Source organism: Dendrobium catenatum, unplaced genomic scaffold (genome assembly GCF_001605985.2).
Source record: "Dendrobium catenatum unplaced genomic scaffold, ASM160598v2 fragScaff_scaffold_1721, whole genome shotgun sequence".
NCBI classification, from domain to species: Eukaryota; Viridiplantae; Streptophyta; class Magnoliopsida; order Asparagales; family Orchidaceae; genus Dendrobium; species Dendrobium catenatum.
The window spans coordinates 209934-268948 of NW_021320183.1; the positions used below are offsets into that span (position 1 = coordinate 209934).

A 59015-nucleotide genomic window follows, 5' to 3' on the forward strand; every position below is an offset into this window, starting at 1 on the left:
ATAAAACAGCGGCCTTCCGATGACCCGGTTAGGAAATTAGAGGTATTAGATTTGACTTATGTTAAGAAAGGTAGAGGTAGATCTAAAAAGACTTGGTTAGAAAATATTAGAAATGATCTATCTTTATTAGATTTAAACGAGAATTTGATTTTTAACATGACACAATGGAGAAAAAGGATTCATCTAGCCGACCCCACATAGTGGGACAAAGACTTGATGATGATGTTGTTGTTGTAGTATAAGATGTTCATCTGTGTAGGAGTGTATAAGAGTGAAGTGGACTTGTGAGTCTAACTCTATGTGCCAGGGAATCAAAGTTTGAACTAGCACCAACTTGACTTGGTCTTATGAGCCAATTTATTTAACACAAATATTAATAATCTTAGAAATTAAGGATTTAAGTATAGAGTTATTTCTAATGATTTTCTATCCTTCAATGATTTCATATTATGTCTCCTAAATTTTAATTGTTTTTTATTGAGTTCTAGTTAGAACTTGTTACTGTACTGCAACATTTTAAAAATTTATTTCTCCGTGCAGCTTTGAGAACAACCCCCGTTTGGAAGGCCCAGAATTGTTGGGGCTTGCCTCCTATGATACAAACTGCTAAGAAGGTGATATTACAAATTGGCTAAAGGCCATCATTATACTAAGTATTGTTCGAATTCTATATCGTATAATGTAAATGCGTTTTACGTTTCTTCAACTTTGTACTGAGTAGCTGAACAATGTGTGGGCTCGTTCTCATGCTTTGGTGCCTGAATAAGTAGCAGAATCAACTCTTTTTAATTCTCTAGTGTCCTACTGCTCTATTTTTTTTGTGTTTTTTGCTGGTTATTCGGCGTTTTTGTGTGTTCTAACATTACCTCGTGCTCAAAAAGCTGATATGGCTGGCAACCTTCAGAAGATGATTTGCTTAGCCAACATTAATTTGCACTTCTTGGCCTTGTTGGGGTTTGTATAGGGAGAAATTATTCGGTGTGGAGTCCGGATGGAAAGAACCATCTGAATATGTGAGTGTATATTATGTATTGTATCAAATTTTTATATATATTATGTATACACTTACAGTCCAGACGGTTCTTTCGGTCCGCATTTCATGTAGAATAAATTCTCTTATATAGAGGCTATTTTTAGCCAACATAAAAATTTTTCTTATATTTGACGTATTATTTTTAAAAGAATTAATGATGATGAGCTTTTTAACATCTAATTGTTGCAGTTAAGAAATTTGTTCGACTTTTTTAGGGGCGTAAATATATAATAGTACAATAACGTTTAATTATGCTGCAGGTTCTGTTTGGAGAAACTGTTGCATCATTATTGGGAGAAAATAATAATTTTTGGAGTGTTCTGAATTGCTGATATTGTAGTTTTTTTGTTTTCAATAAAAAATAATTATGGCTGATTTACAGGTTTCTCTAGATTTATAAATTTTAATATATTTCTATTTTTTTTTTCTAGTGAACTTTTTTATCAATTTATTTAATAATTAATAAAAATAATGTTTAAAGTTTAAACTTTAAGAATATCAGTTTTTACTTGTAAATTTATGGCATATATAAAATATTTATATTAAAATTTCTCATACACTTTTTAGGATTTAATAATAAATTAATAAAAAAATAATGAGCACTAAAATTTTGAATGATTTACAAGTCTAACAAGTATTTTATAAATATTAAAGAGTTCTCTCTCATTAGATAAAATTAAAAAAAAAAAAGACTTTTAGGTATATTTCTCTTTATAAATATACAATAAAAATAATATATATATTATGAGGCATAGATAGTCAAATTTTATAAAAGCAATCACATTTTTAAACAATATGCAGTCATTATCTTAACCTTTTTTCGAACATAAAAATCATAAAAAGATTGATAATATAAATTTTTTAGTTAGCTCATATTATCTTAGTTTTTTTCTTAATTTAATAACATAAAAATGATTTAACTCATCATTCATTTTCTTCCCAATTTCATTGCGGGTGAGTTTGAGTTAAATAATTTTTGTTAGAAGATAAAATTCAAAATTTGTTCAATAATGAATTGAATGACCATTTAATTTTGTGAGAAATTTGTCCAAATTTATAATGATAATTTTATTTCATAAATTTTTAAAAATAAAGAAATTGCATTAAATTTATATTTTATTAATTAGTTTTTATAATTCAACATATTATTATTTTTTTAGCCTTAGGCAATGACATCAATCATTATATATAAAAAAAAAATCAATCATTATAAAAAATAAAGTTCAATGATATTTTATACGCATAAAAATAATATATTTTTATTCTTTGACATTAAAATTCAATCTAAAATTAACAAAATGACTTACCATTTTGCATCATTTTCTGTTTATATTTTTAAAATAGATAATTAGTAACTATATTTTAGCATTTATTGCTCAGCATAAAATAAACAGCTGACCAGTCCGACCTTTTCCTGTCTCCATTTTGCCCAGCGGCGAAATTCATTCGCCATTTCGCGGATAAATTTACGAAGTATTACCAGCTAGCTCGCGTATCGCGCTCTTTCGCTCTATAAATACGGAATTCTCTGTGAGCGGATCTGCGGACTATCCTAGTTGAGACGTGGTGATGGGGAACGCGAGCGATAAGGAGGAGATAGATAATGGCAGCGACGACTCGAATGAGAGATCGGACGGCGAAGCTAATCACCGGAGCGGCGGTGCACGCCGCTCGCGCTCGCTGGAGCTGATCCCGGGCTCACCGCCGGACAGGTCCAATCGGTCCCTATCGCCACTCTTGTTTGTTCCTCAGGTATTATCGTCTCCTGATCTGCTTTCCGTACCTCATTTATTTTTATTTGTATGATTGAGTCATGTTTGTTTTCGATTTAATAACACTGAATGATGGAGTCTGTTTCTATTCGTATTCTCCGGGTTTAGCATGATTTGTTGTCGCTTAATGGCGATGGCTATTCGGTAGATCGCGGTAACAGGAATGGATTCGTTTGGTGGTTATGGTTTTTTCTTCTTTTATATCGGTGACGGTAAATTATTGAGGTGGAAATTTGAAAGTCGTTAGGGAGTACAGAAAGTTCTGAGTGATGACTTAATCAGTTTGAGCGGATCGATTTCGCGGATCGATCTCTGTTACCCTCTTTTTCTCCTTTTTTTAGTGTGATTGATTGCTGAGCGTGGATTCATTTTAGAGCTAACATTTTTCTCCTCTCGTCGGTGGGTATAGATTCCAATTAAAGGAATTTTGAAGCCATTATTTTCTACGGAAAATTCCAAGTGACCTGTGATACTTTATAATGAATTTTGGGAAGTTGTGAGAGATATTCATGTCTGAGCAAATCTTTTAGACCATGTGAATTCTTGATTCATCTTCGTTTTCGAGATATTCATGTCTGAGCAAATCTTTTAGATCAGCCTTTGTTTTTGAAGCTGTAATGCATAGAGTTAAAAGATGCCGTACATATATGTAGGGTAAAGACCCAAGTAATACCATACGTTGAGAATTAGAGAAGGCCTAATTCAATGACTTAGGGCAAAATAATGAAAATTAAAGCAGAAGATAAACCCACAAAACATATAAATAGCTTTACGCATGTTCGCTCAATTAATGGTTACATTATGTTGTTTTGAATATAAAGTTCACTATATTTTTGGTAGAGTTTTATAGCTAAAATTTCTTTGATCCAATATAATGAAGGCACCCCATTTTTAAAAAGAAAAATTAGTGCAAGTGAAAAATAAATTGAACTCAAAATACTTTTAATGAAAGAACTCGTAAATGTTAACCCTCAATAGGGGGCCTCCCCACCCTCCATACTGTTGATTTGGAATTATTTTCAAATCTAATTAAAGCTTTATTTTGAAAAGCTTTGATGGAAAATTTATATAATTGATTAAAGGGTTGATTGTTTGTTGATACATCATCAAAAATTTTCATGATCGAGCACGAATCTCGAGGCAGAATCAGGTTGGAACTTCAGAAATTAAAATTGTGACCATTCAAACTCCGATTTCAGTCAACTTATAGTCGAACTAAACGTCTCCAAAATATGAACCCAACGACACTAAATTCGACTCAATCCGAGCTCAAATGGGTCCAAATCAAGGGCTTGAAGCATTATTGCAAGGTTCAAACCACAATTTGGATTACCAAACAGTTTCCAAATGTGACATGGTTATAGTTGAATCGAGTGGCTTGACGAGACGAATCCAACGAGCCCAAGATCAAGAAATTCTGACATCATTAAGACTTTCAAATGTTTAGCGAACAATCCACAATCAAGGGATTCAACATCGGTCGTCTATCCAAACCACTCCTTATTTACCTTTGATTTTCCTCCTATTTATGGGTCATGACACTCTAGAAAATCTATAAATAGACCCCTCCTTCCTCTTGAAAAGTACCCCATAAGCAAGAGAGCAAGAGAGAGGTCGGAGATCGCTCTTTCCCCCTAGCTCCTCGACCATCGCCCAGAGTTCTGCTGGACCACCACCTGACGTCGGAGTTCTACCAGACCACCATTTGAAGCCCGGAGTTCCGCCGGGCCACATTTAATGCCTAGAGTTCCATCAGACCACCACCTGATGCCCGGAGTTTCGCCGGATCACCACTTAAGGCCCAGAGTTCTGCCAGACCACCATTTGACGCCCAGAGTTCCACCGGACTACCACCTGACGCCCGGAGTTCCGCCGGGCCACCACTTGAGGCCCAGAGTTCTGCCAAACCACCACTTGAGGCCTGGAGTTTCGTTGGATCACCACATGGCGTTAGAGTTCCGCCGGACCACCACCTGACGCTGGAGTTCCGCCAGATCATCACTTGAGGCCCGGAGTTCTGCCGGAACACCATTTGACTCCCGGAGTTCCACCGGACCAACACCTGACACCCAGAGTTCTGTCGGACCACCACTTGAGGCCCGGAGTTCCGCTAGACCACCATTTGACGCCCGGAGTTACACCAGACCACCACCTGATGTCCGGAGTTCCACCGAACCACCACTTGAGGCATGGAGTTCCATCGGACAACCATTTGAGGCCTGGAGTTCCACCGGACCACCATTTGATGCCCGGAGTTACACCGGACCACCACCTGATGCCCGGAGTTACATCAGACCACCACCTGATGCCCGGAGTTCCATCGACCACTACTTAAGGCCTGGAGTTCTACGAAACCACCATTTAATGCCCAGAGTTTCACCGGACCACCACCTGATGCACGGAGTTCCGCCAGACCACCACTTGAGGCCTAAAGTTCTGTCAGACCACCACTTCAGACTTGGAGTTCCGCCGGACGCCCACTTGACACTGGAGTTCTGTCGGACCACCACCTGACGCCGACGTTCCTCCAGACCACCACTTAAGGCCCAAAGTTCTGTCGGACCATCACTTGAGGCCCGAAGTTTTGCCAGACCACCACCTGATGTCGTAGGTCCTCTAGACCACCACTTGAGGCCTGAAGTTCCGCCAGACCATCACTTGAGGCCCGAAGTTTTGTCGAACCGCCACTTGAGGCCCAAAGTTCCATCGGACCACCACTTGAGGCACGGAGTTCTGTCGGACCACCACTTGAAGCCCGGAGTTCTGTCGGACCATCACATGATGTCGGAGTTCCGCCGGACCACCACCTGATGCCGGAGTTCCGCCAGACCACCACTTGAGACCCGAAGTTCAGCCGGACCACTACTTGAGGCCCGAAGTTATGCTGGACCACCACTTGAGGCTCGAAGTTTCGCTAGACCACCATTTGAAGCTCGGAGTTCCACCGGACCACTGTCTGACGCCAAACTTCGATCAAACCATCGCTGGACTACTGAATAAAGCTGAACGTTTAAGTGACATTGGACTTCCGCCTGACCACCAAGCACCGTCGAATTTTCATCTAACCCCTATTTCAACTATATGGTTGGCACTTATAATGTGATCGCTTTCAAGGGCGAGTCAACCCACTGTAATATATCCAAACACTAGTTGAATCATTTCAACTGGGCAAGGCCCCTTGGGTTTTCCTCTTTCCAAGATTTTTCACGTAAAACATCTTGTGTTCTCTGTGTGCGAGCTGGATATTCGTACAACGCTAAGACGAAGTATTATAACTCTATTGCCGCGTATATTTTAGCCCACAATATTTCCCTAATTAGTTTATTTGATTGAAGATTTAATTAAGAATTTGATTGGAGATTTGATTGATTCATCAGTTAGGAAATATTTGATTGGTTTTAATTAGGATATTTAATTAGTGCATTGATTGTGAGATCTAATTGTCATGATTAGATCTTTGAATTAATTATATTTTCTTTATTAGATATTATTTCAAATTTTTAAATAAGGCTCGAGGGCTATTGTATTGTATGGATGAGAGTAAGAGAGAGCTTGAGAGCCAATTGTAATCCTATTATTATCTAATATAGTGAAATCATCATCCCCTCCCCATGGACGTAAGCATCTTCATCGAACCACATACATCGTCGTGTTCTTTGTGTTGTTTGTTGTGTGATTTCTAATTTGTGTTATTTCAATTGTATTTATTGCACAATAATTGGCATATAAGCTAGATTTTGATGGGATTTCTGACGGTTGTTTGAAGAACAGGAGCAAATCTCTGAGATGTCATCTGGTCAAATCAAGCAAGCAAAGGGTGTTAATTTTTGTTCTGAATTATTGCTAAGCTGGATTGGTGCAATTCCAGTGTCATATGGCAACTACAATTTGGTGGAGGCTATGAGATTTGGTGGAACTATGGATATATCCAATCTAATGATGGAGAAGGCGGAGATCCATCAGGTGGTTATACATCCTGTTAAAATCAACGTCACAAAATTTGACGGCAAAGTAAACTTTGACATGTGACGATGTGAGGTGATGGATGTGTTGTGTTCTTTGAATCTGGAGGAAGTTTTGGAAAGCGATGAACGTCCTGAGGTGATGTTTGAGAGAGATTGGCTGAAGATGACTATGAGTGCTTGTGGTTAGGCCTGTCAATGTTTGACAGGACCCAAAAACCCGACTCAAATCCGACCAAAAAATTTAGGGTTAGGGTCAACCTGGACCCGAAACGGGTCAGATTTGGGTCAACCTGGGAAATCTGAATGTGACCCTGTTCGACCCAGTTTGCAGCCCAGCCCAGCTATTTACCATTTTATCCTTATGGCTTTTAAGCTTAAGCGGCTGTGCTGTGCGGTGTATTCAACATTCGAGAGTCGAAATATCGTTCGTCTCTCTTCAAACGCGGAACGCTCAAGCTTTGGTTACTCATTTTTGCGGAGCTTCCTGCCTTTTGCCCGAATATTTTCAGCTTTATACTCTGCGGCTCTGCGTCCTCGTCTCATCTGTTTCTCTATTAGTATATCTTAAATCTTGTTGATGTTAACATTCTTTCGGTTATGTTTATGACGTATGAGTCTTGCCTTTTTTCTTTTTATTTTCTGTGTTACTGGGTCACTGCCTTATTGATAGTGTTCTTTTTGAGTTATTTGGTTCTTCCTTCCAATTTGAAGCTCTTATGGTTTTGTAATACTGATTAGGGCATCACATTTTGCACATTTTTATATTCGTTTTGTTAGGGATTTTGAACTTAAGATGCAGTTATAATCTTATTATGCACTTGTCAATATCTTGTTGGTTTGATATTTACTTATTTAGGTAATTGTTTCATATTGAATTAGTAATCATACTTGGCTATTACCTTTTTCCTTTGTATAATTTGATTTAATTGGTTCAATAGATGAAGGATTCAAATACCATTCCTGAGATTTATATTCAAGAAAATGAGAAAGTTCACATTGTAGATAATGTGGTAGAGGCATCTGATGATACATGTAATGATGATTCAGTCGTAATTAAGAAGCGCAGAAGGATAACTTCCAAGAATTTGGTAATTTTGTAAGCAATTGATATGTAATATTGTAAATCAACTTGTTGTAAATCTATAATTGTTTATATTGCAGTTCAATATTTGATTATGTATTTGTAAATGACCAAATGATATGTAATATTATTTTATTTTCAACTCTACCAGTCTACCTGATGTAATTATAAATTGTTTATATTTTATATTTTTTAATTTATTTCACACTTTTACTGTTTATTGAATTGTTGTATTAAAAATCATATTTCTTTCCCTGAAAAAAATCAAATTTTAATGGTTTCCGGGTCATACGTGTTGTGTCGGGTTGACCCTGACCCGAAGCGGGTCGGGTCCGAGTTCGGTATAATGACCTGTTTCTAAAAACGGGTTGGGGTTCGGGTTGACCCGTATGGTGTCGGGTCTGTTTAGGGTTGGACCTGAAACTGAACCGTAACCCAGTATTGACAACCCTACTTGTGGCTTGATCAGAAATTGTTTATATCAGGAGATCAAGTATGGGGTGATGATGGAGATTTTTGCTGTGAAGCTGTGGAAGACCTTGGAAAACATGTATCTGACTAAGAGTGTGAAGAATCGTCTTCATATGAATAGACGACTCTACAGGTTTCAAATGAGAGATGAGATTACTATTGATGAGCATTTGAATGACTTACAAAGCTATTAATATATTTTTTGAATCTAGATAACATTTTGGATATGAAGACAATGCACTCTTTATGTTGAATTTGCTCTCGGATGAGTACGAAAATTTCACAATGACACTCATTTATGAGGAGATCTTTAACTATGGTGAGGTGACTGTTGAATTATTGAATCACAAGTTCCGGCATTGGAACAAGGAGTATGCAAAGATGGATTCAATTGAGGCTCTCACACTCCAATGTGATAAGCAGGGTAAGTCTAGTGGATGCAGTCTTGGAAAGATTCAGTGTACTCTTTGTTTAGAGACTAGTTATTGGAATAAAGATTGCCCGAAGCTAAAGGAGAAGGAAAAACTAGTTTCCATTGATGCAAGCCTTAGCTTGGAAGAGCGTGATGAAGATTCAGATGTATCACTATATGTAGTTTCTCAGAGTTTGTATATCGATGGTTCATGTTGGATTCTAGATACTGGTGCTACCTTTTATATGTGTCTCACTAGAGAGTGGTTCTATACTTACAAGGAGCTTAATAGTGGTGTTGTAACCAAGAGAATTGATTAAGCTTGTCGTATTGTTGGTGTAGGGAGCATCTTCTTCAAGATGCATGATGGTATTGTGAGAGAGCTGACTGATGTTAGACATGTTCCATATATCAGGAAGAATTTGTTATATGTTGGGGCTTTATAGACCAATGGCTATAAGATAGGCATTGAGGCAATAGTTCTGAAGATATATCATGAAGCGCTGCTTTTTCTGAAAGGAGTTCGTCACCAAAAACTTTACAACTTTCAGGGAAAAATAATTATTGGAACAACTGCTATTGCTGATGATTCTTCTGATGTTACTAAATCATGGTATATGCGGCTAGCTCAGGCTGGAAAGGCTTCTCTTATGGCTTTCGTGAAGCAAGGATTGATCAAAGGAGCAATCACCTGCAAGCTCAATTTTTATGAACATTATATGTTTGGCAAGAAGACACGTGTATCCTTTGGTACTGCCGTCCATAGTACAAAAGAAAGTTTAGAGTATTTCACACAGATGTTTGGGACCTGACGAAGACAACATCATTCAATGGGCGGTGATACTTTGTCTCTGTTGTTGTTGATTACTCCAAATATGTTTAGATGTACACCATGAGGCGCAAAAGGGAGGTACTAGAGATTTTCAGAACTTGAAAGAAGTATATTGAGACTCAGACTGGCAAAAAAAAATTCGGTGTATTAGATCAGAATTTGGGGGCGAATACACTTCATATGTACTCTTGCAGGATTGCTAGAGATCTGTGATTGAGTACCACTTCACTATTAGAGAGACACCGCAGCAAAACATAGTTAGGATGAATGAGACTTTGGTGGAGAAAGTTTGATGTATGTTATCCAATGCTGGGTTGGATAGAGTGTATTGGGTTGATGCAATTGACTATTCTTGTCACTTAGTGAATCATCTGCCTTCTACAACTATTGGGAAGAAGACCCCAAAGGAGATATGGTCAAAATATCCTGCTAGAGATTTCAAGCACTTGAGATTGTTTGAGTGTCTAGCTTACTATCATGTTCAAAATGATAAACTGGAACCGTGAGCAAAGAAGGTGATCTTTATTTGCTTCAGGTGTGGAGTCAAGAGCTTCAAAGTCTATGATATGGTAGAGAAGGAGATTGTCATTAGCAGGAATGTTACTTTTGACGAGGCAAGCATGTTGAAGCCTCAGGACTTAAAGCAGGTGGAGAGTTCTACTGGAACCTTAGATACACTTCAGAAGTTGGAGTTTGATGTAACTCCACTTGCTCCATGGAGGCATATCACTTCTACCTAGGTACTTGATTCAGCTTCAAATCAACATATAGAAGATGATGTTGAGGATGAGATTCATGCTTAGGAATATATTGTAAAGAACAGGTCCAGGTGCCAGAATGTCTCAAAACCAGCTTAGTTGGGGATCACATTGCATTTGCACTTTCTCCACGGAGGCTGAAGTTTCTAGTCACTATGAGAAAGCAGTGGACAGTTATGATGGTGATTTATGGAAGAGGGATTATGTATGAAGAAATGGTGTCTCTTCAGAATGACGCTATTTTAAAGTTGGTGAAGCTTTCTTCAGGAAAAAAAGCTATTGGATGCAAATGGATGCGTGCAAAGAAGAAAGGATCTCATGGAGCTAATGTGCAGTATAAGATTAGGTAAAAGGTTATGCACAACGGGAAGGGATTGCTTATGATGATGTGTTTTTAGCAGTGGTTAAGCCCTTAGTTACTTGGCACCTGTAGCACGGTAGAATCTAATTTTGAAGTAGATTGATCCAAATATTGCACAAGCAGTTGACATTTTGAGTAGGTTCATACATGATACATGAAGAAGTCATTAGCAAGCTATGAAGAGTATCCTGAGGTATCTGAAGGGCACAATTGATGCAGGCTTGGAGATGCATTCACCATGGCAGTGGTGTAGGACTCGTGACTGATAGTCCACTTGTTTTGAAGAAATATGCTCGGCTAGATCCCTTGGGAGAGGGGTTAGGGTTGTCCCTTGGGGGGGGGGTGGGGTTTGTGGGGGGGGGGGCGGGGGGGTAGCTACACAATCATGTGGGTGCAGTTGTTTTGATATTGGAATCTGGTTTGTCATCTTCCACTTTCTGAAGTAAAAGATGAAGTGGAGATTGTTGATTTATAATTATTTTCAAATCTAATTAAAACTTTATTTGGAAAGCTTTGATGACAAATTTATGTAATTGATTAGAGAGTTGATTTTTTTCCTAATTAGTTGATTTGATTGGAGGTTTTATTAGGGATTTGATTGGAAATTTGATTGATGCATTAGTTAGGAAAGATTTGATTGCTTTAATTAGGGGTTTAATTAGTGCACTGATTGGGATATCTAATTGGCAGGATTAGATCTTTGCATTAATTATACTTTCTTTATTAAATCTTATTTCAAATCTTTAATTAAATAGGGCTTGAGGGCTATTATATTGTATGTATGAAAGGAAGAGAGAGTTTGAGAGCTAATTATAATCCTATCATTTTTCAATATAGTGAAATCATCATCCCCTTCTCGTGGACGTAAGCATTTTTGCCGAACCACGTAAATCTCTGTATTCTGTGTTATTTCTAATTTTTGTTATTTCCGTTGTGTTTATTGCACAAAAACCTTAACATGGAAGTCGATACATGAGAACTTTCTACATGGGACAAAAACTAGGCTTCATAACTTGGACACCTTCAACATTAAGTATGTTCAAATCTCCCAGCTTTTAGTATTCATTTCTCCATCCAGAAGTTGTGCTGATGACAATTTCTTTTAATTATCCACCGAGTTGCTGTTTACCATACCTGCTACCAACTACATTTTAAACCTTTTGCCCGCTCTGTCTTTCTTCTTGTTTATTCCAACGTGTTAGATTGGCCCGCATCTTTAAATTCAATGTTCTATTACAGATTTGTATGCAAGCAAGTTTTCCACCTCATAAAGGCTGCAATGCGGCAATGAACTTATCTCTTAGATACAAATAGTAAGAATGGACTTTAACAAGCTGTATACCAAGTAATGTTAAATATACAAAAAAAAAATGTTAAATATACCATTTTGTAGTCTAGAAAGCTTAACTGACCAAGTATTTTTGCCAAAAAACTTGCCGATCTTACTTGAAATTATGAATTTACTCTTCAAACCTTCCATACTTCGTTCTCAAGGTCAGTCTTCTAAAAAGGCTTCAAAATTCAGTTTATGTAGCTGCTCTCTTTGTAATCTGAAATAGAATGAGCAGTGCAGAGATGAAAGGTTTGCATACTTGTTTGATAATAAATTCTATAGTCGCACGGATTGTACTAAAAGTAGGGGATATCACTGAAATTTTAGAAAATGCATTTTAAAGCTAGAATGAAGGAGTTACTTATTTTGATTTTGAACATCTATCTATTCGTGAAGCATTCTATGCAATGCAATAGAGATCACGCCAAATTAAAGGCGTCATTTGAATTCCAAATAGCCAAAATGTTTTATACAACTATAATAAGAATGTTATATCAGACTTATCCGAACAATGAATCTAATGTGGTGTGGTCTATATGTCACTACTAGCGTTGATAGGTGGCAAATAGAAGCATTTCCTCTGAAGCTCTTTATGCCTATCTGATAAAAAATAGAAATATTTACTAACGTCGATATGATGTTCTTTCTTGTTCTATCAGATGTTCTTTCTTGTGAGGTCGGCTACACGAATCATTTTTCTCCATTATTTCATGTTAAGAGGCAAATTCTCATTTAAATCTAATAAAGAAATGTCTTTTCTAATATTTTCTAATCAAGTCTTTTTAGGTCTACCTCTACCTTCCTTAACATAGGTCAAATCTAATACATCTATTCTCCTAACATGGTCATCGGAAGGCCGCCGTTTTACATGACCAAATCATCTAATGCGACTCTCTTTATCTTATCTGTCACTGTAGCTAATCCAACCTTCCCACGTATATGCTCGTTTGGTATCATGTCTCTAAGAGTAAATCTACTCATCCACCTGAGTATCCTCATCTTAGCAACACTTAACTTAATATTATGCTTCTCTTTTAATAGCCAACATTCTGCACCATAAAGCATTACAGGCCTCACCACAATCTTATAAAATTTTTCCTTAAGTTTGAGTGGTACTTTTCTATCACACGACAAACCCGAAGCATTTCTCCACTTCAACCATCGAACTTGAATTATACTAATAATATCTCCATCTATTTCACCATCACTCTGAATAATAAACTCAAGATATTTAAAATGAGTACACTGATTAATGACTTGATCGCTCAAAATCACAAACCCCCCACTAGATCTATTATTACTAAAATTACACTCCATGTATTCGATTTTAGATCTACTCAAACGAAAACCTTTAAACTCTAAGTTTGACCTCCATAATTTGAGTTTACCTTTAACTCCCTCTCTAATTTTATCAACAAGAAGAATATCATCAGCAAAAAGCATACACCATGGTACATCCTCCTATTGTGTTAGATGTTGAGTCGGTAAAAAGAGATTTAGATCCACTCTATAAAAATAAATAAGTAAACTGGGCTTGATTTTTTAATAAAAAATTTAAAATAGGAAAAGTTAAAATGTCATACTAATAATAGCTTGAGTTTGAATGGACTAACCTTCTTTTAGTTCAAAGGTGCCAATACAAAGGAAATAAAGATCATTTTATGATTATGTGATAAGGTTGAGTATCAGGACAATCCTCCGATGAAAGAGGAATAGGATATACCTCTTATTAAATTTGCCTATAGTTTTCAGTTAAGAATAGGATATCCCCTTACGAAGCTTTGCACGGCCATTGTCCTGGTCAAAAATGTGAGTGGAATCTAATTGGGCCAACCTTGATTGTTAATGCTACATAAAAGATCTACTAATCAGAGATAGATTAAAAGCAATACATGACAGGCAAAAATACTATTATGATGACAAGCATCAAGCTATGAAATTTTAAGTTGGAGATTTTTTATATGTAAATATCAGACCAATAATTGGCATAAGAAGGTTTGTAAAGAAATGAAGCTCAGTCCAGAGTATATTGGACCTTTTTGAAATAATTGAAATGATTAGAAATATGCCTACAAGCTACCGTTGCTAGAACATATGTCTGATGTTCACAATTTATTCAATGAGTCATATCTTAGAAAATGAGTATATGATTCTAGAAACCGATTCTAGAAGCCGAGTGTTTATAGATAAATTTGAGGTACATCATAATTTGATTATAGAGGATAGTCGAAAAGAATTCTGGCATATGATGTTAGAAAATTAATAAATAAATATATCTCGATCGTTAAGGTACGGCAAAAGCACTTAATAGAAAGAGAAGCTACTTGAGAGAAATAATTTGAAATAAGACAGTTATATCTCGATCTGTTTTATTGATTTGAGGTTTGAAGTATTGAAGATAATATTTTCCTGAGGAGAGGAGGATTATAATATTTATTGAATCCATGCACATGTTTTGACCCAATTTGGTAAGGATAATTTACTAAATTTTTATATTTAACGCATCTTATATGTGTTTGTGAGTGTTATATATATATATATATATATATATATATATATATATATGCAAGTGTCTTAATCTGTTCTGAAGTTGGTCTCAGGGGCTATATGCATGATTGAAAATTTTGGAATTTTTCTCCTAGGAGTGTTGCGGTACCGAGGTAGGCGGCGTAGCGATATTGAGCTGTCTTTTTACCAAACTAATTCAAGGCTGCGACGATGGGGGTGGCGATGTGGCAGTATGCTCTCCAGTGGGGAGAGCTATGGGGTCGGGAGTCATGGCACTAGGTCCAAATTTTATAACAATATCAAAATCCATTCAAATTTTATTTTATCAAAGCCATTTCTCCCCCTTTTAAGCAGTTAGCTAGAGAGAGAGAGGGATTTTAGAGGGAGAATTAGATTTTGGCAACTCCAGTTCATTTTATGTTGTAAGCTCAATTCAAAAAGTTGTTTGGATTGAGATAGGTTATATTTTGACTATCTCAATTTTCAAAATGCAAAATTTCTAGATTTTTTTTGAATTAAATTTATAATTTTATAGCTTAAAAAATGAGGATAACTTCACCAACTAAACTTTCACTATGTAACTTTTTGTATGTTATAGATATGATTATTATGGACATTTAAATACTTTTTTGAAAAAGTTTTGCTCGTTAAATTGAAAAGTGCGTCATTTTTAGCAAATTAAAATATTACTTTGATCCTTAAATAAGATTTTAATACAATTGAAGCTTCAGAACAATGTTCTAAATTATCCTTGGTAATTTGGTGAAATTTTAATATGATGAAATTCTACTCGATAGTTGAATATGTTGCCCACCAATAAAGCATCACGTACATTTCTTAAAATGGGTTGTTTACATTATCTTTACTATCATTCAATGAGATATATGATTATTTCTTGAATGTGTGATTCTGACGAGGTATGATGTTGGTGGAAGTTCTGATGCTAAATGCACAATGAGTCATAAGGGTTTAAATTTTTTAATATCTAATATGTGATAGCATTGGAGTCATAAGGGTCTGTTTTCTGATATGTTGCCACATGAGTCGTAAAAGTCTACTTTCAGAAATTCTACCACATAGAGTCATAAAAGCTTGAATTCTATTATTTGTTTTGGATATGAGGTATAAGGGCTCGAGGGAATCATGTTATTTTTTACTCTGATATATAAAGTGCTTGTTCATTTACTTCCAAATCAAAGTCTGTTTAAATATTAATAACTACTAACATTATTTTATTCAGTATAATATTCTACCATTGATTGCTTTCATTTCAATAAATGCATAATGAGTTAATTACTAGGAATTCAGATCGGTATGTGTGATCAGTTGAGCTATGTTGGCTCACATATACTTTGCATTATGTTTCAACTTTAGAAAAAGGGAAGGAGTAGGATGAGTAATTGAGGTTATATATTCTAATTCTTTTTAGTATATATAGATATTTTCTAAGATTTTTGTATGGTCATGATTATTTATTTATTTGATCCACTCTAGTTTGTAGCCATACACTAGTGTGTAAATGTTGTTGCATATACATTTTAACGATGAATAAAGAAAAAGAAAATAAATTTGTGGATGAGTTTATTTTCCTACTTACTGCAAATTAACTAACAGCTCTGTTGTCTATTTAATTTAAAAAGTATATGACAAAATCCTCAAAACTTAAATATTGTACTTGATCTATCACCACATAACATGACATGTCATGTCATGTCCGTGGGTCATAATTAGTTGAATTGTGACCTATAATATGTCAATTTTCACTTATACTAATTGAATAAATATATCATAATAGACATGCATATTGTTGTTAATCAAGTTATGTTAACTATTTATGTTATGTCACTTATCATGCATGTAATGTCAAATGGTCCTTATCAAATATGTATGCTAGTCATTTTACCTAAACTCAATACAATAGTCATAAATCAATTTATTCTCATATTCATCTTATTTTATTTAGAGAATATACATCAAAATACAAAAGGTAACTAATAGAATTTCAAGATGACCCTGTTAGAATATACAGAATAAGCAGGCTTAAAGTATATTAAAGTTACACAATGAAATTTTGTTATAAATCAAGATATCATATCTTTTGCAGCTTTTAATAAAAATCAGAAATTCTATAGAAAGCAAAATCATTGAAACAGACATGAGATAATGATAACCTACCTGTAGATGAATAATTTTCCTATCTTATGTGACAGATGAAATCGACTCTACAACCTTGAACATTCTTTTCTCTTTTTCTTCTCCTCTCTTCTTCCCCCTCCTTCATTTTCTTCCTTTTCTGACCAATTGAGGTGAGGGATCGTTTTAGGGTAATGATCTTGAAATTAATTTTGAAAGTTTCTAATTCAAATATGTCTTGTGATTCGAGCCTGATCAATTTCTAATTCAAATTTCTCAAGATTGAGCATGATCAATTTCTAATTCAAATGTCTCAAGATTCAAACCCGATCAATAGGATTTTGAATGAGTTATCAAATATAAATAATATTATTTATGCAAGAAATGTATATTATTCTCTTAAAATGAAGTTTCTCCGTTGGTGTGCCGGGAAAAAAATTATTTTCTGACATACCGCTGAAAAAGAAATCTTGAACGGTGAAGTCAGGTTGCTGGTTTAGGATAAGATCCGTTCGTCACAGGCTAAAAACAAATCGAAGCGATGTGACTGATGATTCATGGCTATCATCGAAGGAGCCTTGTTACAGATGCTACTAATGCCTAACCTAATCTTCCAGCGCCAATAAGGAACATTCTCTTAAGAATTGTGCTAATCATCTGCATTTAATATCTGTCGAACCACTCATTTCCTCTTTCTATGAACTTTTTTGTCGGTTGTCATAATTTTGATAGTAATTATCGGTTTAATTTATCTAGAATAGCAAGGCACCTGATCCATCATTTTTTAAAGCAAGCCACCTCGAAGCTTAGCTTGATGTGATTCTATGACGAGACAAAAAAATTATTTTGAAAATTCAAGATTGATGAGATTTTTTTTTTTTGGGAAAATTGGGGCAGGAAGCCCATATATTACTATGTAATGAAAAGTTACAAGTAAGGTATAACAAAAAAGGTTAAACTCAAACAAAAAGCTGAGGATAACCAAAAAACCTATACCCCCTTACAGACAAAATTAAAAACAGTAGAAAAGATAACCAAAAACAGTTGGATAAGAAACAGCCAACCAAGAAGATAATGATGTCCCAAAATTGGACTCAGACTGCTAATCGCATGTGAGACAGGTACGATCGAAAGAGCAATCTCCTGGTTGCCCAGAAGCCATCCAAGGAGATGATTAGCAGCTACATCATCGTCCTATAGCATAACCACCAAAAAATAATCCAAGGTTGCTAAATAGCCATCCAGGGATTGAATAACTAGCTGGGATGAAGACAGATGGGATGCAATGCCTGGAGAATCCATCGAGAGCCAACAGAGAGTTTCCGAGCAGAGTAGAATGAACCAAAATAACCAAAACAGCAGCCTCAGCAAATTCCAGCCAACTCATGACATTAGATAATCCCCCATAAGCAATAGGCAAGAAGCAAAAGCTTAATGATGCCAAGGAATTCTCAGATTTTCAGAATGCTTCCAGCTATTAAATTTAGCCTCAACCGCATTTTTAATGACGTGACAAAGAGTGGTAGAACTCCTAAGTTTAGAGTTAAACCTTCTTTCATTCCTTTCTCTCCAAATGAAATAAGTGGCACAACAAGTGATCAGGAGTAATAAATCCTTTTGCTTATTAATCTGATATGTCTTATCCCCCAAGAAGTGCAAAACTTGAACTAGTCTAGGTCTCAAAAGAAATTCACCCAGGTCAGGGATAAGATGTATTAAGACCGAGTAAGCATAATCACATTCAAAGAAGATATGGGCATTAGTCTCTGGATGATTAGAGCAAAGGATACAAGTGGAGGGCACATCAATCTTTCTCTTAATAAGCTCTTCTGCCGTTTTTAGTCCCCCCCTAATAGCCATCCAATTAAAAATGGAGTATTTAAGAACATGGTGTTTATGCCACACTTGATGATACCAATCCACAGAATCAGCTTCCCTGTACCAATATTTGATAAAGGAAGAAAAACAAGGCTTATCTCTTTCTTTCCAAACTAAAATATTGGATTCAAACTGTATGCTAGGACTTATTTGTGAAGCCACCTTCCCCATATCTTTCCACAGGGGAGAAGCCGTGTTGTGAGGAAAAAGCCAAGGAGAGCCATATTTTGCATTCAAGAAGGCAGACAAAGGTGTTTTTGCATTATGCAACCTGAACAGGATTGCACAGAGATTAGCGAACTGGAGGCCCAGTAGGTCCGGTATGCCCAAGCCCCCATTAATTTTGGGTTTGCAAGTATGTTTCCAGGCAATGAGATGTAGCTTTTTGGCCTCCAAATCACCAAAGAAAAGAAACTTGGCGCATAGCCTACTAAGCCTTTTTAAGCAAGTTTTAGGTATAATTGCTCCTCTAATCCAATAGGCTATGGTATTACAAACAGTATATTTAAGGAATTGCAATCGCCCAGCAATCGATAGCAATCTTGCTTTCCAACCGGCTAAGTGATTAGAGATGGAGGACATGAGAGGCTGAAAATCAGATTTGCAAGGCTTTCTGACTGAAATGGGCAAGCCAAGATAAACCATCTTCTCACAGCAGGCAGAAATGTTAAGAGCCTCACAGACAACCAATTGGTCTGTTATGAAATTAGAAAGGATAAGCTTGCTCTTCTCATGATTCACCATAAGGCCAGAAACATTAGCAAAGGAGTCCAAAATCCTCCTAAGCACATCACAGTTATGGGCTGATGCCTCCCCAAAGATGAGGAGGTCATCAGCATAAAGAAGGTGAGACAATTTAGTATCCTTCATTTGAATCCCAATGAATCTATCATGAGTGGAATCATTATCAATCAAACATGTGAAAGCATCCATTGCAATGCAAAAAAGATAAGGGCTTAGCGGGCAACCCTGTCTGATTCCAGAAGATGAGGAGAAAAAACCTTCAAGAGCGCCTTCAATGCAAATAGAGAAATGGACATTGTAAATGCACGCTCTAACCCAATTAATAAATTTAGTCGGGAATCCTTTTTGTTTCATTCTGGCAAGTATGAAATCTCTAGATATAGAATCAAAGGCCTTGCGAATGTCCAGTTTGGCACAGAAGAGGTTCTTTTTAGCCGATTTTTTGAAATCCCTAAGAATTTCAGAAGCCAGTAGAGTATTGTCAGTGGAAATCCGATCCTTAATAAAGCCAGCTTGATTATCCCCAATGATGAGTGGCATGATGTCCTTCATTCTGGAGGCAAGAATTTTAGAGATAATCTTGTAAAACACATTGCAAAGGGCAATAGGCCTAAAGTCAGAAATACTATAGGCATGGGCTGATTTTGGGATCAAAGCAATAGCCGTTGCTTTAACCAAATTGGGAAGGAACCCTTTAGAGAAGAAGGACTTAACAGCTTTACAGACCAAGGGACCAATGAAAAGCCAGCTGGATTTATAAAACTCGAAGTTAAACCCGTCAGGACCAGGGGAAGAATTGGAACACCCATTAAAAACAGCAGCCTTGATTTCAGCATCTGAAACCATCACAGTCAGCAAATCAGAAAGATGAGAGGGTATAAGGTTACCTTTAGGAATGAGATGATGGTCAGAAAGAGAAGCCGGTTGAGTAGCATTGAAAAGCTTCTCAAAATGTTGAATAATAGAGTTGATCTTGTCTTGCCTAGAAGAAGGATCATTACTAGCAATTAAAAGAGAAGGACTATAATTCCTTCTCTGTTTAATTCTAGCATATAGAAATTTTAAATCATCTTCTCCAAGTGAGAGCCACTGAAGTTTTGCACGTTGTATAACCCAATTGGTGAGAGAGGAAGAACAGTCAGAGATTTGGTTGTTTATAAGCTTCAGCTTTTGATTCAAGGTAGTATTCTGTGGATCAATATTAATCATCCCAAGGCATAAGGATTGCTGTTCCTTAAGGGAAGTTAAGCGACTAGAAAGATGGCAAGAGTTGGCCCACGGTTTCCTCTTAATTTTTTCCCTGAAGATTTTCAGCTTGCTGTAGAACCCGATGATAGGGTTGCCATGGAATGGTTGGGAAAAAGTGCTAAGAAGTTCTGCCCAATAGCTGTCTTGTTTGGACCAAAAATTTTTGAAAAGAAATCGGTGATGCACTTTGACATTCTGTCCAGGAAAGAGAACAATGGGGGAGTGATCCGAGCAGTCAGGAGGGAGCACTTCATAATAGGAATTAGGATAGGAGTTCAACCAATGATGATTGATCAACATCCTATCTAATTTCAAGTGTATAGGATCATTATTTCTCTGATTAAACCAAGTGAATTTGAAACCTGTAGAAGCTAGATCAATCAGACCCAGATCAAAGTTAAGGGAATTGAAATCCCACAATTGAGAAGCATGAAGTGGGGATCCTCCAGATTTTTCTTCCTCATGTAAACAACAATTGAAATCTCCAAGAATGATCCAAGGAGAGTTAACATGTGTCCCAACATCTCTAAGGTTATCCCAGAGCAAAATCCTATCCGCTTGGGAGTTAGAAGCATAAACCACGGACAGCACACAAAGAAAATCAGAGCCCCTGAATAGATCACCGGAAATTAACTGAGTACTGTAAATGGTCGGTTTGAATTGGATGCGATGGGGATCCCATTTAATCCATATCCTACCCGAATTTGATAGATTAAAGTTGTGGCAGCTATCCTCATTATCAAAAATTTCATGATTGAGTCGAAACCAAGGGTCTAAATAGGAGTGAGCATGAATCCTATTTTCCAGCACACAAATTAATTCAAGATTGTGTCTACGAACTAAATCCTTGCAAGCCTTGACCTTATCCGGGCTATTGAAACCTCTCACATTCCATGCCGCAAGATTTGGGGAGGTCATTGGGATTTAGAATTTTGACTAGGAGTTTTTTTAGATTGCTTACTCCTAGAAGCTTTAGTTTGGGTTGTTGAAGGATTGCGAGACTGTGTTGATGCCGAGGAGGTGGAAGAGTTGTTTGCACCCTCAAAGTTGCTATCCTGGAGAAGGGCAAATTTATTGGGTGAAATGACTTTGTTTTGCTGTGGTGGCAAAGTAGTAGAGGTGGTAGGTAGAGCCTCATCAGTGGGAGAATTTAAATTAGGAATGGTAGTGAACGCAGCCTTATAGCAAATATCAGAGTCGGGAATGACAATTACTGGAGGCTGTGATGATGATGGGGTTGAATTATCTGTAGTAGGAATTTTATCAGTGTTGTGACCTGGGATTTGCTTAGTGACAGCCATGTCGCTGGAGGAAGGGTTTTGTTTGGGTACAGCTACCGAATCAGAAGAATTGGACAGCTGGATTATTTGTGGATTTTGGTTGCGAATGGTAGGTTTAGGGGGTTTACGACTAGTACTCCTCCCACGCTTAGGCGGGATGATAATGTTGGAATTGGATGGCTTTGAGGGACAGAATTCCGGTGTATGCACAATCGATCCACAGTGTTCACACGGCATTGGCTTCCATTCATATTGAATTTTTAGAGTGAACGGTTCACCTAAAATGGTTATGGGGATTGTTTCGGGATACAAGCAATCTTTGGTAACCTGAGCACACACACGTGCATATGTGAGCCTAGTTTTGTCTGCCGTTAAATCATCCACAGCCAAGGGAGTTCCAATTTTACTAGCAATCCGTGATATGCCTTCCGGCGTCCAACAAGGAAGGGGCAGGTCCAAAATTTTAAACCAAATTGGGATAGAGGAGAACTCTTCCCTAACAGGTTTAAAATTTGGAACCCATTTTTGGAGAACAAATGGCTTACCAAGAAAAAACCAGACTCCCCCATTCAAAGCCATATCATAGTCTTCCTGAGCCGAAAATCTCAGCATGAAAAAACCATCGCTCAAAGATAGTAATTTCATCGTACCTTTAAGTTTCCACAACTTACGAATAGCCAAGAGTAAGGATTCATAGTATGGACGCTTGCCAATGGAATAGCCAATCAGCGCTAAGCTCCATTCTTCCTCCGCAGCCTTAACATGAACTTCGTTGAAGTCCAAGGTGTCATCCGGCGGATATGAGTCTGAAAGCTTGAAAGAGTTCCCAGGACGAGGGGTGGCCACTATGTTACTGTAGCTCAGCGCATGAGAAAGGACTGGAGCCGAAGTCTTGGCAGAGAGAGGAGGAAACTCCTCACGAGATGAGAGATTTTCCATGGGGAAGAAGTCTCCCCCGGCGTACCGGCGTAGCCGGAGGAGAAAGAAGGAGATAAGTGAAGCTGATCGACCGTCGGCTAGGGCGAACCAAAAACCCTAACAGAGCCCTTTTTCACCAAAAACCCTCACTCACTCAGATTTCAATGAGTTCATTTGAGCAGATTGATGAGATTTACAAGATGAATTTATTTTGAATTTCATGATTTATATGATTTGTGAAATTAGTTTGACGGATCATATATTTTTGCACGTTTTTCCGTAAAATATTATTAAATTTAATAAATAATACAAAAATATATTTTAGAAGTTATATAAATTTCAATTATAACAGATTTATGATCATGATAAATTTCCACGAGGTAAGTACAACAATGTCATAAAATTTTAAAATTGAGTTCATATTATTGGACTCAAGTTGATAGTCATCTTAGTCATTATCCTTATATAAAGAGAAATCATTGATTAAGATTTAAGAATGTGAGTATCAATGTTGATAGAGATAGCACAGTTTGATATTATTGGTGATAAACTATCAAAATTGGTTTTGATGCTGGGTGTCGGCCTTGTGGTGACATTAGATGCTGACGCTAGTTTTGATAGTGGGTATTAACCTTGTTAGTGATGTTAGGTGCTGACATTGATAATTTAATAACGAGCATTAACCTTGTTGGCTATGTCAGTTTGGGATGGCTGCAGTGCTTTGTAAAGATGGTTGTGAAGCTGCTTTGGGCAAAATAATTTTTTTGAAAGCTATTGTGGATTTATAAATATATTTTCTTAAGAAATCAAATAACTATTTTCTTAATGTTGTCACATATTAGTAATTCTAGTTATAAAAAATAGTTTTCCATCACAAAAAATTTTCAAAAAAACAGTAATAAAGCAATAGCCAAATAGAACCATAGATGCGGTCTAAAAAGTAAAACAATGAGAAAGTTATCCTAAATAGACCCTTAATGTTGCTTCCTAAAAAAATATAATTGTTGTAGGCTAAAATATACGCGTCGATAGAGTTATAATCCAACGTCTTATTGTTGCACGGATATCCAGCTCTCACACAGAGAACACAAGATTTTTTGCGTGGAAAATCTTGAAAAGAGAAAAAATCACAGGACCTAACCCAGTTGAAAATGATTCAACTAAAATTTGAGTAGATTATAGTAGGCTAACTCGTCCTTGAGAACGATCAGAGTATAAATGTCAACCATATGGTTAAAGTCTAGTGACAAACGGAGATGAAAGTTTGGCGTCACTTGGTGGTCCAGCGGAAGTCTGGCGTTACTTAAAAATTTGGGCGTTAGTTGGTAGTACGGAGGTGTTTTAGCAGAACTTCGGCGTCGGGCAGTGGTCCGACAGAACTATGACGACGGGTGGTGATCTGAAAGAACTCCGGGAGTCATGTGGTGGTCCGGCAAAACTCCGGCGTCAGGTGGTGGTCCGGTGGAACTCCAGGCATCATGTGGTAGTCAGGTGGAACTCCGACGTCAGGTGGCGGTCCGGTGGAACTCTGGGTGTTAGGTGGTGGTCTGGAGGAATTCCAGTATTTGGTGGAGGTCCGACATAACTCCTGCGTCAGGTGGTGGTCCAGCGAAACTTCGGGCGTCAGGTGGTGGTCCGGTAGAACTTCGAGCATCACGTGGTGGTCCGGTGAAAGTACGACGTAAGGTGGAGGTTCGGCGGAACTCCAATGTCAGGTGGTGGTCCAGCGAAACTCTGGGTGTCAAGTGGTGGTCCGGTAGAACTCCAGGCCTCAGGTGGTGATATGGTGGAACTTTGGGCGTCAAGTGGAGGTACGACGAAACTCCAAGCGTTAGGTGGTGGTCCCGCGGAACTCTGGGCATCAAATGGAGGTCCGTTAGAACTCTGGTGTCAAGTGGTGGTCCCGATGAACTACGGGTGTCATGTGGAGGTCCGGTGGAACTTCTGGCGTCAGGTAGTGGTCCGGCGGAACTTCGGCGTCAGGTGGTGGTCTGGTAGAACTTTGACGTCAGGTGGAGGTCCAGCAGAACTCTGGCGTCAAGCGGTGATCTTGTGAAACTCCAGCGTCAGGTGGTGGTCCGGTAGAACTCAGGTCATTGGGTGGTGGTCCAACGGAACTTCGACGTCATGTGGTGGTATGGTGGAACTTCGGGCATCTAGTGGTGGTCCAGCAAAACTCCGACGTCATGTGGTGGTCTGGTGAAACTTCGGGCGTCATGTGGTGGTCAGGAGGAACTCTAGCGTCAGGTGGAGGTCCAACAAAACTCCTGTGTCAGTTGTTGGTCCAACAGAACTTTGGGCATCAGGTGGTAGTTCGGTGGAAATCCAGCGTAAGGTGGAGGTCCGGCTGAACTACATCATCAAGTGGTGGTCCAGTGGAACTTCGAGCGTCAGGTGGTGGTCTGGTGGAACTCCGGCTTCAGGTGGAGGTCCGACAGAACTCCAGTGTCAAGTGTAGGCTCGACAGAAGTTCGACATCAGGTGGTGGTCCTGCGAAATTCTGAATGTCAGGTGGAGGTCCGATGGAACTCTGGCGTCAGGTGGAGCTCCAATGGAACTCCGGGCTCAGGTGGTGGTCTAGCGGAACTCCGGCATTATGTGGAGGTTCAGTAGAACTCTGGCGTCATGTAGTGGTTCGGCGGAACTCTGGGCATCAAGTGGTGGTCCGGCAGAACTCCGAACGTCAAGTGGTGGTCTGGCAGAACTCCCGGCGTCAGGGGTGGTCCGGTTGAACTCCGGTATCAGGTGGAGTTCCGGCGGAACTCTGATGTCAGGTAATGGTATGGCGGAACTCCGGGTGTCAAGTAGTGGTCTGGCGAAACTCCGGGCGTAAGGTGGTGGTCGGGTGGATCTTTGGGCATCAAGTAGAGGTCCAGCGAAACTCCAAGCATTAGATGGTGGTCCGATGGAACTTTGGGCATTAGGTAAAAGGTCCGTTAGAACTCTGGTGTCAGGTGGTGGTCCCGCAAAACTATGGGCATCATGTGGAGGTCTGGCGAAACTCCGGGCATCATGTGGTGGTCCGGGGGAACTCCGGCATCAGGTGGTGGTCCGACAGAACTCCGGCATCAATTGGAGGGCTCGTAGAACCTGATCATTGGGTGGTGGTCCGGCGGAACTCCGGCGTCATGTGGTGGTCTGGTGGAACTTCGAGCATCTGGTGATGGTCCAGCAAAACTCCTACGTCATGTGGTGGTCCGATGGAACTCCGAGCATCAAGTAGTGGTCCGGCGGAACTCCGAGCATGAAGTGGTGGTTCGGCGGAACTCCAACGTCAGGTGGAGGTCTGGCGGAACTCCGACATCAGGTAGTGCTTCGACATAACTCCCGCGTGGTGCTCCGGTAGAACTTCGGGCATCAGGTGATGATCCGATGGAAGTCTAGCTTTAGATGGAGGTCCGACGGAACTCCGGACGTCAGGTGGTGGTCTGGCGGAACTCCGTGCTTCATTTATTCTTTATAAGTTATTGTCTTTTTAGAATATATTATAATTTGATGTTTTGATTTGGATATTAATATTTTTGATGGGTCATGTAAAAAAATCTATTGAACTGGTTGCACTCACTCTGCTCTTTATGATATTTCAAATAAATGGAAGAGCCCGGCAAAATAGAAAAGTATACAAGAAGAACCTTCCGAGTCTTAGTAACTTGAGGCATTAACTTTTGTGTTCTAGTTTTTAGTTACTCTAATGTATAGATAATTAAAAGTTAACTATATTAGTGTGTGTGTGTATATATATATATATGAAAAATATTGAATTATTTTTGTTAATTATATTTCCAAAGCTATGAAGGTGGAGGTCCGACAGAACTCCAGTGTCAAGTGTAGGCCCGACAGAAGTTCGACATCAGTTGGTGGTCCTGCGAAATTCTGAATGTCAGGTGGTGGTCCGATTGAACTCTAGCGTCAGGTGGAGCTCCAATGGAACTCCGGGCGTCAGGTGGTGGTCTAGCGAAACTCCGGCATTAGGTGGAGGTTCGGTAGAACTCCGGCGTCATGTAGTGGTTCGGCGGAACTCTGGGCATCAAGTGGTGGTTCGGCAGAACTCCGAGCGTCAAGTGGTGGTCTGGCAGAACTCCCGGCGTCAGGGGTGGTCCGGTGGAACTTCGGCATCAGGTGGAGTTCCAGCGTAACTCTGATGTCAGGTAATGGTATGGCGGAACTCCGGGTGTCAAGTAGTGGTCTGGCGAAACTCCTGGCGTAAGGTGGTGGTCGGGTGGAACTTTGGGCATCAAGTAGAGGTCCGGCGAAACTCTAAGCATTAGATGGTGGTCCGATGGAACTTTGGGCATTAGGTAAAGGTCCGTTAGAACTCTGGTGTCAGGTGGTGGTCCCGCAAAACTATGGGCATCATGTGGAGGTCTGGCGAAACTCCGGGCATCATGTGGTGGTCCGGGGGAACTCCGGCATCAGGTGGTGGTCCGACAGAACTCCGGCATCAATTGGAGGGCTCGTAGAACCTGATCATTGGGTGGTGGTCCGGCGGAACTCCGGCGTCATGTGGTGGTCTGGTGGAACTTCGAGCATCTGGTGATGGTCCAGCAAAACTCTTGCATCAGGTGGTGGTCCGGTGGAACTCCGAGCATCAAGTAGTGGTCCGGCGGAACTCCGAGCATGAAGTGGTGGTTCGGCGGAACTCCAACGTCAGGTGGAGGTCTGGCGGAACTCCGACATCAGGTAGTGCTTCGACATAACTCCCGCGTGGTGCTCCGGTAGAACTTCGGGCATCAGGTGATGATCCGATGGAAGTCTAGCTTTAGATGGAGGTCCGACGGAACTCCGGACGTCAGGTGGTGGTCTGGCGGAACTCCGTGCTTCATTTATTCTTTATAAGTTATTGTCTTTTTAGAATATATTATAATTTGATGTTTTGATTTGGATATTAATATTTTTGATGGGTCATGTAAAAAAATCTATTGAACTGGTTGCACTCACTCTGCTCTTTATGATATTTCAAATAAATGGAAGAGCCCGACAAAATAGAAAAGTATACAAGAAGAACCTTCCGAGTCTTAGTAACTTGAGGCATTAACTTTTGTGTTCTAGTTTTTAGTTACTCTAATGTATAGATAATTAAAAGTTAACTATATTAGTGTGTGTGTGTATATATATATATATGAAAAATATTGAATTATTTTTGTTAATTATATTTCCAAAGCTATGATTGTCTTGTTGATGATTAAGTGATAATTATAAATTTAAAATTTTAATCTTTCCATTAAATTCTAGAACGCCACACCTTAAAAAGGCCAGTGACTCTCCTAGGCTAGCGCCTTTATTGAGCGTATATACTTAGTTGCATAGGGGTGTGTAATCATATTTGTGTTTTAAAATTAAATTTTAAGAAATAAATAAATAAAACAATGCTTTTACAAACTCATGTAAAGCTGTACGCCGTGAGGTCAAAGCAGCAGATCAAAAGCTAAACAGAATAGTAGCCCATGTAATTAAATGAAAGAACAATGAATTATCATTCGCCCTCTTCTTGCGCTGCGCTATGTGCTTAGCTAGACCGGTGGCGAAGTTGATCCTCCGATTAATTTACCGCTCTTTCCGGCGGCGTTAGCGCGCTCGAGCGCTCGCCTCTTGCCCTACAAAGACGCAACCCTCTGAGCGCAGATCTGTGGACAAACCAAGGACGTCGGGATGGGAAACGCTAGTGGGAAGGAGGAGATCGAGAACAGCGGCGAGGACTTCACAGCGAGAACGTACGGCCATCCGAGTCACTTCGGAAGCGGTCCACGCTGGTCTCCCTCGGTGGAAGCGATGGGTGGCTCACCGCCAGAGAGCCCCGGTCGGTCCCGATCGCCTCTCATGTTTGCTCCCCAGGTTTCGATCGTCATCTGATCCACCTTCGCTCCGGCCTTCCGTGCATCATTTCTTGTATGTTTATCTGTTTGTCTTGCTTGGTGTTCGATTGAACGCCCACTGAAATGATGGAGTCTGTTTCCATTTATATTCCCCGGTTTTTTTAGTGGGTTTAATTGCTGCTTCAGTGGCGACGGCTGCGGGGTGGATTGCCATAATGGGGAGGGCCTCCATTTACTGCTTAATTTTTTTTTCTACTTTTATATTGGTGAGTGTCAATTATTGATTCAGGATTAGAGTGCACAGGAAGTTTTGAGTGATCATTTTTGTTATCTCTATTTCTATTTCCCGGTTTTATTGTGATTGATTGTTGGGGTTGATTTATTATGGACGTCATAGTTTCTCCTCTCGTCGTAGCTTTAAATTACAGTTGAGAATTTTGAAGCCATTAGGTTTTAGAGAAAGTTCTAAGTGCAACTTGATCTTTTATGGTGCATTTTGGAATATTTTTAGATTGCTGCCATTGGGAGGGATGATCTGTGGATTGGCTACTAATTTATGCATTCATGTATTATTTTTTTTCTTCTCAAAACATAGGGATTTGTCTGATTGAGTGATGTACCAACTGATTGCTTACAACAACATAGCTTTTATCCCATCACGTGTGGTCAGCAACCAACTGATTGCTTAATTCAACTTAAATCTTGAGATATTCATACCTGATGCAGTGTCCATTTCTTATGAAATAGAGTAACTAGATATCTAATTATACAGTAGATTCACTTTATGGAGCCGCAGTTTCAGCTGGTTGACCATTTTTTTCTGCTTACCTTTGTTGCAAGATAGTTATGTTTGTCATTGCAATTATGCTTTAAATTATTAGGGACGCCTCACTAGAAAATTGATCAAATCAAGAACAGATTTTGATGTAAGTATTTGAATCAGAATTTTTCAAAATCAATTGTGGGAGTATTCAAACTCCACTTTTAGCAAACTTATAATCGAAAATAGTTTCAATGAGACAAATCCAAATATTACAAAAGTGCCTTGATGAGTCCAAATAGTCATAAATCAAGCATTCAAAAGTATGGTTGAAAACTATCATTGTAGTGATCAAATGATCTTTTGATCTTGCATGATTACAATCAAAACGAGCTTCTAAATGCAAGGAATCTAATGAGCTCAATATCGCTCAATTTTGGTGTCATTAAGACACTTAAATGATTTATAAATTTCTATGATCAAGGGGACCAACATCTACAATCACCAGACCAACGTCGCCCATCTTTAATTGACTTTAGCGTCCATTGTCGCCTGATCACTTTTGCTAATTATCGAACAACACTAATGTGCACCACTAATTATTTCTCCAGTATTTTTCATTACACTCAAAGAAGAGTAATGGAGGCATAGGGTCTTCTCTAGTTAGGAAGAAGATTGGTCTTCTATTATTTTCATGTGTAGTGGATTATTTCTACTAGGTTGGACCCCATGCTTTTTTTCTTTCTTAGGTTTTCCATATAAAAAACTCTTGTATCTCTCAGAAACTTCTTTTACTTTTGTGTGTTCGGATCTTAATGCAACACTAAGGGGCTGTTTGGTATCGGATTTACAACGGGATTTATGTGGGATTTATGCTAAATCTAGCCAAACAGTTTTTGTGCGCGCGTTAAATCTCGGGATTCGGTAAATCCCGGATTTACGGATTGACGGCTTAAATCCGGGATATAGTAAATCCAAGGGGTAGCCGGATTTAACGGGATTTATCCGAAGAAGCGCATGAAAGGGAGAAAGTTACTTCACAGCCATAGACGCCTGCAAAGCAATGAAGCAGAAATCTGCAAAGCAACGAAGTCGAACAACAACGAAGAAAATGAAAGGCAAAACAAGGAAGCCGAACAGCAACGAATCCATAACTTCCCGTCCGGGTTGACGAGAAAGTCGTCGCAGGAAGCCGAGATCTGCAAAGCAGCAAAGCCGAACAACAACGTCGAAAAGAGAAGATGAAAGGCAAACCATAGACGCCTGCAAAGCAACGAAGCCCAACAGCAACGACGAAAAGGGAAGATGAAAGGCAAACCATAGACGTCTCTAAGTTATTATTGATTAACTTAAGTAATATAATTTAAATTATTAATAATTAAGTAAATTAATTAAATAATTAATTGTATAATTAGTCCATAAATTAATTATCTAATTTAACTTAATTGTATAATTAGTAATTAAATATTAATATATTTAGATTAATTAATATAACAGACAGACAACGCCCACTTTATTGCTACATATCTTCTAATATACAACAGATTTACTTATGTTTGGGGTTATGCATTGGCACATAGTATGATCATGACACATGGTGGAAAGGGCATGCTTTTAGTTTCTGTTATATGTTACAATACTTGCACATGGCTGCCATGATTCTCTAGAAGCCTTTTCAAAAGTGAAAATAAGGATGAATATACATAGTGATGATACATGAATAGTGGATTGGTACTCAGAGCATTGCAGATTTATTTTTTATTATCCTGGGCTATGATGTTACTCCGTTAATCACCTCTATTTACTGTTTATTTTGTGGATTCCTACTACTTTTCAAGGCATATTGACTCTCGAACTATGTTTTCAGGTTCCTGTAGCTCCCTTGAATAGGCCTTCTGATGTCCCTCCAGTTTTCAGTCAATACTGGATGAATGATCCCTACGTTGTTTCAGATACTCCCCGTGAAAAGGAAATTCCGGTGTTAATAACGTGGAACTATGGTGGAAACAGTGTTTTAGTGGAAGGATCATGGGATGACTGGTCTTCTAGGTACAAGCTTTTTAATTAATAGAGCTCTATGGAAATCTCATCGCTTCATTATCATTTATTTAAGTTACATTATGTAGCTATTCCTGTTTCTAGGAACTTAAAAGGTTGTCAAAACATATGAGCATAGTGTATATGCAGGAAAACTCTCCAGAGGACTGGAAAAGATCATTCAATTTTGATTGTCCTCCCATCTGGAGTTTATCAATATAGATTTATAGTAGATGGTCGGTGGAGATATGCTCCAGATCTTCCTTCTGTTGCTAATGATATGGGCGATTTCAATAACATCATGGATGTCAATGTAAGTTTCTCTTTTGTTTTTTACATGTTGATGCTTCTTTACCAGCATAGTGATTTTGCAAATCAGCGTGAAACAGGCATTGTTTTCTTGCTTAATATGGTTTGGAATTTATGAGGCACAAACACTCTTGGAATGCCATCATGTTCTTTTGGATAGTTGGATTGTTAGAAATTTAAAAGTATAGGTTGGACATTCAGCGCATCACGGCATTTGTCATAAAAGTCCTGCTCTTGGATGCTATGTATGTATGTATTTATGCATGTATGAGTTTATGTATGAAAGTTCGTAAGGGGTGTTAAACTCTAAAGAACTAGTTCCGAGACTAACCAAAAGGGGGGTGAATTGGTTATTTAAAAATTTCTTAACGAAAAGAAAATCTTTTTGAGTATTGTAAAACCAACTATTTATGCATAAGTAAAACTTAATTTAACAATAACAAAAATCAGAGATTTCGCCCACAGAATAAATCATAGAATAATGCGTAAAGTTAAATGTGGAAAGGTAAACAGAAAGAATACACCAAAATTTATAGTTGTTCGGTCAACTTGACCTACATCCACTCCTTAGAGATTCCCTCTCCAAGTATTGCACTAAAATGAAGTGACTATCCTTTTGCTCTCACAGCAAGACGGAGAAGCCCTTACAAAATCTTTTCACTGATACAGTGAGGCAGAGAACCTTGAATCCTTTTACTCCCTTCTGGAGTAGGCATAGAACTTGGAAATCCTTTTTCACCCACCTGGTGAAGGCAAAGAACCCGAGAATCATTTTACTCCCACCTGGAGTAGGCAGAGAACATTGATCTAATGCTGAAGAAGATCTCCCTAGAGCCACCAAGGAACCAGAGAAACAACTTGAAGAAGACGACAAACACCTTGCCTGGAGCAACCTTTGTGATTCCCTCACAACTCCCCCTCATAAGGATCTCTCTCTCTCTCTCTCTCTCTCTCTCTCTCTCTCTCTCTCTCTCTCTCTCTCTCTCTGTTAAGCTATCACTTTTCCTTCTCTAAGCTCTCTCTTGGATCAACACCACATCAAAAGATTAACTCAAGGGTTAATACAATTGCTTAAATAGAGAGCCTCCAAAAGAAGCCATAATTTTCCAGTACAATCGATAGATCGTCCTGTATGATTAGTACAAAACAACCCTTTCAGCCATGATGACCATCATTGTCTTGTAAGATTAGTTTAAGAGAAATAGGCTGATCGTCCCAGACGATTTGATTATCGTTCTGGACGATTAGTATAAAACTTCTAAACTTCATACAGTATGATGCACGACGATGCCTTATCGTCCCATGCACTTCTCTGTCGTCCAGTATGATCTATCGTCCTGGATGATTAGTTGAAAAATTATGGTATTCGTCTGGTACGATAGTTGGAGATCCCTTATCGTACCAAATATGTTCTCTATCGTCCAGGATGATCGTCACCGATCTTCAGGACGATCATATCGAATTATGTTTTATCATAATTGTTCTCCTAATCATGGGATTAATTTAGGCATGATTGTCTTGAATCATTTAGGACGATGTGCATCGTTCTGTGCGATTAGTTTAAAATTTGAATATTAAAATAATGCCTAAATTGTGATTGGCGGCTGTTTCTCATCATCTAAACTGATCGTCATGGATGATATGGATCGTCCAGTACGATTAATTTAATCACTTGTATTAGCATGATTGCCCTAATTAGGGTTTCTATTTTTAACTGATTGTCCAATACGATTTGAAATCATCCTGTACGATTAAGTCAAAAACAAAACAAAAAAATCTCTAACACACCAAATTTCTCCCCCTGAGTGTGTGTGTGCAAGGTTACTTAGCTTGGGGTCTACCAGATACATGACTTGACTCAAGAAAAGTAAAAGGTACATTGAAATTGAAGTTACAAGCAGACTCAACCCTTGTCTACCCGATCTTGAGCTGAGTTGCATTGCAAGTGATCTTGTGGACCTGAAAGTTTAGTAAGCAAGACATACAAAATAGATATGCAATAATAGTAGTGGTAAAGAAAATAATAATATTTATTATCATCAAAATCACAATACTTGGATCTAGATTTGCAACAATGTATTTGTTGGGTGGAGGTTGAAAACCTTATGGATTTGGAAATTCTATCTTTGGACTGCTAAATATAAATATCTAAATTCTTTTATTTGATTTGATATTACTTTGATATTGAATTTCAAGCTCATTATGTTGTTGAATTTATGTTTAATTCTTCTTTCTTTTTTATTTTTAGTGATTCTCCCATTGGTAGTTTTAATTTGAAAACCAAATACTTTCATCTGTCACGTTTTTGAAGTTTAAAATTCTTGTTTGTTCTTCACTACGCCAAGCCAAATGGTGCAATCCAGCAAATTTCATCCTTTCGCAAAATAAGCATTAAACTAGCTAGTAACCTAGTGAATCTTTATCTTCCGTTTTTGTAAATCATATATTAAATTTGAGCTTTAAAATATAATCATAAATGTTTCCAAATTTCAATTTATATTCCCCCTCTTTTATCTTGTAATCTATGTGAAGGAAAAAATAATCATTATGCAGTGATTTTGTTTCTTTTCATATGTTACTTGGAGAAATTATTCTGTGCGGAGGCCGGACGGCGAGAACCGTCCGAATTTGCTTTCCTTTTGCTGCGTTTTATAAATATTCAACAAAATGGTAACAAATATATAATAATGAATGCACTTTTGCTGAGTATTTATAAAAGCGCATCAAAAGGGCGGCTAAAGCGCATCAAATATCCTACTAATTGCATATTTGCTGTCCTTTTGCTGAGTATTTACAATAACGCAGCAAAATGGCACCTAGAGCACAACAAATCAGGACGATTCTTACCGTCCGGTCTCCGCACAGAATAATTTCTCTGTTACTTGGGTTGGTTTAACTGTTTAGCTTTTAAATTAGTTGAGAATTTTCTTTGCTTCCTTTTATTTTGTGGAACCAGGAGTATGTTCCCGATGATCTGCAGAGCGTATCAGAATTCGAGTCACCGCCTTCTCCCGACTCCAGCTATAGCCGACAAATGCCGGTGGACGAGGACTTTTCAAAGGAACCACCAGCTGTACCCCCTCATCTGCATCTCACAGTTCTAGGAACTCCAAAACCCGAGGAAGCCTTCATCAGGCCCCAACATGTCGTTCTAAATCACCTTTTCATAGAGAAAGGATGGTCTTCTCAGTCCGTGGTTCCTCTTGGCTATACGCACAGGTTTCAGTCCAAGTATGTTACTGTTGTCCTCTACAAACCTGCAAAAAGATGATATGAAACAATCATTTCACAATTATCTTTTGCTGCAAAGCAAAATAGTACTGGAGTTGAACTGGATATTCTTACAAGCCATTTAACCGTCCAGTATGAAGCAGATTTTGCGACCTTGTTGGTATCAACGCTATCAAAGAAATCCCATCCCCAATAATCTATTTTCCTGTCAATAAGCAGTTTCAGAGGAGGAGGCTGAACAATCACCAGATGCCCAATTGAAGTTGGCCGTTCTCAACACTTGTGTTTTTTTAGCTGATACGCTATTTCCATTCTTCTTATTTGTTTTTTTTTTTTTTTATATCCTGAACTTATTTGGTTCCCTTCAAAATCATAAAAGCACTAAAATATGGTAACCAATGCTTGTTTTTTTAAATTATTAATTTGCACATCGTTTTGGTTTGCAATATGTTAGTGCTCAATTTCGCAAAGCCTGTTTTAGCATCTTTTTAGTGGTAGTTGAGCTCAATATGGGCAATGTTGCACAGGGCAAATTATTACATCCGGTCACCGGACGTAGAGATAGGTTCGGATATTAATAAAATATTATTTTAAATTAAGCTCGTCAAAAGCGCAGTCAAAGCGCACCTAAAGCGCAGGTGACGTGCCAAGTTTTTATTGGATGTCCGAACCTATTCTCAGCGTCTGATGACCAGATTTAATAATTTGCCATAGCACAGAGACTACGGTACATATCAGTTCAGTTGTGTGATTTGTTGTGTTTATCAATCATAAATGTTTTTTGTCCTTAAAACCCGTAATTTGGAGAAATTTTATCTGTCGTGCTTTAAGCATGATATGTCTTATAATTAAGCTGTCTTGTGTGTGAAATTGGGTCTAGAAAAGAGCTTCCATCTATTGAAGATCATGGGTATGTTTGGCCATGAGTCTGTTTGGGATGGATGCAGCTTTCAAGCTGTTGTGGAGAAAAGAACTTTTTGAAAAGCTGTTGTAAAAAGAAACTTCCCAATATAAAAAATTTTGTGAAAGTAACAAAAAAGTTATAGCCAAATAAAAAGTGTGGTTGCGTCTAAAAAGTAAAAGAGTAAGAAAGTTGACCCAAACTATTAAATCTCAACCATCCTTTGACACTTGATCTCACAAACATGATGGGAATCCATGGGAGGCTCACTTGGATCACGTCTATCTTTTTAAATCCTAGTCGTCCCTTAGACACTTCATTCTATGGCCAAGATAAGAATCCGTGGTAGGCTCACCTGGATCACGTCAATCTCCTTCCATATTTGGGCGGATGATTAATAAAGCATTATATTAGGACAATTATGTATGATTATGTAATTATTTGTTTCTTTATTAAGATGCCTTGTATAGATATTCAAGTAGGGATAATTTTGTGCATTAAAATCAATCATTTCTAATTCTTTGAATATAACATGGTATCAAACCTTTCATTATTATTGTTGGATTCATTTTACCTCTCCAATTCTTTGAATTTAACATGGTATCAGATCCTTCGTCAACATGCCTTCATTGTCGGTCTTTCTTTGTTGTCGTTATCCTATCTATCACCAAAGCCGCCTTCATTGTCGCTCTACTTGATATATTTGCGGTAAAAACAAGAAACTTTTTTTTGATAATGTCAAAGATTAATTTAACCAAATCATATCCTTCTACTTTCAAATGGAATGTATCATTCATGAGTCTTTCAGTATTCATATCCCACAACAAAATGGAGTTGTATAAAGAAAATTGATCACCTTCTTGCCTCTACATGTGCGCTTCTATTCCTTGGAAGATAGCTCTTGAGAAGATTTTAAGGTTTATGAGAGGAAGGAGAATGTGGCCGGGCTTTGTAAGTGAGGAGTGTTAGGGAGATCACACGGTTGCTCCAAGCTTGCTGCACTTTGCTCCTCCTGTGGTCCGAGAAGATCTTGTGGGAGGCTCTCTGAGGAGAAGATTATTCTACATTCGTGTCCTCTAAGGTACTATGCCTTCTCCATTAGGGAGAAAAATGAGAAGGTACGCTGCCATCACCAGAAGGGTAACAAAGTGCTTGGCTCTCCGCCATGCTGGGTTGGTGAAAGTGAGATTTGTAAGGGCTTCTCCTCCTTGCCGTGGGGGCAAAAGGAGAATTAATGTTTAGTGGTGAAATTCCCGGAGTGGAGGACTCCGGGGAGTGGACGTAGGTCAAGTGACCGAACCACTATAAAATCTCTGGTGTGATTTTTCCTTTACTGCATTTTATTTTCGTCAAAATTGCTTGGTGAAAATCGTTGTTGCAAATTGTGTTTGTAAGCATTCGCTTTCGGATTAATTAATTTTCTTGTTTAATTTTTAAAAACACACAAAAAAAACTCTTGTTTAATATTGTCTTTTTATTGCAACAAATTTCCAATTCTAGGAGTGGATAAAAAGCCCCCCATTTTAGGAGTGGAATCAAAGAAGTGGATAAAAAGAAACATCACAAGTTAACACTACAACAAGTCAACCCAACCCAAAAATATAATCCATATTTAGAGAGCTCAACAAAGAAGATATTGATAAGCTAAAACAACTCTCGGTATTCCTTGAAAAATCACATGCATCCTCTTCTCTTATACTTTTAGGTAAATATTCTATATTCATTGGATTAAGTGTCTCAAGAAATCATTTGAAAGATGCATGGATCATCGACTCTGGAGCCACAAATCACATGACACACTCCACTACTCACTTCATCAACTACACTTCTTGCCCAAGTGATAAAAAAATCATCATTGTTGTTGATTCTCTTACTATAATAGAAGGCCAAGGAGACATACCCTTATCGCCCTCCTTGACTCTAAAAAATGTGCTTCACATATGTTAATTGTCCAAAAATCTAATCTCCATATAAAAACTTATTAGTGATCATAATTTTCAAGTTCTATTTAACTATAGTTGTTGCTTATTTCAAGACCAATGATCGAGGAAGAAGATTGGACTTGCTAAGGAGAGAGATGGATTATACTACCCGAAAGAGATGAATAAATTCACTATTATCAATAATAGTTATTCTACATTATCCCTCTTTAATAAAAAATTTAATATTTGGCTTCATCATTTTAGAGTATGGCATCCATCTTTTTACGTCTTAAAAATTATGTACTCAAAACTTTTTTTTATAAATTGAAAAGTGAATATTTCATTGTGAAACATATGAATTAGTCAAGTATAAACGAGTATCTTATCCAGACAACAATGGAGATGTCATACCTCATTTTACCTTATTCATGATGATATATGAGGACTTTTAAAGATTCCTAACATCTCAGTGACCCAATAGTTTGTATCCTTCATTGACGACTACAGTCGAGTTTCTTGGATCTTTCTGCTCAAAAATAAATTTGACGTTAGCACTTTCTTCCTCATTTTTCACACTATGGTCCAAAATCAATTTGTGGTAAAAACAAGAAAATTTTGTTTCGATAATGTCAAATATTAATTTAATCAAACCATATCCTCCTACTTTCAAATGGAATGTTTCATTCATGAGTCTTTCTTCATTCATACCCCACAAAAAAATGGAGTTGTAGAAAGAAAATTGATCACCTTCTTGCCTCTACATGTGCACTTCTATTCCAACACAATGTACCAAAATCTTACCGAGGAAATCCTTATGACTGTCACATTTATCATGAATCGACTACTTTCAATAATCTTGGGACTAAAAATACCAATGGATATTATATCCACTTTTTACCTTGAATTTCGAACTCATAACAACCTCATAACTAGAATCTTTGAGTGCACTATCTATGTTCACATTCACAGTTAAAATAGATAAAAATTTGATCCAAGAGCACTCAAATGTATCTTTGTCAGATATTCATCCACCCGTTGAGGTTATATTTGTTATCACCCATCCATCAAGAAAACAAATATCTATTGGCATTACTTTTAACAAACAAAAACCTTATTTCATTAAACCTCATATTCAGGGGGGATACTAAAACAAAGGAAGAAGAGAAAAATGAGCTTGGCCCTCTTGACCTTCTAGCTCCACCTCAAATAAATAAAAATCTGAAATCAAACCCGAAGAAATTGAGGAAAAAACTATTATGGATAATATGAGGTTTATAAAAGTATATTCCAATTGTACAACTGAAAATTATGCTCCATAACAGATCTAGGAATCTGAATCGTCTCCTGAAATTGAGGTAAACACAAGTTCACCAAAAAACTCTCTTGTATTCCATAAACAACTTTATATCCTTCAATAACTTCTCACCTTCACCCAAAAATTTTCTGGTCACACTAAATGATATTTATATTCCTGATAATATTTATGAGGTTTTATCTGATGAAAATTATATCATAAAAGATGAAATATAGGCTCTAAAGAAGAACAATACCTAGGAGATCACCAACCTACCAGCAGGAAAACGATCAGTCAGCTACAAATGGGCATTCTCTATGAAATATAAAGTTGTGGTACGCTGAAAATGTATAAGTCGAGATTGATAGCGAAAGGGTAATTTTGTATTAAGAAATTGTTTCATAAAGTAATAAAAAAAGTATCTCAAACAAAACCTAAACTTTGCATAATAAGGAGCATACATCAATGCAACTAAGGGCCATAGGCATTCATCTTATCAAGATGAGCTTTTGGGTTAATAGAATGACCTGCCATTCACCACAAGTGAGAAATCTTTGCACTGAAGAAGATAAAAACTTCCTCTATAATAAATTTTAAAGCTCTTTAACCTATTTTAAAGTATATAAATATTTTTTATTATACTCACCTCAAATAGGTCTAAATATTATAAAATAAATATGAAGATTTTAAGGTCCATACTTATAAAAAAAATAATTAAGACAACTAATCCATTTTTTACCGCGTATAAACAATATAATTAGACCTCTCTTTTTCGGTCAAACCAATTAAATAATTTATAGCTATTTAATCCAATATTTTTTATTGACACTCAACACTACATGATGAATCTTGTCAAATAGTTTTCGGGTCGTTTTAAATTTATTCGGCATATTATTTATTTTTTTAGAATAACTTTAGATTCATGCATTTCATTAAAATTTAATGATACCAACACTCTTCAAATAAATGTATTCTTTAAATCAAATCAACCCATCCATATCAAGCCCCAAAACAAAACAAAAAAATTTAAAAATTTAAAAATTTATTCATCTTAGATCCATTGGTTGCTTGCTAGATGTGTATTACCTTTGGAAAATGGCTTCTCCTCTCCTTAATTTTCTTTTATGAAATTGACAAGCACTTGGACTTCTTTGATGCTTCAGGTGGGCCCACAAATGGGACCCTTAATTTTTTTTAATAAAAAATTTATTGTGATCCATAATCAACTATATTATTTTAGGATGAATATTGTTAATGTGTCTGATTTTTTAAAATAAATTTTTAAAAGTCTTATTAAAGCAAATTAAATTTGAGATTATTCTGACATTGTTTTTATCTTTCGGCTGTAAGATAACTTTTAAGAAAGTTAAATATAAAAAATTAAAAAATATATAAGCCATGCCAAAATATAGTTTATTCATTATTTTCAGACTTTGGGTGGTCCCCAATTATATATATATATATACTAGAATTTGCATCATAGTGGATTTTACTGTTCTTATATTTATATTAATTGGATGACCAAATGATATATAAATATATCTAGTCAAATTGAGCAGCTTAATGAGATGAATCAAACGAGTCAAAGGTCACTTAATTCCAACATCATTAAGGCAAGTAAATGTTGAATGAATGCTTTATGATAGAGAGAATCAATATGAGTTGTTCGATGGGGCACTCTAAAATTATTCTAGATCTTCTTCATATTTATGGAGTATGTTGCTCTCAAAATCTATAAATAGTCACCCACTCTGTACATGAGAGGATTCTTTTGGGACTTGGGATTTTGAGGCTTAGATTATGGGCTAAAGACTCAAGAGAGCTTTGAAGCTTGAAGCATCCTAGATCTCCACCCCGACACCATCGTCGGTGAACCCTCACCATTAGGCCTCCAATGCTAGACCTTTTTCCGACCTTCTTTGTCAAAAATTGGTGTAGAAGCCATCTTTGGGCCTTCGTCCAATTTATGTCGCTCGTCGATTACCATTCGTTCAACCATCGTCATCCGCCAATTATGATTTCTCCGACCACCATCGCCTGCGGATTAGGATCCCTCCGACTACCATTGCACGACTACTAAGATCTTTTTAACCACCATCACCCTTCAACTACACTCCCTTCGACCACTATCACTCAACTACAATCCTACCAACTAAACGAACATATCAACATTATTTTGAGAACAACTTTCATATCATTAGATTCTTCTAATTATCACCATATATTTGTGCTTTATATGATCTATCTTTCCAAATTGAGTCAATGTCTTCCCTCGATGATGGGCATCATTTATAATCAACAACAAACATTAGTGGATTAACTTCAATTGGGCAAGGCATCGTAAGTTTTCTCCCTTTTCAGGGTTTTACACGTAAAATTTACAGTGTCTCTTATAACACCCCTCTCTCTTATATGTGTGTGTTTTGGATCTTTGTACAAAACTAAGACACTAAACTCTATATCTCTCTACCATCGTGATTTTTCCATAGTATTGTTCCAAAAAAGTTCTAAGGCCACAATATTTCTTTTAGATAAATTAAGCTTGTACGTTACAACGAATCTACCTCTCACCATTGAAAATAGTCCTTCCCAAGAATCTTCGCTGCAGGTTTCTCAACCGTCTGATCTAAAACCAGCGGCCATCAGTTGAGGCTAAATTACGACTCCGCCGCCCAGAACCAACGGCTAGTATTAATCCACTTACAGATCGACCAATGAAATAAGAGAAAAATATAAGGGTATTTTCGTAAGAGAACCACTTACAAGCTGAGGCACGGCCGTGGGCGGTGAGCCCAGCAGCCCCAGCTCGGCTATAAAATAAAGGCTCCGCATTTTCTCTATTGAAGAGATCGATCGTCTTCCCCATCCTCTCTCTCTCACTCGCTTTCCCTATCCATCTACGACGCGCGCGCGGTTTCTCTCTATACGTTTCATCGCCTTCCCTCGGGCACAGTTTCAGCCGACTGCGGACAATCTCAGCCGTTCAAACATGGCCGATGAGCTGACGGACGAACAGATCTCTGAGTTCAAGGAGGCTTTCAGCTTATTCGACAAGGATGGAGACGGTGAGATGATTCGTTTGATCTCGCTTGATTATCCCTGGTTTTTAAGGATTCTTGTTGTTTATTCCGCTCTATCTGCCATTGATTGGATTTCAAATAGATCTCGGTGTTTCCGATAGGTGCTAGGGTTTCTTTCTTTGTTTTGTTTGGTGTTGTGAGGTTTATACCCTGATTGGAGGAATCCAAATAGCAGGCAGAAGAAACGATTGAGAAGCCTTCTTTTAATTGAAAGTTTTGATATAGATGCATTTTTTTTTCTTTCCTCACAAGCAGATCAAAAAAAAAATCTTTATTAATATTCATATTATAATATTATTAAATATGCTAAAAAATAAAGTATTTCAATGATTTGATTTGGAAAAATTATTTTTCTATTTTTAAAATTATATATAGTCCTAGTAAAACGACAAAGTCATTTTGCCAACACTCTTCAGACATCTGAGAAAAAGTTTATCATCATTTATTTTCTGTTTTACCAATTCCATTCTTTTCTTCTCTCAATTTTCAATCAGATTGATAGCATTCACATGACTGTGATGTAAACTCACAAAGCAAAATGAATGCTGTTGAAGATTCAAAACAGAAGAAAATTGTTTATTTAGTTTGGCTGCTCACATTTTTTTTTCATTATAATTGAAAATTTACATCCTCATATCTCTTAAATTTGGGAGATGATAATGAAGGAGTTGATATCAAAAGAAATCTGATTCGTATTTTATTGACATTAATAGAATATTGCTTGCCTTTGACACCACCATGCTTTTGTCACAAACTTATAAATCTAATAGACTCTAACACTATCCCTCCCATCCGGCCTTAGGACTCACGCACTCCCCCGATAACATGAGTGGAATAAAACTCAAAACTCTAATTTTTTCCCAAACCATGAATGTTTCCAGTTGTACAGCCAAATATATGCAGAATTAGCAAAGCCGAGATTGACCTTTTCATGTGAGGTCAATCTAGCTCGGAATAGGCTCGCTAAGGTTTCCAAAGAACTCGCCCAAACATGCAAATCCCTTCCATTGACCTGGTGACTTGCTCAGTGAGGTCGGCTGGGCCGTATGACGTCATGAGGTTACTAATCAATATACACATGCGTAGTTGGGCTACACAACTCCCGACCCTTATTAAATTTTATAGCCATATAAATAGCTAATCCTATGGTGTCCCAAGCCTTGGCCCAAACCTATAAAGAGAGAGTCAGAGGTTGAGCTTAGGTTATGCAATCTTTGGAATTCAAGCCTATTTAAGAAAGATCCAATCTCCACTCCTTGGAATTCTTTCTCTCTCCCTTTCTTTACTCTTTTTATGTGGTTTGGCATTTAAACAGCCTGCATTCACACTTAATATCCTTTAGGATTGGGATTCTACTAATCCGCTTACTCCATAAGCCTAGGCTCCTTCTCTCAACAAGTAGGTTGAGAAATCTTCACCACTTATTATTTATAATGAACGAGTACAACCCAACATCTAAACTTAACGAGCTAGGTATAGCCTAAGTACTAAATATAAGCTAAAATACTAAAATAAAAATTCTTTTGAACTTGTTGGTGATTCACTGGCTATCTCCACCAACCCAATCTAATCTAATATTTATTCAAAGATGGAAAGATATACAATGTAAAAACACTTACCAAAGTTCTCCTATATATTACAACAGAGATCACCAAAGAAATTCATCAAGAATTTGACGAACTATTTCTTTATTCGACTTTCCTCAAAATGATGCATCATATTAAGCTTTAAAACTCTATATTTCTATTAGCCATTCATGGTGGAGATGGAGTACATATAGAAGAAAAGAAGATGTCAGAATAGCACTTAATACGTTTTTCCAAAACCCAGGAGATCACTAAGGAAATTCTTCTAGAATTTGATGAACAATTTCCTCCAAATTTTGTCAAAATGATGTATCTTATTAAGCTCTAAACATTATATTTATATTAGCCATTTAGGGTGGAGATTTAGTACATATAGAAGAAAGGAATTTGCAGAAATAGCACTCAACAAGTTTTTACAAAAACCCAAAAAGTCAAACTACATGTTATACCAAATTTGTAGTGATTTCAATCAATTATATCTACGATTGGCACTAGTTAATCTCACTGTTTTAAACTGTTGGAGAACTTCTATAGACTATATGCAAATCTCTGGTGTTTGTATAATTGTATAACATTAATATTTCATCCTATTTATATAACATTAATTGTACATTTTTGCATTAGGATATTTTTATATTTTTTATTTTTTAATAAATTATTTCTAAATTTTTTAATATTTTATACTATTCTTAGAATACTGCAATGTAATAGGGCTTCATGGGACATTTGCACTATGTTGCACTATTCTTAATCAGCAAACATGATAATAGCATAACTTCTTCCTAAACAATAAGGATTTGTTGTAGGATGCCACCTAAGAATAATTTAAGTTTTTTTTTTTCTTTCTTAACATCTTGTAGCACAAACTTTTACTATATATTAGAAACAATAATGATGTATTATTGATAATTTCTTTTTTAATAGAAGAAAAGTGACAATTATTTGTGGAGCAACCAAATCTTATATATTTACATAACCAGCGCCCTCCTACCTCCATTTGTCAAACTCTCATCTAAATATAAAAAAATTCATAACAAAACTATCAACTTTCTATCTCAATATTTAATAAAATTTCTAATAGCTTGGTCAAAGCATGTGCAAATACATAGATTCAATCATTCATTTTTTTACATCGGGTATTATATTTGTAAATAGACATGATTTTGATGACACATATTTAATTTTCGTCAACATGTAAAAGTAAGGATTATTGGATTAATTCATGTATGCTATTTAGGGGATTTGAAGCGGACGAAGGATTGTTAAAATTGAAAAAAAGTGGAAAAACCTACTTTGAATTTTCTCTGTTGATTCTGCATAAAGCATGGAAGTATATATAAATTCTCAGTAAGTCTTACAATAGAAAGAAATCAAATCATTAAAAAAAATCCCTAACAGGTGACAACAATTAGAAGAGAAAGACACAATTATAATGTAAGAGTTATAAGAGAATCAATCCAATGGTTAAAACCCTTAATTTGTGTGCTCAAGGTTCTCTATCAAAGTTGGTTGACGTGTGGGTTTCATGGATCGTTCAACACGTTTTAAGTTTGCATACAATATTTTTGAACTTAGAGGTTGAGAGTCATTTGGTGAGAATGTTTGCTTGTTGATTTTCTTTTGATATGTATAAAGTGCAAATGAACCTCTTTTCAGTTTTATTTTTATGAATATCTATCCACTTGTACATGCTTACTGCGTACATGTTGTTTTTTATCATGGGTGATACTGGTGCCAAATATATTATCACAGTATATCTTTATTAGCCATTCCCATTTGATTTTTTAATCATCCTAAATAATTTGATTTGCAGAAGCTCGCAAATCTATTGATTAATGACTTTAAATAGATTCAGCTCTAGATCTTGAAATAACAATTTTTTCTTGTTCCTCTATGTCAGGAGACTTCCTAAAAAAATATGTATGATATAATCATGGACCTTCCCATCCACTAGTAATATTGAAGAATTTGTATTAGTATACCCTTTAATTTGTAAAGTATTGTACTTTTTATAAAGAATTCATTTATCAAGGTGTAATTAAAGATACCTAAGAATTCTATAAACAGGTTGAAGATGCGATTCTTGTGGTTTTTGTATGAATTAATAAATAAGACTCACTGCAAATGTGATTTCTAGATTAATCATAAGTGTAAGATAGACCATTTTTTAAACTCATCTTTAATAATTTCTTATCTCTACTTTTTTATTGTTCATTTGCATCTAATGTTCGACCTAGTTAAGTTGGAGTTTCACAAGTTAATGAATCATTTTTATTTCTTTCAGTAGATCTATAATTTATTTTTATTCATTCTTTGTTTTGATTGAACAACTTCTATTCCCAAAAAGTAGTTGAAATTGCTAACTTTTTTATTTCAAATTTTCAACAAGATTTTTTCTAAGAGACTCGTTTTTTCTATTATCATCATATGTGATAATTATATCATGATTATCATCAATATATATTATGGGAATTGATATTTTATCATTAATGAAGTATTTTATGAAGAGGGCATGATCTTATTAGCTTTGGTTGTATTCAACTTCAGTAATGACTTTTATGAATATGCTATGTTCTTGAAGATTATTTAAAGTCATGTAAGGTATTTTTTAATTTAAAAGAACTATCAAATCCATATGGTGAATTCATATAGACTTATTCTTCAACATCCCTTTGTAAGAAAGCATTTTTTACATCATGTTATTGCATTAACCATGCAGGTATTGCTGCAAGAGAAAATTTAAGATGTGTATTATATTTATTTTCATAGCATGAGCAAAAGTTTTTTAGTAGTCAATTTCATAGGATTGCATATATTCTTTGGCTATCAATCGCTTTATACTGTTTAAGGCTTACATCTGCTCTATTTTATAGAAAAAAATTAATTTGCATTCTACTATTTTCTTTTATTTATGATAGTTCAATAATTTTTCAACTGTGGTTCTTTTCAAGAGCATTCATCTCTTCTCTCATTTCAATTGTCTTGGTCTTATTTTCAAGTTCCTAAAATAGAGTTTGTGGTATTGTAATGAAATTTAAGTTAATATTTGTTATGATTTCCTTATGAGTAGTAGAAACTTTTTGAAAAGATGTGTGCTAGAAGATGAGATACAAAAGAGTGTAATGTGTATAGCGATAGGTTGATCATACCTGATAATGATTTCCAGCATGGAGCTTACTAGAAATTTTATTGGGCTTATTTCTTCTTATATAGACTTGAAGGGATACAATTTTTGAATTTTGGTTAGGCTTGTGCTTTCATGAGGGTATTATGTCTGAATTTATTGGAATTTGTGCTGTAAAATATCAAGATAAAAGATAGATGTTTTATCAAATTTATTTTTTAGATGAAAGTGCTCCCCTTGAATGTGTTTGGTTAAACAAATTTTACTTCTCATCAAACATAACATCTTTTAAAATAAGAAATTTTTTGAAGGTAAGATAATAACACTTATTTCCTTTTTTTAATAGATGAATGGTGAATAAAAACACATTTGAGAGCTCTAGGGTTTAATTTATCCATGTTATTTGTGTATGTGTATATAGGCATTGCATCGAAAGATTTTTAGAGAAATCCTTATAGGAAATTATTAGTGAGGAAGAATTTAGCTTGATAGTTTAGAGGAGTTTTGAATTCAATCACTTTTGAGGTATTTTATTGATTATTTATGCAGTTGGGATTATTTTTCTCCCCTAATTTTTTGTTTGCATTTTTAATTCCGGAAGAGAAGTGTCCTTTTGACTTTCAAAAGATGACGATTTTTTCATTTCTACCACTCCATTTTATTAGGGAACTCAAGATTGGATGATTGATTGATGGTATATTCTTTTTGGAAGAAAGACAATAATTTATAATTAAGCAATCACCGTTTCGCTGCCCGCTACTACTGTCGTTCGTCGTCGTAGCTCGCCGCCACCACCATCGGCCGCTATCGGTCATGCTTTATACTGCATTTATTTTATGTCAAACCAAACAAAAAAAATGTTAATCCCTACATTTATTTTACATTCATCCAAACTACTTTAAAGTATTTTAAATATATTGCATTATTTTTCCAGTACATTCCTTTTTTAGCAAAAGAGTTTGTAGCAGTAAGTCCCTCACCTTGGGTTTGATGGTTTCCATGATCGATGTTTCAGAGAGCAGAGCATCGAGCATTATAGTTCTTACTTCTTTGGCTTGTATAAGAGGAAAAAATCTTGTTTAATGATGGCAAATTTTCTCTGTTTACACAAATTTGGTCAAGTCCTTCAATAAAGCCAAACACCCTTTCTCTTTTTATAAAATGCTTGAGAATTACCGCATCATAGCATAATATTTTCTTGAGATCTTGATAATAATAAAGGTCAGACCAATAAAACTTTGTTCCATTAAAGTACTTAAAAATAATAATATTTTGCTTTGTTGTTAAATCTTACTTTTAATCTCACATGTGATGGCAACATCCTTTACTTTTGAGTACATCCATTTGATGGCTCTCTTTTTTTTTTTTTTTAGTAGAGATGAATATATATAATCCACTTATTTAAAACATAATGGTATTCCACATTCATGTCGTGATCATGAAATTTGCTTCATTCTAAAGTATAAACTTCAAATCGTTAGCTTCGGAGGAGGATTCACAAGGTGATGGATTTTTTTCCTTTGAAAAATGTTTTCACAATTTGGGATAACTTCAGATAGTTTCTCTCATTCAAACAATATAAGGTTTGTAGCCCCTAGAGTTCTCCCTTAGTCTGATTTTTACTATTCATAGTGTCTTACTCGTTGAAAGGTAAATCAAACAAACCAAACGTAATGAAGAGAAGGAAGAGTCCCGAGAAGAAGGAAATAGAACAAAAGTTAGAAGAAGAAAATCCTAACTTGTTTTGATACTCATCATGTAAACTTGTTTATTGTAATTTTATATGACCGCATTTTTATAAGAGTATGTTCGCTTGCAGAATTTTTGTAGATATACATGTTACATGATTGTTTGGTGCTCTGATAAGAAAGTTTTTAATTAGCTTTAGGTTATTCTCGCAGGAATTCAACTCTTAATGATTTAGTTGCACTTGTAACAATATTGTAGGTTATTATTTTACAACTACTGAGAGAATATATTGCACCCTTAAATGGTTAGATAATCACATATTTAGACTTGTTATTCTATCTGTTTTGATTTCGGTGGTAGGGTTTGTTTGATTTTTTTGCTCATTGCTTTAATTTTCAAATCACAACTACAGTTTTGTTTGGCTATTATTTCCCTCTCTTTTTTTTTTTAACTTTTATGGCTGAAGCTCTTTTTTATAACTAGAATTACTAATGTGTTAGTCTAAGAAAGTATCCATTTGATCTTTTAAAGAAATAAACATATTTAAAATATTCACAGTAGCTTTAAAAAAAATTTACTTTCCCCATAACAACTTTGTAATCATTTTTTTTTAAATGTTGTAGCCGTCCCAAGCAGATCATTTATTACTTAGTTATTTTGGTGGCAAAAATTAGTTTTTAACCACAAAGACTTCTGAAAAGCTGTAGTAAGAAACAACCATTTGAAATTGTAGTTGTTATCTAAAAAACAAAGATATTAGCAAGATGTCCCAATTAGACTCTTAGTCTCATTATAAAGCTTTTGTTTTGATCGTTTCAATAGTTTGGGATTCAGTTTCGATTTTAGTTTGTTGACTTTTTTTTAATTAAAATAATTTCAAAAATATGTAATTATGGCATAACAGTGATGGTTATTTGTATTTTCAATATGCTATGAACAGCTAACCATTCTTTAGATCCTACTGTATCTCTTCTCCAAGCTCTGTTTCATTTACCTTCATTTATGGATGGAAAATTGACAGGCTGCATTACAACTAAAGAGTTGGGCACTGTGATGCGTTCTCTTGGCCAGAATCCAACAGAAGCAGAACTGCAGGACATGATTAATGAAGTGGATGCAGATGGCAACGGAACCATTGATTTCCCTGAATTCCTAAACCTCATGGCTCGCAAAATGAAGGACACTGACTCTGAGGAGGAACTTAGGGAGGCTTTTCGAGTCTTTGATAAGGACCAGAATGGTTTCATCTCTGCCGCCGAGCTCCGCCATGTTATGACCAACCTGGGCGAAAAGCTCACCGATGAGGAGGTTGATGAGATGATCCGCGAGGCCGATGTTGACGGCGACGGACAGATCAACTATGATGAGTTTGTCAAGGTCATGATGGCCAAGTGATGAATTTATGTTTGAATCTTGAAACTAATTCCATTTCTCTCTGTGTTGGGTTTCTTCTGTTTGTATCTGTATGCAGCTTTATTTTTTGCTGTTTTGTTTTATTCTTATTTCTTTTTGCAAACTTTTGCAGACTTTAAAGAATGAGGAGTGCTCTGTTTATAGTCCTGAATTCTAATAATTTATGGAGTATGCTGTGTTTTGTTTTGGTTGCTAGTTTGTTTGTTTAATGCTTTTCTAGCTGTATTCATATTTGTGCTGCATTTGATTAATTGTATTTTATGTTAAAATGTTTTGCTTAAACGAATGATTTTAATAATTGGACTGAATCGATTGTTATGGTTGAATCATGAACTGGTCGGTTTCCTTTTTATAATCAGTTTTGAATCAAACTGAGATAAAAACACTCACCCGGCCGGTCGGACGACCAAACCGAAGAATCGGAGCCGGTAGTTAACCGTGTGATTCAAACAAAATGCAATGTGAGCCGTCCATTTTAGATCTAAGGTTCAAATGTAAAATTAGAAAAATAAGTAAGCAAAATTTCACATTCCCCCTCCGTTCGTTCCGTTCGCTTGCGCCCCATTCGTCTTCGTCGCCCTAAGCTTTTTCGCTCATGATGGGCAAACTCAATGAGCTCAACTTTTCAATGCTCAACGCAGACATTGTGGCATCATTCTCGCTATCCTCTTCTCTATTCATCATGGGATATAAGTTTGTTTGAAAAACCTAATTTGTAGTTTCGAATTTATGCTATTGATAGCAATTGCCACTATATGTATGTTGTGTTATAGGTCTTTCCATTCTCCAAGAAAAGTTCTTCCTAAGTGAGCTGCTTTCCGTAATTTATTTGTTACTAAAACAGAAGAAGTTAAACTGTCGTTAATGCTATGGTTAGGTACTAACCTCCCTTAATTAGAAGTTAAACTAGTTAACTAATTACTATAAATAATTAACAACTCATTTGTAATTTTCAGCTTATTATGAAGATCACTTAAATAACAACAATACATTAATTAATTTTAGTTTATGCCTAAAAATTTAACCTTTACATTCTTTTATCACTATTTATTAGTATATATATGATGTGAATGTTAGAATGGAAGCTTCTAGTGCTCAGCCTGCAACATCAAGTCTTATTGTGCATGAAAAATAGATATTGCTTGTAATCATTTCACTAAAATAGAGGTGTTAATGGAAAGAAAAAATTCAAAATGCTTACATTGTGGTACTGAGGTGCCATAAACATAATGAAATAACATATAGGAGGAGTTAAGGGGAACATAGCTTCCTACAAAAAGGTATCACATGATGTTTGTTACTAAATGCATGAGAATTTAAAGGATATATCAAAAATAAAATAGCAAGAACAAGAGGAGCTGGAGAGTGCACCTATTCATATAGATGTTGTAGAGGAAGGAAGGGATTCTTCTTCTCTTCCCAAATCACAAACATCTGAAGTACATGGAGTATGAGTTGATAAAAGGAAAAATAAAATATGATGACATAGAGATTTTTTTAGCTCTCAGAACTAAGTATGAATCTTAACCATTGCTTAAATGCTTCTTAGCATCCAAAAAAGTAATATATCTTATAGATATTGTTGTAGCAAGGTTGTTCTTTGATTGTTGCATCACATTCAATGCCTTGAATTCACTCTATACTTAAAAACTTTTGATGTCATCATAATCATAGGTCTATTTTACAAAGTTCCATCGTATTATAGAATGAGAGTTAATATGCTTAGAGATTGCAAAGATGAGTGCAGATTATTTATTGATTCCTATATATAATTTTAGAAGGAGATGGGATGTATAATCATGGTTGATGGCTAGACTAATAACAAAAGCATAACACTAATAAAATTCCTTATGTACTATCCACGTGGTGTATATTTTTTAAAATCAGTTGATGCATCTACTCGGACCAAAGATACCCCATCCTTGTGTTTTCTGTTAATTGAGGTAGTTGAATGGATAGACCCATATAATATAATGCAATTAATAACTGATAGTACTGCAAACTACAAGAAAGCTGGTGAGATATTACATGAAAGATTCAACAACATTTATTAGTCACCTCGTATAGCACATTGTTTCAATTTGATTTTGAAGGACATATATATCATGACTCACATATAAGAGCTTACTAGATAAGCATCAAATGTGATAATTTTTATTTATAATCATATATTTATAGTATATGACTTAGAAAAATAGCATATTGGAAGTAGATTGTATGACGAGGAGCTACACAATTTACTACTATCTTCAAAACTTTAAGAAGTGTCTATGATCCCAAGCATGACTTACAAGCTTTAATCATTAGTAAATTCTATACATATTCAAAATTATCAAAAACCACCAAAGGAAAAGAGGTTGTAACTATTATTTTGGATTTAAATTTTTGAAATGAGTGTTTTGTTGTCTCAAAGTATCTAGCCCATTGATTAGAATGTTGCGTATAGTTGATTCAGATGAAAAACTCTCATTATGATATTGATATATATAGGGTACGAAAGACAAAAAAAGCTAGTTTTAGAAATATGAAGAGATTATACAAATTATACACCGCTATTACTAAGTAAAGATGAGACTCTCAACTTATGTAAGACTTCTACTTATGTGTATGTTTCTTGAATCCTCATTTTCATTATGACAAATATGAAAGTGCTTTGATACCACTTGAAAGTTCGTTAGGGATGTTATACACTATAGAACTGACCCAAAGTTAATTTAAAAGAGAGAGGTGAATTGAAAAACTTTAAAACCAAAGATAAAACTCCAACCAAAATCACCACAAACAAGTGCAGAAGAAAAATAAATGCGGAAGCGATAATATGAAAAGAACACACAAATTTATAGTGGTTCGGTCAAACCTTGACCTACGTCCACTCCTTGGAGGCACCCTCCAAGTATTGCACTAAAACAAGTGTCTCTCCTTTAGCTCCCACAGCTAGGCAGAGAAGCCCTTACAAAATCACTTCCATCTTCCCCGGTGCGGCGGAGTCGCCGTGTCCTTTGACACCAAGGAGATCTTCTTCTTTGGTGAACTTATCTCGAGACAAGCCTTGAATCTGATGGTACTAAGGTGCGAGTTCGCCGGAGCAACCGTGTGGAATCTCCTCCACACTCCCTTGAGTTCCTCCCCCTCACAGGATCTTCTCCCTCTCAAACTCCACCCTTTCCTCTCTCCCTTTCAAGCTCTCTTTTCAAGTTTCCCCCACAAGAACGAAGCTACAATGGCTGTCAAAGACACTTACAAAAGTTGCCATGCCATAACTTAAATAGAAGATCTCAAAACGAGCTCATTAATGCAAGTTGCCGACATTATCGTCCAGGACGATAGGCATATCGCCTTGGCCGATTAGTTCAAATTCAGCTCAACGGCCTGGGACGATTTGGGACGATCAGAAGAAAATTGGTTATATCGTCCTGGTCGATCTCAGGCCGATCTCACGATCATCCCGGACGATTAGTTTAAAATCGATTTTAATCATCCTGATCATCGCCCTGATTTGGTGCTGGCCGAAGTCAATCGTCCAGGTCATCGTCCTGGCCGATCATAAGATTGTTCTGGACGATGTGATCGTATCAATCAGCCATTAATGATTTCCAAATAATACCATATCAATTTAGGTATGATTGAGTTAGATCGTCTTAGACGATATAAATACCATCCTAGCCGATTTCCTAAAATAAAGAATACCTTAACTGATTATGGCGGTTGATTCTTTCTAAATTGAGAACATCGTCCTGGCCGATACAAGTATCGTCCAGTCTGATGTGTTTATGACGACTGTCTTAATGAGGATGCCCTAATTCAAGTTTCTGATTTTGGATATATCGTCCAGGACGATATAAATATCGTCCAGGCCGATATTACCAAAAATAAAAATCTTTTAGGGAATAGCAGGAAATCTTCCAAGTTACAAATCAATAGGTCCCACAACAAATACAACAGACTCAAGAAAAGAAAAAGATTACAAACTTACTCAGACCTAGTCTACCTAATCTTGAGCTGGTTCTAAATTGTAGTCCGATCGTGTGAACCTGAAACGTTAGCACATAAGGCAATCGTATGGAAATAAGGAATGTTTGCTATCATCAAAATCATAAACCATAGATCCGCAACAATCTCCCCCTTTTTGATGATGACAAACAATTTCAATTTGAATTTTCAAAAAGAATATTTTCTCCTAATCTCCCCCTTACTAGAATAACACTTAAAAAAAAAGGAATATAAAAATATTTTTGTTGTTTTTGAAAAAAATTTAACATAATATTCTCCCCCTTTGACATTATCAAAAAAGAGAGGAGGTACGAAAAAACAAAACACAAAGAACGTTCCCTGATCTAGTGAGAAAACAAAATATTCTTAAAATGATAAAGTTACATTTTAGTTTTAATCAAAATCATAGTAGAATCAGATTTGACAACGCATAGCCTAGAAATGGTTAGAAACTCAAAAATTGATAATCCAAATTCAAGTTTTTTAAAAAGGCAAAAAAACTTTTTAATTCAAGATATAAATCAAGGAATAAATTAGAGAAAGAAATAATAATTTTTCAAAAACTTCTTCTATAAAATATATCTAATAGAAGATCAATGCATAAATTTTTGAATCAAGAATCAAGATTTTCAAACTCAAGTATCGAAAGTATCAAGGGTTTTCTTAAGCTTTTTAAGAAGTACAAGAATGGTAAGCATTAACTTTGTGGGCTCATTTTATGCCTCTTGACAATTTGTTGGCGCACTGCGCATCTTTTGATACACTTTGTGTATTCTATATTTTCATTTTGGCGTATTTGCGCATCTTTTATTTTTGGCATCATTGGCCAATTTTTTGAATATGCTTCATTTCTTAAATCTTAAAAACAAATAAAAACCCATCTTAGTGACAAAGCGAATTATTTGATTAAGAAAATTATGAGTTAGATTCAAAAACTTGCAAAAGATTCCTATGCGATAAATAAAATGTAGGGAGATTAAAAATTTTGTTTCAAAAACTATTTAAAAGATGAAAAGATTTTAAATCAAAAGTAAATGATAACCTCTTTTAGAAAAATAGAGATTGAAAGTTAAAAATATAATGAGTTTCATTCCTTTTACTGTTTTAGAGAAGTCAAACACAACTTACCAAAATATTTTAAAAGAAATCAAGAAGTGTATTTTTAATTTTTAGAAAAGTGAATGTGTGTATTGATGAGAGAAAAAATTTAACGAAAACAAAATACACAAAAAAATGAAAAACCGTCCTGGCGATATAAATACCATCCTTCGCGGATTTCCTAAATAAAGAAAACCTAAACTGATTATGGCGGCTGACTCTTTCTGAATTGAGAATATCGTCCAAGGCCGATGTGTTTATGACGGCTGCCTTAATGACGATGCCCCTAATTCAGGTTTTCTGATTTTGGACATATCGTCCGGCTGATATTACAAAAAAATAAAAATCTTTTAGGGAATAGCAGGTATCTTCCAAGTTACAAATCAATAGGTCCTCACAACAAATACAACAGACTCAAGAAAAGAAAAAGATTACAAACTAACTCAGACTAGTCTAACCAATCTTGAGCTGGTTCCAATTGTAGTCCGATTCGTGTGAACCGAAAACGTTAGCACATAAGGCAATCGTAGGGAAATAGGAATGTTTGCTATCATTCAAAATCATAAACCATAGATCCGCAACAAAATAAAATTAATGTCACAAAGGCGGAAATTATGCAAGGTCTTTTTGAGTTGATAGAGAATAAAGACATTTATCAAAGCCTAAATTTGTAATGAATGAGGTCATACATTTTTGTGATGCCTTGTAAAGTTTTGAAAAGTCGATTACTCTCATAATGACAAAAATAAATGCAACAAAATAAATCTCTTTTTAATGTCAAATACTAATATTTTAATTTTATAAAAAAAATATTCAGTAAGATCTCTCACTTGATATTTGTTAGATGAGTGGTAGAAGATGTTCAGATCAAATGCTCCAAATTTATAAAAATTAGTAATAAGAATTCTAAGTTAAACATCATTCTCCTCAGGCTGTGAAAGAAATTGAAGTATTTTTTGAATAAATTCACTAAAAGATGCGTAATCTTTTGGATCATCAATGACTTAACGATTTAGTATGTATTCTGACGCACAACATGAATAATATAAATTTGAATGATCATTATAGTATAGGCTTAAAAGCCTTTTGCAATGATAAAATTGAACATATTAGCAAATGTACAAATATTATGTAATAAGTCCTAAAGATCTAGAGTTGATGTTTAGTGTTTCATTACTAGAGATTCTAATATGTGATACTTATTATTTTAATGTTATAAGCCACTTATATTGAAGCAATTTATTTATTCATTAGAAAATGCGTGTTGCGTGCTCGATCTAGGTTTTATGGATAATTAAAATTTAAAATGATTAAAAAACAAATTATAATAATTTATGCACTATAAATAATATTTGACTTGATGAACTTTAATCATTTAAAAGTTAAAATCTAAAATTATTACTTATTATATAAAAATATATGATAATGGGTAGGGGTGTCAAAATGGGTTAATGAGTCAGGATTAAGTCCGACTCGAAATTGTCCCAACCTGAATTCAATCAACCCAAACCCAACACATTTAATAAATGGGTCAAAATAATGAACTCAAACTCAGCCCGCTTACAACTAGAATAACCTAATAGCCCGTTCATATTAATTTTTTTTTATAACTTATCAACTATAAATTTTAGATAAATTGATCGAAAAATAAAGATATTATACCAACAAGCTAAAGAATTAAGAAAATTCTTAAATATGTAACTTTTGTATCAAAATCAAGTTCATGGGTCAACTCGAATCAATCATATTTAAAAAAATGGTAAAATTTTAGACCCAAAATTCGTTCATTTATTAAACGGGTCAAATAGAGTTCAAATCAAATTGACGGATCCAATTATTTATTAGCGTACCTTCTTACCGGGTACCGAAGACGATCCGAATCCGCTTTTGCTGGAAGTCCATAAAACTCCCAACCATCGATCCCTGACTCTTCCTAACGGATCAATAACATCTTACACGTGTCTACAATATCCACCGTACGAACTAATACTTATCAAGCGCCACGGATGTGCCAACTCATCGATCCGACCCACTCCTTTTCCTCCAGTAGAATTCCATCCCTTTCCTCCATATATATCCGAACAAATCCCCTCTCGTCCATCCAACGCTAGCTTTCTTCTTTCCCATCGTCGTCTCGCTCAACCAAATTCGTTCTCTTCGATCTTATTTACATGGCGCCAAAGGCCGAGAAGAAGCTGGCGGAGAAGAAACCGGCACCAGAGAAGCCCGCGGCCGAAGAAAAACCAGCGGAGAAGAAGCCGGCCGAGAAGAAACCGAAGGCCGAGAAGCGGTTGCCTGCGAAAGATGGAGGCGACAAGAAGAAGAAGAAGAAGGCCAAGAAGGGTACAGAGACCTACAAGATTTATATCTTCAAAGTCTTGAAGCAGGTTCATCCCGACATCGGGATCTCTAGCAAAGCGATGAGCATTATGAACTCGTTTATCAATGATATCTTTGAAAAGCTGGCAAATGAGTCCTCTCGTCTCGCTCGCTATAACAAGAAGCCGACGATAACTTCCCGCGAGATCCAGACGTCTGTGCGACTTGTGCTTCCTGGCGAGCTTGCGAAGCATGCTGTGTCTGAGGGAACAAAAGCTGTTACAAAGTTCACGAGTTCTTAAGCTGCAGGTCGGGCTATATTATCATATGGATGATTGGCCTTTGATTTTATGTTGATTTATAGTATGTCTATTTTCTATATTGTATTAAGCAATTGAAATGTTATGATGTATGAGAATTGGTCTGTTGATCGAATGGAAGTTTTATATGGTAATCAATTCATCACTTTTTATTTTTAGGGTTTTGTTTAAATTTTTTTGGTTGTTATAAGGGTTTCGAATATCTTGCATTGCTTCAGTGATCAATGTCTATATCTTATTACTGCATTGATCGACTGTTTTACCTCTTCAAGCTGAAGAGTTTCTGCAGAATTAGAGACTTTTGTGGCCAATCTTCTTTTCTTATATCATTTTTTGCTCTTTTGCTATGAATTTTCTAAATTTAATGCTGCTGCCAAATTCGTGAATTTTTTTTTCTGATCACAGGTATGTATTATACCTAATTGGTATTGTTTCGCTTTGGTAAATAAATTTTTTAAAGTCTGTGTCACATCATCAAATAATTAACTTGATAGCGCATGAATCTCAGAGCAAAATCAAGTTGGAAACTTCCGAAATTAAAATTCGGACCATTCGAACTTTGATTTTAGCATACTCATCGTCAAAATGAATGTGTTGGAAATATGAACCCAATGACGTTGAATTTTACACAATTCAAGCCCAAATAAAGTTTAAATCAAGGACCTGAGCTGCTGTTGGAAGATTTGAACCACAATTTGGATTAACAAATAGTTTCCAAACATTACTTGTTTATAATGGAATCAATTGGCTTAATGAGACAAATCCAATGAGTCCAAGATTGTTGAATTCTGACATCATTAAGACTTTCAAATGTATGACAAATGGTCAATGATTAAAGGATTCAATATCAACTATTAATCAAGTCGCTTCTCATTTACTCTTGATCTCTAATTTGTTTACAGGTAATGCAACTCAGGAAATTTATAAACATAACCCTCTTTTCTCTTGAAAAGGGGAGGCTCCAAGTACAGAGAAATTATTAGGTTCGGACATTTAATTAAAACTTGTCATATGGACTGTGCTTTAACTGTGTTTTAGATGCACTTTTTTACCGCGCTTTACCTGCAACTTACCTGTGCTTTTAACGCTTTTGACTTAAAATTTCTTGCACATGTGTACATCCAACATGTCAATATTTTATTGGTGTTCGGACGTATCTCTACGTCTGGTTATCGAAGCTAATAACTTTCCTCAAACAAGAGAGCAAGAGGGAGAGATCGGAGATCGCTCTTGCCTCCTCGCTCCTCGACCACCGCCTTAGCTCTACCGGACCACCACCTAAAAGCATGAGCTTCGTCGAACCACCGCTTATTGATGAAGTTTTGCCGGACCACAACTTGAGGCCAAGAGCTCCGGCGAACCACCTCCTAACGCCGGAGTTTTGCTGGACCACCACTTGAGG

General features: G+C 36.3%; 4 protein-coding genes across 5 annotated transcripts in view; all 4 read left to right on the forward strand.

Annotated features, from left to right (window-relative positions):
* The window catches only part of LOC110113527 (leucine-rich repeat protein 1), a 9581-nt gene extending 8789 nt beyond the window's left edge, over positions 1 to 792 (forward strand). Inside the window, exon 6 of the mRNA XM_020846159.2 lies at positions 541 to 792. Within this exon, the coding sequence (XP_020701818.1) occupies positions 541 to 610 (70 nt within the window). The 3' untranslated portion in view covers positions 611 to 792. The remainder of the gene's footprint in view (positions 1 to 540) is intronic.
* Positions 793 to 2517: 1725 nt separating this feature from the next.
* On the forward strand, positions 2518 to 35350 carry LOC110113524 (SNF1-related protein kinase regulatory subunit beta-1). Of its 2 annotated transcripts, none has more exons than XM_020846151.2 (4): positions 2518 to 2785; positions 31168 to 31349; positions 31488 to 31650; positions 34603 to 35350. In XM_020846151.2, exons 1-4 carry the CDS (start codon positions 2603 to 2605, stop codon positions 34915 to 34917), a joined length of 843 nt encoding a protein of 280 aa, XP_020701810.1. In that variant the 5' UTR covers positions 2518 to 2602; the 3' UTR covers positions 34918 to 35350. The 2 variants fall into 2 exon arrangements, with proteins under 2 accessions (XP_020701810.1, XP_020701809.1); XM_020846150.2 differs by lacking the exon at positions 2518 to 2785 and adding an exon at positions 28197 to 28559 and having other exon boundaries at positions 34603 to 35305.
* A 6469-nt stretch (positions 35351 to 41819) lies between these two features.
* On the forward strand, positions 41820 to 50081 carry LOC110113517 (calmodulin). Its single transcript, XM_020846139.2, has 2 exons — positions 41820 to 42059; positions 49495 to 50081. The coding sequence occupies exons 1-2, from the start codon at positions 41984 to 41986 to the stop codon at positions 49866 to 49868; spliced, it is 450 nt and encodes a 149-aa protein (XP_020701798.1). The 5' UTR covers positions 41820 to 41983; the 3' UTR covers positions 49869 to 50081.
* Positions 50082 to 57078: 6997 nt separating this feature from the next.
* On the forward strand, positions 57079 to 57771 carry LOC110113511 (histone H2B.4). The gene has a single exon (XM_020846129.2). It carries the CDS (start codon positions 57146 to 57148, stop codon positions 57593 to 57595), a length of 450 nt encoding a protein of 149 aa, XP_020701788.1. The 5' UTR covers positions 57079 to 57145; the 3' UTR covers positions 57596 to 57771.
* Positions 57772 to 59015: the final 1244 nt, after the last annotated feature.

Excerpts from the sequence above, each read along its gene's own strand:
- LOC110113517 (XM_020846139.2), top strand. The coding sequence starts at position 41,984 with ATGGCCGATGAGCTGACGGACGAACAGATCTCTGAGTTCAAGGAGGCT. Across the intron at positions 42,060-49,494 it reads ATTCGACAAGGATGGAGACG|GCTGCATTACAACTAAAGAG; the intron begins GTGAGATGATTC and ends GAAAATTGACAG.
- LOC110113511 (XM_020846129.2), top strand. The coding sequence starts at position 57,146 with ATGGCGCCAAAGGCCGAGAAGAAGCTGGCGGAGAAGAAACCGGCACCA.
- LOC110113524 (XM_020846151.2), top strand. The coding sequence starts at position 2,603 with ATGGGGAACGCGAGCGATAAGGAGGAGATAGATAATGGCAGCGACGAC. Across the intron at positions 2,786-31,167 it reads CACTCTTGTTTGTTCCTCAG|GTTCCTGTAGCTCCCTTGAA; the intron begins GTATTATCGTCT and ends CTATGTTTTCAG. Across the intron at positions 31,350-31,487 it reads TGGGATGACTGGTCTTCTAG|GAAAACTCTCCAGAGGACTG; the intron begins GTACAAGCTTTT and ends GTGTATATGCAG.